The sequence below is a fragment of the Heptranchias perlo genome, chromosome 7 (genome assembly GCF_035084215.1).
Source record: "Heptranchias perlo isolate sHepPer1 chromosome 7, sHepPer1.hap1, whole genome shotgun sequence".
NCBI classification, from domain to species: Eukaryota; Metazoa; Chordata; class Chondrichthyes; order Hexanchiformes; family Hexanchidae; genus Heptranchias; species Heptranchias perlo.
Window position 1 is genome coordinate 77,416,046 of NC_090331.1, and position 72,089 is coordinate 77,488,134.

Genomic DNA, 72,089 nt, shown 5'->3' on the forward strand with positions numbered 1-72,089 from the left:
AATGATCCTTATTAAAAATGCCTATTTTGGTGATAAACCCCATTTCAGCTGTATTAATGAAACTGCCCTAGGTTACCACTCTTAAATACATCAAGGAATATTTTTTAATGGAAAGAAAATAAAAGAAATGATTACTTTCTATTACACTGCCCGATTGCACTGGTCTGTGGAGGGTTTTAAGTTTGTAATTATGCAAATTAATTTTAGCGGAAACTTGAACTGTAACCAGCTCAATTTCAAGCACATTTTGGGTGAAATTTCCTGATTGCGACCAAAGTGCAAACTCTACCCCCAAATCCTGACATGGCTACTGGCAACAGCACCTCCCTCCAGAGGGACATGTGACCTAAGTGCACTTCCTTATGCAAGCTCTAGTGAGGCGTGTTTTCGGAGCTTCTGTTGCTGAGGTGAATGCATGGGATTTGCGATCACTGAAGTCATCATGGCATTGATGATTGAATGTGGGTCAGTTGTATAATCCAACTGGTTTCTCATATTGATTTGAGACTGAGAAGTGTTGTTACTTGTCGCAGTTCTCAAAGAAGGAGGGCGAGAGGGAGAGAGTCAGACAGATAGTCATACCCCGTTTCCTCTAGTATATTATGTTACAAAGGACTGTCTGATGAATTAATAACATTTCTTTCCTTGTCCCTCAGGAGTTACATTTGCATATGTAAGGAACTGCCAGTCACCCCATGGAGAGCATTCAGAAGCACTCAGGAGTCAATGGTCCAACTCCGTGCCAAGCAGTTTGTTCAGGCTTGGAGGCACAATATCCCATTTTTAAAAAATGCATATATTCAAGACAGTTGTCCAAACATTCTAAACTGATACTGGCACTACGTGTACCTGACACGTCAAAATTTGATCGTTACTCTATTGGGATGAAAACATAGGCTGGGAATTTCCTCAGAGCGACTCCCACTCTGCCGCCGTAACTATGCCGGAAGTGCGACGGAAACCCATTTTATGCGCGTGAATGGAATTTCCGCTGTACCTCCGGAGAAGTAATGGCAATGGAGTGGGATTCCCTCTTTAGAAGGACCCAGCCATAAACTTTGGTTCTGCTGTAAATTAAAATTTTGGTCCATTTGTTTAAACGATTCCAAAATACAGAAGGTTTTTAGTGGCTCCCTGTGTAGAGCCACTTGTGAAACATGTCTATAATACACCTTCTTCCCCCTCCCCTTCTTCAGTGTCCCCAGTTTTCGTGGGACTTACCTGATCTGACCACCCCGCTACCCTCCTCACCCTTCACTTTTCCCATAATTTTCTCCCTTCCCTTTCTCTCATGCCAGGGTACAGTTCCAAGGGCAACGACAAGCTCCTGGTACTTCAACCAAATGGGCACCTTTCATTTGTGAATAAAGACAGAACGTTGGCAGGTTATTCAAAGGTGGGGGAGCACATACTACAGACGAGTACAATGCTGTGCACACACGTAATCTTTCCCACAGTTATAAGTGATCAGGAGGGAAAACCTTGTCTGAATCCCTCTGTCCTTGCTCCACCCTCAGTTCAAGAACACTGATGCCATTTGTAGCACTCTCACTGCTGCCTTAGCTTAGATCAACTAACTTGAGCCAGACTATGAATCAACCCTGGGTCCTTTCTGATCTGTATGGTCCAGTACTGCACCATGTGGCACATTTACCCAATGACCCTCCAGGAGAGTCCTTTCTTTCTTATTAAAGCCCCTGCTTTTGACGAACAGCAAGAGAAACAGTATAGAAGATGTAAACACAGTTAAACTGTGGTAAAGCCATAGCCATCATCAGCTGGTTTTTTTAACCTATCTCCCGGCACACCGTGTTTTCTCCCTATTGTTGGTGAAGTCATCCCACCAAATGGGGCAGATTCACCAAACAAGCGAGAAAAACTCTGAATGCTCATTCAGATCTCAAATACAGCTCTGAACATAATGCAGAATGTGACACCACTGTGCACTGTGCCAGCCAATGAATTGGAGGAGGGGCGGGACATATGGCAGGAATCAGTCAAAATCTATTCACTCAGCAAACAGCAAAGCAAACAAAGTCTATTTAAACAGCGCATTACGGCAAACAGTCTAGAGGGTCTATTTAAAAAGAGTCTCTACGAGCTAGAGGGAACAGAACTCATGACCCAAACTACAGCAACTTCTTCCAATAAAAGCAAGGTGATTTTTCCAGCAAATTGCAGTGTGTGGAGGATAATTACATATAAATGATGTGCGTAAAATCAATCCCAGTCACTTACAGCAGTGCGGTCTCCAGGCGTGATTGATGGGGTAATTATCCAATCATCTCCATTCTGGCCAGGAATAGTGGTGTCACTATATGCAGCCGTATAAATGAGGTAAGACAGCCAAGACAAAGCTGGCTGTGGTGTATTGTACATGGGGAAGGTTGTTAATAGCCAAGCGGACATCTTTTGGCTAGTCACAATTTCACTACCAGTTGAGTACCTTTTGTGAAAGTAGTGATTGAAAGGGATGTGCTGAAGACTGACTCCTGAACCATACAATGAAGGGATTCATTGATAAATTAGAAGTTTATTTCAGAAGCTGTACAATGGCTGAAACCTCTATGAAACGCCTTTATGATTGTGGATGGGATTCCCTCATACAGATTAATGGAGATCATTGCTGAACTAAAGGGAGGCAAAACTCCCTCTTTCTTCAGTTGAATTTTCTTCCATTTTTCTAGTCTCAAGTCGTTGTGCAGCACCTCAAACCCAATAGGCAGGCAGGCAACCAGTGTCAATGCTGCTCTGAACCAGTGCATGGCTGTGGTTTGCCGCTCTCTCACTCTTTGTGGGGGTGCACCACAGCAGCGTAATTGGGAAGAAGCTCAGCAAGTGTGTAATTGAAAGCGTAAACCTATGTACAATGTACAACATCAGTCCAATGTACAGTACAGTGTTGTTTAACTTATTGCATTAAAATGACATTTACAAAAGCATGTATGAAGGGATTGCTGATTTCTGCATGTCAAGAAGATCACCAATGTAAAACTGACACTATTTGTTTCCATTATAACTACAAAGAAATAGAGCACACCCTTACAATACTCCTTGCACTGGGCCCTTTGACTAATTTAGAGCACAAATAAATGTGCAGATGTGCAGGATGCCTGCTGCAAGTGCAATCTGGATAGGCTAAAATTGGTAATTGCAAGTTCCTGGCATTACTCACCCTGAAATCTATAAGGAACTAAAACAGGGGTATATAAACAGCGAAGTTTGCCTCAAAAGCTGAATATCCAACACCATTCACTCAGGGATCCCAAAGTCAATGTGCATTCATATATCTATAAATATTTTGTGGCATATTTTGATACTCATTCCTTTATTTAGCACAAAAATTCATGAATTGTGTCGAACAATATTCTTTCATAGTTGGACTGAGCATTGGATCACCTGGAAAGTCCTCCTGACTAAATGGCACTGTGATTTTGCTGCAAAATTGCATGGTCGTGGACATTACACAGACTCATAGCAACATAGGAATAAAGGAATTATTAGACAAAAAAAGACCATGGTCCATTTAGTTCACCATTCTACTATACTGATAGTCACATGATGCAATGATAATGGAGTTATTGACTAATCATAGTGATCAATCTCCATCAATTAATCTACAACAGACCCAGACATGACACGAGGAAAACCCCAATGGTGGAAAGCTTTGAGAACCAAAAGTCATCTGTTCCTCCGAAGCACGCTACACTTACCATCAAATTACTCATATACTGTATCTCAAAATATTATTATCTGAAAGAAATCTATCTAATTTGCATTTGAATGAATCAACACTAACTACTTTCACCGTCTCTCTGGGAGCCTGTTCCATAGATTGACCGCTCTCTCACTGAAATATTGTTTCCGCTGATTAGTTTTGAATTTACCCCCTTCAAGTGCAGGCCGTGTCCTCTGGTTCTACTGTTCTGGACAAGGTGAAATAGCCTGTCTTGGTCTACATTATCTAGTCCCTTTAGAATTCTAAAAACTAATTTGGAGTCTGTTTTTTTGGACTCTCAGCAGACTGGAACCCACCAGCATTTTGTTTCCTCCTGTCTTCACTCCAATGTCTTGCTGCACTATCTTCGTCCATTATCTCCAGGCAACAGGGCAGGAAGGCAAACTGCTATTGGGTCTTTGCTTGTGCAGTTCTATAATTTGGTTGCGAGAAGGTGTGTGGATCACTGTACTTACCCTTTGGGAAAGTGCCAGGCCTCTGATTGGGCCTCCCCATTACCGAAAGGCTGAGAGTTTATAATCAGCAAGGTCTTTAATTCCTTCTGTGCTTTATTTCTGGGTGTTTATTTTAAACAGGTTAATGACTGTGTTAAACTATCATAAACAGGAATTTGAGTGAAACGTGGTAGCACTGTAGTAAAAATATGGCCAGGAAGAAATTAGTCCAAATGTGTGAGGAATCATTGGCCTGAACTTCTGAGCCTGAAGTTAAGTTTGAAAATGCCTGAGGAGAAGAAAGCAGCTCCCAAGGAGGGCGCCAAGAAAACCGTGAATAAAGTGCCAACAAAGAGCGGCAAGAAGCGGAGATAGTCGAGGAAGGAGAGTTACTTCATCTACAACTACAAAGTGATGAAGCAGGTTCACCCTGACAACGGCATCATCCCCCAAGGCCATGAGCATCGTGAACTCCTTTGTGAACGATATTTTTGAGCACAGCGTGGGTAAGGCTTCCCACCTGGCCAATTACACCAAGCGCCACACCATCAGCTCCCTGAAGATCCAGACCAACGTGCTGCCCGGGGAACTGGTCAAGCAGGCCGTGTCGGAAAGGACAGAACTGTCAATCTGTGGCAATTTACTCATTCATCAGACCACGCCATGAGCACTGTGTCCAGTTCTGGTCGCCGAGAAACAAGGGAGGCACTCAAGCATTGAAGGCAGTGAAGAGAAGAGCCACGAGGCTGATCCCTAGCATTGGAAGTCCGAGTTATGAGGAAACATTGTAGAAACGTGGGATTTTCAGCATTGAAAGTAGGTGACGGAAAGGTGATGTTTGGCGAGGTACATAAGGTAGTAAATGGTATGAAAAGTGTAATACTACTTTTCAGTTAAATTGTGAGAGTAGGACAAGGAATTACAGGTTAAGTGAGTAAAAGGTAAATTTAAGACTGTTATCAGGAAGTTCTTCTTCACACAGAGTGATCAATACATAGAATGGACTCTCAGATAGAGTAATGGGGGTAAAAACCTTGGAATCATTTAAGAACCAATTGGGTACTGCAGTGGGAGGGGGTGACCATTAGGATCATTATGAATGGGTTAACCAAGCTGGGTCGAATGGCGTTCCTCATCCATACATATCTTGTGATCATTGGCTCACGTGGAGCATAAACACCAGCACAGACCAGTTGGGCCGAATGGCCTGTTTCTGTGCTGTAAATTTTATGTAATTCCATGTAACTTCATTGTGCACTTTTGTCTACAATAGCACTGGATGTAACACTGGTTAGATGAACACTTGTGCAAGGTTATAGAATATTAAATAGTTCATTAAACAAACAGCTCACAGTTTGGAATTCAATTTACTAATCATATCTACTCACCCTAAGCAAGCCATTAAATTATTGCTGAAATAAATGGAGATCTTTTGTACATTGATATGAAACACACAGAGCTTTTCATTGCTTGGCGCAATGGCAGCACTCTCACCTCATTAGTCAGAAGGTCATGGGTTCACAACCAATTCCAGGACTTCCGCATAATCTAGGTTGACACTTGAGTGCAGTACTGAAGGTTTGCTGCTTTGTCAGAAGTGTTGCCTTTTGGATAAGAGGTTAAATTGAGGCCCTGTCTGCCTGTTTAGGTGAACGTAAAAAATCCCATGGCACTATTTGAAGAAGTAAAGGGGAGTTGTCCTGGCTAATATTTATCCCTCAATCAAAAGCAGCGAAAAATGGTTAACTGATCATTTAACTCATTACTATTTGTGGGACCTTGCTGTACACAAATTAGCTGCCACGTTTGTCTACATGACAACAGTACATTTCAAAAGTAATTAATTGGCTGTGAAGCTCTTTGGGATGTTCTGAGGACATGGAAGGTGTTATATGAATTTAAGTCTTTCTTTGGGAAAAGAATGCTGCAAGAGGCTCAGAAAAAGGTGACAGAAGCATGGATGAGGGTTTCAGCATATTGGTTGAAATGGTGGAGGAGGTGGGTGATATTACAGAGGTAACAAAGAGGACATTATCCAAGTTTTTCAAATCTGAACCACAACAAACAACAACAACAACTTGCATTTATATAGCTCCTTTAACCTAGTAAAATATCCCAAGATACTTCACAGGAGTGTCATCAAACAAAATTTGACATCAAGCCACATAAGAGAGGTTTAGTGAGGGAATTCCAGAGCTTAGGGCTTAGGCAGCTGTATGCACGGCTGCCAATGGTGTAGCAATGAAAATCGGGGATGTGCAAGAGGCCAGAATTGGAGGAGCACAGAGGTATCGGAGGGTTGTAGGGCTGGAGGAGGTTTCAGAGATAGGGAGGGACGAGGCCATGGAGGGATTTGAAAACAAGGATGAGAATTTTTAAATTGAGGCATTGCCGGACCGAGGGCCAATGTAGGTTAACGAGCACAGGGGTGATGGATGAACGGGGCTTGATTTGAGTTAAGATATGGGCAGCAGAGTTTTGGATGAGCTTAAGTTTACGGAGGGAGCAAGTTGGGAGGCCGGCCAGTACAGCATTGGAATAGTCAAATCTCGAGTTAACAAAAGCGTGGATGAGGGTTTCAGCAGTAGATGAGCTGAGACAGGAGCAGAGACAGGGCGATGTTACGATGAAAGGAGTTAACAGTGAGGGTGTAGAAAAGTACTTTGTGCAAAACCAGTACTAGATAATCAGAGGGAAATAATTATAAAGAAGTCCTAAGCTAAACGTAATTTGAGGAATAATTACTTTCTGTTCAGCATCAGCGACAGAGATTAGAATGCTCCTCCTGCAGTAAAAATTGACCCAGTTCAAGCATTCAAAAAGGGAACATTATCAATTTCTAATTCAGCAGGAAGTAGAGGGCTGTTGCCATGGAAAAAAAATGTGAGATGACTAGATTGGATCCTGAAACAGAATGTAACTGAGCAAATAGCCATTATGTTCCTGAGTCTACTTCCGGTAATTCCTTTTATAACTACAAAGAAGTATGGTGCATCCTTGTGATACTCCTTGTACTGGGCCCCATGACTACACTAGAGCAGAAATAACTGCCCACCACTGGTGTGCAGGATGCAAACTGTAGCATCATCTGGATGGGCTGACTGGCCTTTTCTCATTCTTACATTGTTATGTGTGGAGATCTGAGCTCCCCTATTGATTACAATGAGTGATGTGACCAAAAAAAATTCAAAGTGCGGTTTAGAATAATAATAAAGGTTGTGATATATTTTGGATTTCAGCTGATTTTCGTTTAGATGCAATATCCAGAATTCAACATAAATTTTCCATTCATTACCAGTTATTTCTAACATGCAGCTGAGAATTAGTTGATGGTATATTAAGTTCCCTAAGTCATCCTGCTGGCTTTTTTGGATAGAAGGACAATGTCTGCACTATTGAATGATACGGAGGAAGGTCCCAGCTTTTGATCCCTGGAGCATGATGAGTTAGATGATCTCATCCAAGGTGATAGTGGGAATATTACATTGTCCTGAGTGTAACTTTGCTAGGAAAAGTAAAATTACCAGAATGGTTGACTCTCTAATGCAGAACTGTAGGAGTGCTGTACTGCCACCTTGCGGATGAGATGCTAAACTGAGGCCCATTTTTCCTGTTCAGGTGGACATAAAAGATCTCATGGAACTAATCAAAGAAGATAGGGATGTTTTGCCGTTGTCCTGTTCAACATTTATCCCTCAACCATCACCGCTAAAACAAATTGTCAGGTCATTTATCTCATTGATGTTGTCTGACCTTGCTGTATGCAAAAATTGCTTCTGCATTTGCGTTTTTTTACAATAGTGTCCACAATTCAAAACTCATTCATTGGCTGTGAAGTGATGTGGGACATCCTTAAAGCTTGATAGGTGCTATTTCACTGCACCGCCTACCCTTTCCTTTTGTGCTGCTGATGACTTCCCCGTGACCTCTGCATGCATGGATGTTGGTGAGGACAGGATTGGGTTTGTCTGTGATAGCCACTAACAGTCACTGATCTAGAAATTCAATAGCTCAGCTGCTGTTTTCAGGTGAAACACGGGTGCTGCAGGGACCAATACAGCGTACGTGCGCTAAGTTTGCACCAGAGATGCACTGCATGTCATATTAGGACGCCCTGAAATAGTCCTAGTAGCCTGCCTGCAACTAGTGTTTGGCCCGTTGGGGTAGACTTTCCACTAGATTGCGCTGGCTTTTTCAGTGCAATCCGTGCAAAATATCGTGGAATCTCGATTCACATTGGGCATAAATTACATCCAGTGTAATTCGAGTTTCCTTGATCCTTTGCATTGGCTCAAAAATCATCTCACTGAAGCCGGCCACGCCCCCCCCCAACCCCTGTCCCCCAAGCGAAATAACATGGATGGTGAATTTCAGTCGATTGCGCCCATCTGCAGCCATTCGAGGAGGGTCTTCAAATTAAGCTTGTTTTCTTAGGTGCACAGGCACTAGTAGGCATGTTTTAAATGTTTTTACATATTAAAAAATATTTAATTTACCAAGAAACTGACTAGTGTACATCAATGAGACTAGTAAAGGGTTCAGTGTAGCTTTCTTAAGTCATTTTCAGAATTTGGATTTTCAGAAGGCCTTTGATAAAATCCCACATAAGAGGTTAGTGTGCAAAATTAAAGCACATGGGATTGGGGGTAATATACTGGCATGGATTGAAAATTGGTTAACAGACAGGAAACAGAGAGTAGGAATAAATGGGTCTTTTTCAGGGTGGCAGGCAGTGACGAGTGGGGTACCACAGGGATCAGTGCTTGGGCCCCAACTATTCACAATATATATCAATGATTTGGATGAGGGAACCAAATGTAATATTTCCAAGTTTGCTGATGACACAAAACTAAGTGGGATTGTGAGTTGTGAGGAGGATGCAAAGAGGCTTCATGGCGATTTAGACAAGTTGAGTGAGTGGGCAAATACATGGCAGGTGCAGTATAACGTGGATAAATGTGAAGTTATCCACTTCGGAAGGAAAAACAGAAAGGCAAAGTATTATTTAAATGGTGATAGATTGGGAAATGTTGATGTACAAAGGGACCTGGGTGTCCTTGCACACCAATCACTGAAAGCAAACATGCAGGTACAGCAAGCAGTTAGGAAGGCAATGGTATGTTGGCCTTCATTGCAAGAGGATTTGAGTACAGGAGCAAGGATGTCTTACTGCAGTTATACAGGGCCTTGGTGAGACCACACCTGGAGTATTGTGTGCAGTTTTGTTCTCCTTACCTAAGAAAGGATATACTTGTCATAGAGGGAGTGCAGCGAAGGTTCATCAGACTGATTCCTGGGATGGCAGGACTGTTGTATGAGGAGAGATTGGGTCGACTTGGCCTGTATTGACTCGAGTTTAGATAAGAATGAGAGGTGATCTCATTGAAACATACAAAATTCTGACAGGGCTAGACAGACTGGATGCAGGGAGGATGTTTCCCCTGGCTGGGGGGGTTCTAGAACGAGGGGTCACAGTCTCAGGATATGAGGTAGGACATTTAGAACTGAGATGAGGAGAAATTTCTTCACTCAGAGGGTGGTGAACCTGTGGAATTCTCTACCACAGAAGCCTGTGGAGGCCAAGTAACTGAATATATTTAAGAAGGAGCTAGATAGATTACTAGACACAAAAGGCATCAAGGGGTATGGGGAGAGAGCAGGAATATGATATTGAGATAGAGGATTAGCCATTATCATATTGAATGGTGGAGCAGGCTCGAAGGGCCGAATGGCCTACTCCTGCTCCTATTTTCTATGTTTCTATGTTATTTTCAGTGATCTAAAATCAGGTTACTCACAGGTAGAGGACTAGACACTCTTGTTAAAAATGCTTATTTTTTTGTGATGTGGAGATGCCAGTGATGGACTGGGGTGGACAAATGTAAGGAGTCGTACAACACCAGGTTATAGTCCAACAGCTTTATTTGAAATCACAAGCTTTCGGAGCTTTGCTCCTTCGTCAGGTGAGTGAAGAGTTGCATAAAGGACTATATATGCTGTGCCTTTATGTAACCCTTCACTCACCTGACGAAGGAGCAAAGCTCCGAAAGCTTGTGATTTCAAATAAAGCTGTTGGACTATAACCTGGTGTTGTGTGACTCCTTATATTTTTTTGTGATAAACCCATTTTCAACTGTACTAATAAAACTGCACCAGGTTACCATTGGTAAATACATCTTAAATACATCAATGAAAATTTTTTATTGCAATGAAAAAGAAATGAACAATTACGCTCTATTACGCTGCTGGATTGCGTTGGCTCAAGGAAGATTTTAGGTTTGTGATTATAATTGTGATAATAATAGAGGAAAGTCCAACTGTAACCCAGCCAGTACCATTGGCGATTGTGCCCAAAGCCCCTTTGAGAAATTAGTTTACCACTGACCTCAGCACGTGCCTTGCACGCTGTGAACAGTTTTCCCAGGAGTATGGCAGCCAAGCTGCCATGACTGCCACCCAAAATGTAAATTAAAAGTTTTTTACTTACTGAATGTGAAGCCAGGAGGACTCGCCCCCTCACAATTGCTTCTGTCCCTTCACACATCCTATAAGCCTTTGGCTAGTGTCCCAGCCAGCCGATCTTGCTATACCCCACCCCTTACCTGGAGCATCATTCCATTCAGCTAATTGGTAAAAGAGTTGGTACATTTTTGTATGACTATGCACTAATGGAATTTCATAAGGACATCATGACTGTGTGGTGCACTGAAGCACTAACGCATGGTGCCAGGAAGTGGCAGGATATGGGTTTCCACCTGACTCTCCATAATGCAAAATTCCTTATCTCATCTGCATCTTTATAGGAGGCCGGATGTTTTTTCATAGAGAGGGAGACAAAATGAGAGCCAGGAGCCAGGAATTTCCTCGCAGCTGCTACTGCTCCACCGGAGGCTCCGAGGAAGTTCACGGCCAGGGCGTCTTCACACTCCTCAGACAGCTCTCTTGCGTCACCTAGCAACTGGCTTCAGAGCAGAGATATTGGGGGAGTGCATTGAGTGCCGAGCATTGGTGGGATCGAAATATGCACCAGGAGAAATGAGGAGAAAATTCCTTGAGGAAGTACTCCCCCAGCAGCTCAGATGACAAGTGTCACATGCACTGTGGAAGAGATCCATACAGACCTGGAGGGTCTAGGGCTATCTGGTCTGTGCTGAGTCCATTGCCATTGAGTCATTGATGGCGTGACAAATGGCCTTGGTGGTCCTGGGCTGAGGAAGGGAACCTGAGCAGGAGTTCCCACCCTTGGTCATTAATCAGGCTGGAAGACAGGATTGGGTTCAGCTGTGATGCCATTCACAGTTGAATAGCCTACATTCGCTGTCTAGGCTCACACATGGATACTTTGTCAAGATACCAGACGGCTGCTGGTACCTATACTACTAAGCCCAGGAGGAGTCACCACCTTGAGCAGGAGAGGGGGTGAGGTCAGAAAATTCAGAGGCAAAAGAAAAGATTTAATGCTAATGCCCTCCAGGTCTGTATGGATCTCTTCCACAGTGCATCGGTGCTGGCCAAGGTAACAGACACTAAATTATAGAGACCAAAATAATGACAGTAAGACAGGAGAAATGAGCAAAGCACCAAATCCGAGAGAAAATTATTTAAAGAGAGATAGATGAAAACGTTCCAAATAGGATATAAGAGCTTGCATTTATATAGCACCTTTCACGACCTCAGTGCATCCCAAAGTGTTTTGGAAGCGCAGTCACTGTTGTAGTTTAGGGAGACATGGCAGCCAAATTGTGCACAGCAAGCTCCCACAAACAGCAATGTGATAATGACCAGATAATATGTTTTAGAGATGCTGGTTGAGGGATAAACATTGTCCAGGACACCGGGGAGAACTCCCCTGCTCTTCTTCGAATAGTGTCATGGGATCTTTTACATCCACCTGAGAGGGCAGTCGGGGCCTTGGTTTAACGTCTCATCCGAAAGATGTAACTCTCTGCCTTCCTACATCAATGCCTCGATCCTTCCCCCAACTCCAGCTACTTATACCATAGGTTGCAGATGGATTAGAGGAAGCCATTTCAGTTTCAAAGACATTTTTATGGTGTTTAAGTCACACGTAATTGAATCATTTGTAAGGCCTGCCACTGTGATTCTCCTGTTTTTTTTTGGTTGGAGCTTTAGTGGCTGTGAGCAGTAGGAATGCCTCTTTAAACTGTACTTTGGAACTGGTTAAGCAGGAATAATTTGTTGCTGTACCCAAACAATGCAGTTCATGAAACATCGATCAGAGGGTAGGTGTTATTGAACCCTGGGCCTTGTATTGTCAGGATCAAGAGTGCATGAAGATCCTGAATAAGGTCAGGGTTATGCGAGGACTGCTGATTAGTAAAGGGTCTTTGTTGAACAGACCGTATCATTTCCTGCCAGGCCATTAATCATTAATGCCCCTGTAACTCAGTTTGTGGTGAAAGGCAGCCGGCAACAGATAATGAGTATTTGCTTATCTGTTTTGAAAGAAAAGACACTAAATTTACAATCCAGCTTTTTTATAGGGTGAGATGACCTTTTTAAAGTGTTTTCTTCACTGTTCGTTCTTGTTTCCCTGAGCTATGCACCATCTGGGGCTAGGCTTGCAGACTCTGGTTGGACATATTCCTGGAGGTTTCATCACATGACCTCCTTCCTCCAACTGCCCCGCCCAGTCAGACAGTCATTTTTTTCCATCTCTGATATTTTTATAACTAAAGTGTTCAAAGTAAATGAAACAAAAAACAATCACAATTCTTTTATTGTCACTATGATTTTTCTCATGGGCTGCTCGCAGCAGAGTCCAGGAGATGAACCTTTCATTCCTGGAGGCTCAGGACAATCCTGACGGGAAGGCAACCCTAATCTGTGGCTGACAGGCAGGTTAGGCCTCCTGGCCCTGAAATGGATTGCTGGGAGGCTGGTTGGGTGCCTCTCTCTGATTTTCTCTCGTTCCTTTGGGGTATATACATTCTAAGTCACCTAAGACGACAACTGATTGCCTGCCCCAGCCCGGTCCCCTGGTCTGCGTGATTAATGGTCACAACATGGAGGTGCTTTTACCCATCGAGCCATCAGGGAATCTCGAGGGAGCCCAGATTTCAGCAGGTTTTAGATCTGGTCCAACTCCTAATTCTAAGCAGAAACAAGGTATTAGAATATGCCAGGAATCTTACAACACCAGGTTATAGTCCAACAGTTTTATTTGAAAATCACAAGCTTTCGGAGGCTTTCTCCTTCGTCAGGTGAGCGAGTGTGACTTCACCTGACGAAGGAGAAAGCCTCCGGAAGCTTGTGATTTTCAAATAAAACTGTTGGACTATAACCTGGTGTTGTAAGATTCCTTACATTTGTCAACCCCAGTCCATCATCGGCATCTCCACATCTTAGAATATGCCACCATGGGACCCCCACTGATAACGCAGTCAGGGTTCCTCTTGCTCAGGGTCACTCTCCAGCAACCCCTTGGACTGTCATGCCCTGCGCAGTCAAATAGCCAGCCAGCACTGACTGTCAAAGCTCGCACATGAATAATGGCCATGTGGTTGAGGTACATAATTAATTACTTTGAAATACATTTGCTGTTGGCCAATGTGACAGCACTTGTCAAACAGCAAAGAGATGAATTGACCAGTTAATCTGTTCTTGTTGGCTGAGGCTCTTCATTGAATTGTGGTATGGAATATTTAATGCCCACTTTAAAAGGCATTGTTTTAATGCCTTACCTGAAGTACTGCACTAAAGTGTCAGCCTAGATTATGTTTTCCAGTCTCGGAGTGGGGCTCGAACCTGTAACCTTCTGATGCAGAGACATGAGTGTTACTCGTGAAACAATCTGTTGCCGTTGAGGGATGGAGGAAATCAGCAGAAAAGGAAGGGTTGATGATTTTTTGGGGGGGATTTTTCAATCTAATGAAACTGAGCTGAATTCAGATGTTAAAGGGGACATTGTTTTCACGGAATCGATTAACTGAATACACAAACAATGGCTTCAACTGTATCGAGAGGCATCAATGCAACACTTATCTGTATGATATATGATGCTTGGCTCTCTTCCTGACCCAAACCAAAAAAAAACGATTTGCTGAGCACTTTTAAGGAAAGACAGTGTCCCTTGAAATTGGAAAATATTATTTAAAAAGCTAAATTCATATCAATGTTGAAGGGGAGAGTACAAATGTATGAGCTAAAAAGATATTTACTGTGTTAGAATTGCTTGCCTTGTGTATTGTGCTGTTTACATAACGAAAACACAACTCCATCTCCCAAATGGCACCTGGGCTAACTATAAATCTGTCTGAAAAATATTTTTGATACATATTTTATGTCATTGATGTAACCTTTGCTTTCAGAGAACTTAAGGCTTGGGTAACCCTGTGGATTTGAAAACGCCTCTGGAACCTTGATTTGAATCTAGTCCAGAATGAGGGGATGGAGATCTTCTCTGTATTATGGCTATAAGAGGCTTATAGGAAATCAATGTGGGTTGTTTCATTCCACTTCTAATGAGTGTTGCGGAACTTTCAATCTCCATTTGGAAAGAAAAATCAGGCGGGGTGTATAATGGGCGTCTGATCCGATCTAATATCACCCCCGCCATAGTTGAAAGTTCCACATTGTGAATCCAAAAGAAAGGTTGGCCATCGTTTGGCACAAATTGGGATTAAATGTTATAACAATGTTCGTCTGAGGTTGGGGCAGACTTTTGTTCTCCACTTAACTTGAACTGTACCTAACCTCTTGATAGTGTGTAGAGGAAGCTTTTCTCTGCATTAAACCTGTGCTATGCTTGAAGTGCTTGGTGGGGCAGTGTAGAGGGAGTTTTTCACTGCATTTAACCTTGCGGTACCTGCCCTTGCTGTTCCTGACCTATTAGTACTGAAACTGCAAGCAAAAATGATTCCAAATTACGGATAGGCCTCGTTTTGATGAACAGAAAAAGGTCGAAAAGAATAAATGCACTCTCCCCCAAAAAGCTGTTGAGGCCTAGGTCAATTGAAAATTCCAAAACTGAGATTGATAGATTTTTGTTAGGCAAGGGTATTAAAGAATATGGAACCAATGGAGTTAAGATACAGATTAGCGATGATCTAATTGAATGGCGGAACAGGCTCGAGGGGCTGAATGGCCTACTCCTGTTCCTATGGGTTTTACAAAGGTGGAGTTTGTCTGTTGACTGCATTCTGCTCCCTATGAAATGAATAATATATTTATACTGACCCATTTTTAATTCTCCATGTAATTAATAAAACAGCACACTGAAACCACATGCGCCGTTAAGACTTCAGATATGAAAAAGACGCGATTTGAAGTGCCAGCCCCCGTAAGAAGGTCACTTCTGCTGCGCACACCCCTCGGCGCTGTTGTCAGTGATCTTCCTGTTTGAAAGCTGGTGAGACTCCTCAGAGGTCGGACTGCAGAGAGAGAGAGAGAGAGAGAGTCAGCTGATAGACCACACATCACTGGATCTTATGACTGAGATTAAAGCAACAAGGATGAAAATCCCTTTCAGAAGGCTGTCAGTCACTGGTTAGGAGCAAGACTTTGAGAAAGAGTTCTTTTCCTGAGCCCCAAGTAAATAATTACTGAGTGTGGCGAGATGGGCTTTTTATCTTCCGACAACATCAGGTGCACAGTGTGTTGAGAAAAGCCTTTTCACCTCCCCCCCCTCCCCGAAGAGTTCACCCCAACAGATTAGTTTGGCAGCTTTTTTTTATTACTGCAACTCATTTCAATCCTGCACAGTGCACTTGAAAAGAGATGATTTATAAATATAGTAAGGCACGTATAACGAGCCCTGTAATTAGCATGGAGACTGGATGCTTATTGAGGATGTTGCACATGGCCAATAGACATGAGAGCACCACAGCACAGAGACTGAACTCCAGGGCAGAGGCTAGTTGGCACAAAGAGAAAAGGAAAATAATTAGACTAAAGCATAAATGAGTGCGAGATGCTTTAACTATTGCTTCACGTTGAATAAACCCTTTTATCATATGACCTTACAAAAAGCCCCTTTCATATCCACAGTGCTTAATGTCCAACTTATTTTTTCCAGATGGATCGGTTCTGAATAATGAAAGGAGACAATACCTCCAGGGGTCAGTGTGCGAGTGTTAAAGGAGACAATAGGCTAGAAATTGGGCCGTGTAACACCCGTTTTTCAGATGCTACGTGGCCTCCTAAGGTCCCAAAATGGCGTCCGGAATGCGTGCGCACGCTTCTAGCGTGACTTGCACCGGACGCCATTTTGGAAAGGCGTTTGCACACGCGCAGATAACGAACACCGGCATCACATAAAGTAGGGACAATACGTGTTAGATCAGTGTGCAACACTGATTTAAAGGGATAGACACCATTTTAGCATTCAACGCTCCAGCCAATGAACTTTCTTAACCAAGAATAGCTGAACATGTCTTAGATGGCCTGGATGACCCCCCCACCCAGGGCTATTTAAAGGGATCATGCAGGTGTTGCAGGTTAGTGGCTGGATTACTGCTTTTGGCTGCTGGTACAATTGTACATGTTTGTTAAAGTTTCCTACACTTGGAGACAGTTGCTATAGTATATAAAGAGTGGTTAGGCAGGTCCTGCATTACTGTTGGTGTCATTTACAACAATGTGCTGAACAAGACTCCCGGCAACCATGGGTGGTCTGCTAGGGCTCCCGCTGGGCATAGAACATGACTGGGAGCTTGCTGAGAGGCCGTGCAGAGCAGGTAAAGCTGCGAGGAGAGGGAGGAGGAGGAGGAGGAGGAGCAGGTCGCTGAGCAGGAGGCCATATCCCACAAGGGCCTTCAGGAAACAATATTCATATCTTAACATGAGCGAAGATCAGTGTATTTGATGGCTGCAGTTCATGAAGGAGATCTGTCAGCTGCTGCAACCACAACTGCAATCTCAGAGCAGGGCAAGGACAGCATTGTCAGTGGCTGTCAAGGTAACCATGGTGCTGAACTTTTGTGGCTCTGGATCCGTTCAGGCCGCTGCTGGCGATATGTGCAGCATCTCACGGTGTGCAGTGCACTGCTGCATAAAGAAGGGTAGGGAGGCACTGTACGAGCTGCGCAACAAGTTCATCATGCTCCCTTTTGACAGCGAGAAGCAGAACGAGCGAGCGCGAGAGTTTGGTCCCATTGCAGGCTTCCCCATGGTGCAGGATGCCATTGACTGCACACATATGGCCATGTGTGCTCCACATCTCAGCCATCTTTATGAACAGAAAGGGGTTCCACTCCCTCAATGTGCAGCTGGTGTGCGACCACACGCAGCGCATCATAGAGGTCAACGCCTACTACCCTGGCAGCAGTCAGGATGCCTTCATTATGCAGCAGTCCTACGTCCCAACTAAATTTGCACCGGCTTGGCAAGTCGAAGGCTGGCTTCTGAGCCTTCCCCTTATGAGGTGGCTCATGACCCCGGTCAGGCACGCACGCACATGTGTAGAGCAGGCATACAACGAGAGCCATGCGGCCACATGGAATGTCGTCGAGCACACCTAAGGCCTCCTAACGCAGGGCTCCCGCTGCCTGGACCGTTCTGGTGGATCCCTGCAGTACTCAGCTGAGACGGTGTCAAGATTCATCGTGTTATGCTGCATGCTGCGCAACCTTGCCCTTAAGAGGGAACAGCCCTTGCCACCGCCTATCCGCCAAGACCCTGAGCCAGAGGCAGAGGAGGAGGAAGTGGAGGAAGACGCAGGGAGGCAGCAAGGTTCTCAGGCCCTGTCTGCCGGGGCTCTACGTGCTCACCTTATTCAGGAGTGATTTCAACGATAGCTCCCAAGTCAACAACAGTCCTACACTTCCCACCTGTTCTCCCACGTGACCACCAAATCGCCCTCCATGTGAACACACATTGCCTCCTCCCGCAGCTCATTGCATAAATGAAAACCACCACCAACTGTGACTTCAAATACAAATTTATAAATTAACACATGAAATCATGTATACAACACTACACTATTCACCCTTGTGCATTCCTTTAGTGCCTGTTGATCGTGTGCCTTTTCCTTTCCTAGTGCTCCTACGAGGTGCATCCCCAGTGGCTGGAGCATGGGAGGTGGAAGGCTGCTGATTGAGGAGGGAAGACGACCTCGAGCAGCTCTGGGCTGGGAGGGCCCGGCTTCAGACTGCACTATCTCGGCCTGGGCTGCAGCAGTCTGGCCTGGCTGACTGACAGGCAACAACAAGGGCACTGGCGGAGTGGCAGGGGTGGGAGCAGGAATGCTGTAGTCTGGAGAAAGGTTAGTGGGTTCGACTGCCGTGGCGCCACTGCCGCTCTCCCGGGGCGCGCCTCAGCACTCCTGGCGATCTGCTGGAGAACGGATTGCTGGAGTCCTGTGACGCCCTGGAAGCCCCGTTCCACAGTGGTACCCAAAGCCACGATAGCAGCAATCTGAGCTTCCATAGCAGCAGTCTGAGCTTCCATAGCAGCAGTCTGAGCTTCCATAGCAGCAGTCTGAGCTGCTATAGAATCAGTCTGAGCTGCTATAGAATCAGTCTGAGCTGCTATAGAATCAGTCTGAGCTGCTATAGAATCAGCCTGAGCTGCTATAGAATCAGCCTGAGCTGCTATAGAATCAGCCTGAGCTGCTATAGAATCAGTCTGAGCTGCTGTAGAATCAGTCTGAGCTGCTATAGAATCAGCCTGAGCTGCTGTAGAATCAGTCTGAGCTGCCGTAGAATCAGTCTGAGCTGCTATAGAATCAGTCTGAGCTGCTATAGAATCAGCCTGAGCTGCTATAGAATCAGCCTGAGCTGCTATAGAATCAGTCTGAGCTGCTGTAGAATCAGTCTGAGCTGCTGTAGAATCAGTCTGAGCTGCTGTAGAATCAGCCTGAGCTGCTGTAGAATCAGTCTGAGCTGCCGTAGAATCAGTCTGAGCTGCTATAGAATCAGTCTGAGCTGCTATAGAATCAGCCTGAGCTGCTATAGAATCAGTCTGAGCTGCTGTAGAATCAGCCTGAGCTGCCATAGAATCAGTCTGAGCTGCCATAGAATCAGTCTGAGCTGCCATAGAATCAGTCTGAGCTGCTATAGAATCAGTCTGAGCTGCTATAGAATCAGTCTGAGCTGCCATAGAATCAGTCTGAGCTGCTATAGAATCAGTCTGAGCTGCTATAGAATCAGTCTGAGCTGCCATAGAATCAGTCTGAGCTGCCATAGAATCAGTCTGAGCTGCTATAGAATCAGTCTGAGCTGCCATAGAATCAGTCTGAGCTGCTATAGAATCAGTCTGAGCTGCTATAGAATCAGTCTGAGCTGCCATAGAATCAGTCTGAGCTGCCATAGAATCAGTCTGAGCTGCTATAGAATCAGTCTGAGCTGCTATAGAATCAGTCTGAGCTGCCATAGAATCAGTCTGAGCTGCCATAGAATCAGTCTGAGCTGCTATAGAATCAGTCTGAGCTGCCATAGAATCAGTCTGAGCTGCCATAGAATCAGTCTGAGCTGCTATAGAATCAGTCTGAGCTGCTATAGAATCAGCCTGAGCTGCTATAGAATCAGTCTGAGCTGCTATAGAATCAGCCTGAGCTGCTATAGAATCAGTCTGAGCTGCCATAGAATCAGTCTGAGCTGCTATAGAATCAGTCTGAGCTGCTATAGAATCAGTCTGAGCTGCCATAGAATCAGTCTGAGCTGCCATAGAATCAGTCTGAGCTGCTATAGAATCAGCCTGAGCTGCTATAGAATCAGTCTGAGCTGCTATAGAATCAGCCTGAGCTGCTATAGAATCAGTCTGAGCTGCTATAGCTGCTGTCTGAACTTCAACTGAAGCATGCAGACATTTGATCACATTGGTTTGTGTTGCAATGGAAGCCGTGACATCGGCCATCAGGCGCTGCCTCATGGTGGGTTCCACAGGTGTGCTGATGGAGATGACCACCCTTTCCATGTGGGAAAGGATGGGCTCCAAGCTCTGTGTAAAGCCGTGTGCCAAGTTGGAGCCCGACTCCTCCATGCTCCTTAACATTGAGCGCAGGCTTTCGGGCAGGCTTTCTAGTGCACCGAGCATTTGGTTGTGTACACCTATCGAACTCATCATCTGACACCTTGGCAGCAGAACCATTGTGCGACCTCACCCTCCGGCGAGCAGGCACCTGTGGTATCCGTTCCCCCCACCCCGGCTCCTGCACACTTGTGCTCGGTGTCTCACTGCATGCAGATCCCTCCTCTAAACTAGCCTCCACACGACACAAAGTGTCAGTCTCTGAGCTGGTGGATGCGAGCGTCAGATCGAGTGACAGTGCGGCTTCATTATCACTGTCTCTCTCTCCTCCACCTCCACCTCGGACGGTGCCGGCTCCAGTTCTTGGGTATCTGCGATAACAAAGGGAGACGGGTTGAGTTGTAGAGCGGGGAGAGGAGCAAGTAAGATGTGCGTGCTGATACCGTCTGCAGCACGTGAGTCAGAAAAGATTGTGGGATGAGGGAGATATGGGAAACGAGGAGGAGGATTAGGTATACAGAGACCCTCATCATCGATACTTCCAGTACCGCCAGTGGCCACGGCCGCTGTGACGGCCCACCCAATGATCCACAGCACTGTCTCCTCCATGGGGGTGAGGATGTGTAGGCGTGCCTGTCCTACCTCGGGTCTTTTGGCCTGCTGGCTGTTATGCACCACCGTCTCCTGCAAGACAAAGGGAAGAGTATCAGTGAGTGTCCTGCAATGTGTTTGAGTGCCTGTCATGGTCGAATAGCTGCCAGTGTGTGTGTGACCTGTGAGTTGTTGGTGTGTGGATTGCTGGTGTGGTAGTATGTGAGGGTGAGATGCAGCATCCAAAGTGCAGCGTTGCGTACGGATAGGCTGCGTTGGTTGGTGAGTGGGGGGGGGTCGTGCGTGGAGCAGTGCTACGGTTGGTGGGATGTGCCACTCGACACTTGCATTCACTCACCTTGACCACTCGTGTCAAATCATTGAACTTTTTCCGGCACAGCACCCACGTGCATGGTGCTATGCTCCTGCCATTCACCTCCAGGGCCACACACTCGCCAGCTGGTGCCTGGAGGGTCTCCTGCACCTTGCAGTTACAGGATGGCTGCCTGTTCCTGCACTCCCACCGTTAAGGCCTCCAGTGTGTCGTCGGAGAACCTCAGGGCATGCTCTCTTGCCATTACAGCAATTCAGCCTGTCATCTTGCACTGCTTCCATTGACAGTGCACATCCCCTTTAAGAGGTTGTTGGGGAACGGAGGGTGCTTCAACTCCAGGCTGCTTTTACCCAGTGCAGGCCACATCCCATATCGGGCCTCCTGCAGGTGCGTTCAGCCACTCAACATAGCATTGGCTGCACGTGGGAATCGTGGCAATGAGGATGCAGCATGAATCGTGCAGGCGGCACGAACGTGTGCCGCCTGCATCGCGAACATCGGGGGGGCGGGTTAACCGCGACCACCGTGCCCGGTATCGGGCCTTATCCAATTTAACCCGCAGCACATCCAGGGGTCAGTGTGTGAGTGTTAAAGGAGACGGGGACTCTAGGGGTCAGTGTGAGAGTGTTAAAGGAGACGGTGACTCGAGCAGTCAGTGTGTGATGTTAAAGGAGACGGTGACTCGAGGGGTCAGTGTGTGAGTGTTAAAGGAGACGGTGACTCTCGCGGTCAGTGTGTGAGTGTTAAAGGAGACGGTGACTCGAGGGGTCAGTGTGTGATGTTAAAGGAGACGGTGACTCTCGCGGTCAGTGTGTGAGTGTTAAAGGAGACGGTGACTCTTGGGGTCAGTGTGTGATGTTAAAGGAGACGGTGACTCTAGGGGTCAGTGTGTGATGTTAAAGGAGACGGTGACTCTTGGGGTCAGTGTGTGATGTTAAAGGAGACGGTGACTCTAGGGGTCAGTGTGTGATGTTAAAGGAGACGGTGACTCTAGGGGTCAGTGTGTGATGTTAAAGGAGACGGTGACTCTAGGGGTCAGTGTGTGATGTTAAAGGAGACGGTGACTCTAGGGGTCAGTGTGTGATGTTAAAGGAGACGGTGACTCTAGGGGTCAGTGTGTGATGTTAAAGGAGACGGTGACTCTAGGGGTCAGTGTGTGATGTTAAAGGAGACGGTGACTCGAGGGGTCAGTGTGTGAGTGTTAAAGGAGACGGTGACTCTAGGGGTCAGTGTGTGATGTGAATGGAGACGGTGACTCTTGGGTCAGTGTGTGAGTGTTAAAGGAGACGGTGACTCTCGGGGTCAGTGTGTGATGTTAAAGGAGACGGTGACTCTAGGGGTCAGTGTTTGAGTGTTAAAGGAGACGGTGACTCTAGGGGTCAGTGTGTGATGTTAAAGGAGACGGTGACTCTAGGGGTCAGTGTGTGATGTTAAAGGAGACGGTGACTCTGGGGATCAGTGTGTGATGTTAAAGGAGACAGTGACTCTCGGGGTCAGTGTGTGATGTTAAAGGAGACGGTGATTCTAGGGGTCAGTGTGTGATGTTAAAGGAGACAGTGACTCTCGGGATCAGTGTGTGATGTTAAAGGAGACAGTGACTCTCGGGATCAGTGTGTGAGTGTTAAAGGAGACAGTGACTCTCGGGGTCAGTGTGTGATGTTAAAGGAGACGGTGACTCTAGGGGTCATTGTGTGATGTTAAAGGAGACGGTGACTCTGGGGATCAGTGTGTGATGTTAAAGGAGACGGTGACTCTGGGGATCAGTGTGTGATGTTAAAGGAGACAGTGACTCGTGGTCAGTGTGTGATGTTAAAGGAGACGATGACTCTAGGGGTCAGTGTGTGATGTTAAAGGAGATGGTGACTCTAGGGGTCAGTGTGTGATGTTAAAGGAGACGGTGACTCTTGGGGTCAGTGTGTGATGTTAAAGGAGACGGTGACTCGAGGGGTCAGTGTGTGGTGTTAAAGGAGATGGTGACTCTCGGGGTCAGTGTGTGATGTTAAAGGAGACGGTGACACTTGGGGTCAGTGTGTGATGTTAAAGGAGACGGTGACTCTAGGGGTCAGTGTGTGATGTTAAAGGAGACGGTGACTCTAGGGGTCAGTGTGTGATGTTAAAGGAGACGGTGACTCTAGGGGTCAGTGTGTGAGTGTTAAAGGAGACGGTGACTCTAGGGGTCAGTGTGTGATGTTAAAGGAGACGGTGACTCTAGGGGTCAGTGTGTGATGTTAAAGGAGACGGTGACTCTAGGGGTCAGTGTGTGATGTTAATGGAGACGGTGACTCCAGGGGTCAGTGTGTGATGTTAAAGGAGACGGTGACTCTAGGGGTCAGTGTGTGATGTTAAAGGAGACGGTGACTCTAGGGGTCAGTGTGTGATGTTAAAGGAGACGGTGACTCTAGGGGTCAGTGTGTGAGTGTTAAAGGAGACGGTGACTCTAGGGGTCAGTGTGTGATGTTAATGGAGACGGTGACTCTAGGGGTCAGTGTGTGATGTTAAAGGAGACGGTGACTCTAGGGGTCAGTGTGTGATGTTAAAGGAGACGGTGACTCTAGGGGTCAGTGTGTGAGTGTTAAAGGAGACGGTGACTCTCGGGGTCAGTGTGTGATGTTAAAGGAGACGGTGACTCTAGGGGTCAGTGTGTGAGTGTTAAAGGAGACGGTGACTCTAGGGGTCAGTGTGTGATGTTAATGGAGACGGTGACTCGAGGGGTCAGTGTGTGATGTTAAAGGAGACGGTGACTCTAGGGGTCAGTGTGTGAGTGTTAAAGGAGACGGTGACTCTAGGGGTCAGTGTGTGAGTGTTAAAGGAGACGGTGACTCTAGGGGTCAGTGTGTGATGTTAATGGAGACGGTGACTCTAGGGGTCAGTGTGTGATGTTAAAGGAGACGGTGACTCTAGGGGTCAGTGTGTGATGTTAATGGAGACGGTGACTCTAGGGGTCAGTGTGTGATGTTAAAGGAGACGGTGACTCTAGGGGTCAGTGTGTGATGTTAAAGGAGACGGTGACTCTTGGGGTCAGTGTGTGATGTTAAAGGAGACGGTGACTCTCGGGGTCAGTGTGTGAGTGTTAAAGGAGACGGTGACTCGAGGGGTCAGTGTGTGATGTTAATGGAGACGGTGACTCTTGGGGTCAGTGTGTGATGTTAAAGGAGACGGTGACTCTAGGGGTCAGTGTGTGAGTGTTAAAGGAGACGGTGACTCTAGGGGTCAGTGTGTGATGTTAAAGGAGACGGTGACTCTAGGGGTCAGTGTGTGATGTTAAAGGAGACGGTGACTCTAGGGGTCAGTGTGTGATGTTAAAGGAGACGGTGACTCTAGGGGTCAGTGTGTGATGTTAATGGAGACGGTGACTCCAGGGGTCAGTGTGTGATGTTAAAGGAGACGGTGACTCTAGGGGTCAGTGTGTGATGTTAAAGGAGACGGTGACTCTAGGGGTCAGTGTGTGATGTTAAAGGAGACGGTGACTCTTGGGGTCAGTGTGTGAGTGTTAAAGGAGACGGTGACTCTAGGGGTCAGTGTGTGATGTTAATGGAGACGGTGACTCTAGGGGTCAGTGTGTGATGTTAAAGGAGACGGTGACTCTAGGGGTCAGTGTGTGAGTGTTAAAGGAGACGGTGACTCTAGGGGTCAGTGTGTGAGTGTTAAAGGAGACGGTGACTCTAGGGGTCAGTGTGTGATGTTAAAGGAGACGGTGACTCTAGGGGTCAGTGTGTGATGTTAAAGGAGACGGTGACTCTGGGGGTCAGTGTGTGATGTTAAAGGAGACGGTGACTCTAGGGGTCAGTGTGTGATGTTAAAGGAGACGGTGACTCTAGGGGTCAGTGTGTGATGTTAAAGGAGACGGTGACTCTAGGGGTCAGTGTGTGATGTTAAAGGAGACGGTGACTCTAGGGGTCAGTGTGTGATGTTAATGGAGACGGTGACTCTTGGGTCAGTGTGTGAGTGTTAAAGGAGACGGTGACTCTCGGGGTCAGTGTGTGAGTGTTAAAGGAGACGGTGACTCTAGGGGTCAGTGTGTGATGTTAAAGGAGACGGTGACTCTGGGGGTCAGTGTGTGATGTTAAAGGAGACGGTGACGCTCAGGGTCAGTGTGTGATGTTAAAGGAGACGGTGACTCTCAGGGTCAGTGTGTGATGTTAAAGGAGACGGTGACTCTAGGGGTCAGTGTGTGATGTTAAAGGAGACGGTGACTCTAGGGGTCAGTGTGTGATGTTAAAGGAGACGGTGACTCTAGGGGTCAGTGTGTGATGTTAATGGAGACGGTGACTCTTGGGTCAGTGTGTGAGTGTTAAAGGAGACGGTGACTCTCGGGGTCAGTGTGTGAGTGTTAAAGGAGACTTTGACTCTCGGGGTCAGTGTGTGATGTTAAAGGAGACGGTGACTCTGGGGGTCAGTGTGTGATGTTAATGGAGACGGTGACTCTGGGGGTCAGTGTGTGATGTTAAAGGAGACGGTGACTCTGGGGGTCAGTGTGTGATGTTAAAGGAGACGGTGACTCTGGGGGTCAGTGTGTGATGTTAATGGAGACGGTGACTCTAGGGGTCAGTGTGTGATGTTAAAGGAGACGGTGACTCTAGGGGTCAGTGTGTGAGTGTTAAAGGAGACGGTGACTCTTGGGGTCAGTGTGTGATGTTAAAGGAGACGGTGACTCTAGGGGTCATTGTGTGAGTGTTAAAGGAGACGGTGACTCTAGGGGTCAGTGTGTGAGTGTTAAAGGAGACGGTGACTCTAGGGGTCAGTGTGTGAGTGTTAAAGGAGACGGTGACTCTGGGGGTCAGTGTGTGATGTTAATGGAGACGGTGACTCCAGGGGTCAGTGTGTGATGTTAAAGGAGACGGTGACTCTAGGGGTCATTGTGTGAGTGTTAAAGGAGACGGTGACTCTTGGGGTCATTGTGTGAGTGTTAAAGGAGACGGTGACTCTAGGGGTCAGTGTGTGAGTGTTAAAGGAGACGGTGACTCTAGGGGTCATTGTGTGAGTGTTAAAGGAGACGGTGACTCTCGGGGTCAGTGTGTGATGTTAAAGGAAACGATGACTCTAGGGGTCAGTGTGTGATGTTAAAGGAGACGGTGACTCTGGGGGTCAGTGTGTGATGTTAAAGGAAACGATGACTCTAGGGGTCAGTGTGTGATGTTAAAGGAGACGGTGACTCTAGGGGTCAGTGTGTGATGTTAAAGGAGACGGTGACTCTAGGGGTCATTGTGTGATGTTAAAGGAGACGGTGACTCTCGGGGTCAGTGTGTGATGTTAAAGGAGACGGTGACTCTAGGGGTCATTGTGTGAGTGTTAAAGGAGACGGTGACTCTGGGGGTCATTGTGTGATGTTAAAGGAGACGGTGACTCTAGGGGTCAGTGTGTGATGTTAAAGGAGACGGTGACTCTAGGGGTCATTGTGTGAGTGTTAAAGGAGACAGTGACTCTCGGGGTCAGTGTGTGATGTTAAAGGAGACGGTGACTCGAGGGGTCAGTGTGTGATGTTCAAGGAGACGGTGACTCTAGGGGTCAGTGTGTGATGTTAAAGGAGACGGTGACTCTCGGGGTCAGTGTGTGAGTGTTAAAGGAGACGGTGACTCTAGGGGTCAGTGTGTGATGTTAAAGGAGACGGTGACTCTCGGGGTCAGTGTGTGATGTTAAAGGAGACGGTGACTCTCGTGGTCAGTGTGTGATGTTAAAGGAGACGGTGACTCTAGGGGTCAGTGTGTGATGTTAAAGGAGACGGTGACTCTCGGGGTCAGTGTGTGATGTTAAAGGAGACGGTGACTCTCGTGGTCAGTGTGTGATGTTAAAGGAGACGGTGACACTCGTGGTCAGTGTGTGATGTTAAAGGAGACGGTGACTCTGGGGGTCAGTGCGTGATGTTAAAGGAGACGGTGATTCTAGGGGTCAGTGTGTGATGTTAAACGAGACGGTGACTCTAGGGGTCAGTGTGTGATGTTAAAGGAGACGGTGACTCTAGGGGTCAGTGTGTGATGTTAAAGGAGACGGTGACTCTGGGGGTCAGTGTGTGATGTTAAAGGAGACGGTGACTCTAGGGGTCAGTGTGTGATGTTAAAGGAGACGGTGACTCTAGGGGTCAGTGTGTGATGTTAAAGGAGACGGTGACTCTCGGGGTCAGTGTGTGATGTTAAAGGAGACGGTGACTCTAGGGGTCAGTGTGTGATGTTAAAGGAGACGATGACTCCAGGGGTCAGTGTGTGAGTGTTAAAGGAGACGGTGACTCTAGGGGTCAGTGTGTGATGTTAAAGGAGACGATGACTCCAGGGGTCATTGTGTGAGTGTTAAAGGAGACGGTGACTCTAGGGGTCAGTGTGTGATGTTAAAGGAGACGGTGACTCTTGGGGTCAGTGTGTGATGTTAAAGGAGACGATGACTCCAGGGGTCAGTGTGTGAGTGTTAAAGGAGACGGTGACTCTAGGGGTCAGTGTGTGATGTTAATGGAGACGATGACTCTAGGGGTCAGTGTGTGATGTTAAAGGAGACGGTGACTCTGGGTGTCAGTGTGTGATGTTAAAGGAGACGGTGACTCTGGGGGTCAGTGTGTGATGTTAAAGGAGACGGTGACTCTCGGGGTCAGTGTGTGATGTTAAAGGAGACGGTGACTCTGGGGGTCAGTGTTTGAGTGTTAAAGGAGACGGTGACTCCAGGGGTCAGTGTGTGATGTTAAAGGAGACGGTGACTCTAGGGGTCAGTGTTTGAGTGTTAAAGGAGACGGTGACTCTAGGGGTCAGTGTGTGATGTTAAAGGAGACGGTGACTCTAGGGGTCAGTGTGTGATGTTAAAGGAGACGGTGACTCTGGGGGTCAGTGTGTGATGTTAAAGGAGACGGTGACTCTGGGGGTCAGTGTGTGATGTTAAAGGAGACGGTGATTCTAGGGGTCAGTGTGTGATGTTAATGGAGACGGTGACTCTAGGGGTCAGTGTGTGATGTTAAAGGAGACGGTGACTCTAGGGGTCAGTGTGTGATGTTAAAGGAGACAGTGACTCTAGGGGTCAGTGTGTGATGTTAAAGGAGACGGTGACTCTGGGGGTCAGTGTGTGATGTTAAAGGAGACGGTGATTCTAGGGGTCAGTGTGTGATGTTAATGGAGACGGTGACTCTAGGGGTCAGTGTGTGATGTTAAAGGAGACGGTGACTCTCGGGGTCAGTGTGTGATGTTAACGGAGACGGTGACTCTAGGGGTCAGTGTGTGATGTTAAAGGAGACGGTGACTCTCGGGGTCAGTGTGTGATGTTAAAGGAGACGGTGACTCTAAGGGTCAGTGTGTGATGTTAAAGGAGACGGTGACTCTAGGGGTCAGTGTGTGATGTTAAAGGAGACGGTGACTCTAGGGGTCAGTGTGTGATGTTAATGGAGACGGTGACTCTAGGGGTCAGTGTGTGATGTTAAAGGAGACGGTGACTCTAGGGGTCAGTGTGTGATGTTAAAGGAGACGGTGACTCTAGGGGTCAGTGTGTGATGTTAATGGAGACGGTGACTCTGGGGGTCAGTGTGTGATGTTAAAGGAGACGGTGACTCTAGGGGTCAGTGTGTGATGTTAAAGGAGACGGTGACTCTAGGGGTCAGTGTGTGATGTTAAAGGAGACGGTGACTCTAGGGGTCAGTGTGTGATGTTAAAGGAGACGGTGACTCTAGGGGTCAGTGTGTGATGTTAATGGAGACGGTGACTCTAGGGGTCAGTGTGTGATGTTAAAGGAGACGGTGACTCTCGGGGTCAGTGTGTGATGTTAAAGGAGACGGTGACTCTAGGGGTCAGTGTGTTATGTTAAAGGAGACGGTGACTCTCGGGGTCAGTGTGTGATGTTAAAGGAGACGGTGACTCTAGGGGTCAGTGTGTTATGTTAAAGGAGACGGTGACTCTAGGGGTCAGTGTGTGATGTTAAAGGAGACGGTGACTCTGGGTGTCAGTGTGTGATATTGGAGGAGACGGTGACTCGAGAGGTCAGTGTGTGATGTTCAAGGAGACGGTGGGAGGAAAATAATTGGATCGGGACCGTTTTTGGGCGTGGGTAGCGTGATGCGCTATTACCCCGCGTCCAATGACACCTGCGCAGGTCGGACGCGAGCTTCGGCTGGCCCGCAGACTCACCTGCAATCAGCGTTCCATTCCAGTCCCTGCACCTGGAATCAATGCAATTCGCACTTTCCACCAGCAGTGGGAGCACAATCTCTTAAAGGGATGTTGTTTCTGAGAAATCCATTTAAGGTAACTGGTAATTATTATTTGCTGAAAATAACAGTCTACTGTCTGCGCAGAGCCTGAACGGGCATCAGACATCGCACATGTAAAACTCAGATGCAGGTCCAATCCCTATGTTTACACACTGGTGAGTTGTGTTAAAACACCGAATAAACGTTGCGCACTGCTAAGTCCCACATCCTCCATTCTGTGCACCAGACCTCACCAATCTGCCGATCTGAGCTGGTACCAGGCCTGCGAGAGTGCATGCACCAAGGTTCTCTGCTGATGCACTGGAGACCTTGGTGCAAGAGGTGGACAGGAGGAGGGGCATGTGATATCCACGGTTGGGTGTGGGGGGGAGGGGAATGCAAGAGGCCCTCCAGACATATATCCAAAAGACAGTGGGAGGCAGCGGGGCACGAAGTCAATGCTGTGTGCACGGCAACATGAACATGGATGCAGTGCAGGAGAAGTTCAATGCTTTGACATGTGTGGTCAAAGTGAGTGAGGTCAACTGTCAAGTGGTGTCTCCTACCAACTGCACCACGCACTACACCCCCCATCTCCCACACACCAACAAACTCTTTTCATCAGTACTCAACTCTGCCAATCAGATGCTTCCTCTCATTCCTTATACATTACCACTGTTTCAAGCCACCCACCCACAACTCACAGGCCACACACACTGGCAGCTATTCAACCATGACAGGCACATCACCCAGACACACGTCCCGCTATCTTGCAGGAGAAGGTGGCACATATCAGGAGGCAGCGAGTGGCAGTGGCATTTAGCCTGTCGTGCTTGTTCCACCAGTCAGTGAGATCATGGTGGACCTGTGACCTAACTCCATATACCCGCCTTAGCCCCATATCCCTTAATACCCTTGGTTCACAGAAATCTATCAATCTCAGATTTAACAATCACAAGTGAGCAAGCATCAACTGCCATCTGCAGAAGAGCGTTCCAAACTTCCCCCACCCTTTGCGTGTAGATGCATTTCCTAACTTCAATCCTGCGCGTTCTGGTTCTAAATGTTCCCGTGTCCTAGTATTGAAGCCTAGGAGACCTCCAAAAACAGTTACATATGTCTCGGTAGCCAGAAGCAATGATACAGCCACTAATCTGTAAATCCTGCATGGTCCCTTTAAATAGCGCTGGTGGGGGGGTCCTCCAGGCACTCGAAGACACGTTCAGCTGGTCAAGGTTAAAACTGTGCGTTGAGTTGAGCGTTATGTTCCCAAATGGTGTCTATCACTTTAAATCAACGTTGCACACTGATTGTATCCATTTACTCCTTACTTTACATGCTGATGGCGTTCGGTATTTGTGCCTACGTTAACTCCTATACCATGATGGCGCCCGGCGCACGTCACCCTGGAAACATGCACGTGCATCCAAGACGCCATCTTGGATGTCAGGGAGGGTATGTAGCGCTGAAACTACAGGCGTTACACGGCCCAATATAGCGCCCTGTGTTTCTAGGGATCAGTGTGTGAGGTTAAAGGAGACGGTGACTCTAGGGGTCAGTGTGTGATGTTAAAGGAGACGGTGACTCTAGGGGTCAGTGTGTGAGTGTTAAAGGAGACGGTGACTCTAGGGATCAGTGTGTGATGTTAAAGGAGACGGTGACTCTAGGGGTCAGTGTGTGAGGTTAAAGGAGACGGTGACTCTAGGGGTCAGTGTGTGATGTTAAAGGAGACGGTGACTCTAGGGGTCAGTGTGTGATGTTAAAGGAGACGGTGACTCCAGGGGTCAGTGTGTGAGTGTTAAAGGAGACGGTGACTCTAGGGGTCAGTGTGTGATGTTAAAGGAGACGGTGACTCTAGGGGTCAGTGTGTGATGTTAAAGGAGACGGTGACTCGAGGGGTCAGTGTGTGATGTTAAAGGAGACGGTGACTCTAGGGGTCAGTGTGTGATGTTAATGGAGACGGTGACTCTCGGGGTCAGTGTGTGATGTTAAAGGAGACGGTGACTCTAGGGGTCAGTGTGTGATGTTAAAGGAGACGGTGACTCCAGGGGTCAGTGTGTGATGTTAAAGGAGACGGTGACTCTAGGGGTCAGTGTGTGATGTTAAAGGAGACGGTGACTCTCGGGGTCAGTGTGTGATGTTAAAGGAGACGGTGATTCTAGGGGTCAGTGTGTGATGTTAAAGGAGACGGTGACTCTAGGGGTCAGTGTGTGAGTGTTAAAGGAGACGGTGACTCTCGGGGTCAGTGTGTGATGTTAAAGGAGACGGTGACTCTGGGGGTCAGTGTGTGATGTTAAAGGAGACGGTGACTCTAGGGGTCAGTGTGTGAGTGTTAAAGGAGACGGTGACTCTCGGGGTCAGTGTGTGATGTTAAAGGAGACGGTGACTCTAGGGGTCAGTGTGTGATGTTAAAGGAGACGGTGACTCTGGGGGTCAGTGTGTGATGTTAAAGGAGACGGTGACTCTTGGGTCAGTGTGTGATGTTAAAGGAGACGGTGACTCTAGGGGTCAGTGTGTGATGTTAAAGGAGACGGTGACTCCAGGGGTCAGTGTGTGATGTTAAAGGAGACGGTGACTCTAGGGGGTCAGTGCGTGAGGTTAAAGGAGACGGTGAGTCTAGGGGTCAGTGTGTGATGTTAAAGGAGACGGTGACTCTAGGGGTCAGTGTGTGATGTTAAAGGAGACGGTGACTCTAGGGGTCAGTGTGTGAGTGTTAAAGGAGACGGTGACTCTAGGGGTCAGTGTGTGATGTTAAAGGAGACGGTGACTCTAGGGGTCAGTGTGTGATGTTAAAGGAGACGGTGACTCTAGGGGTCAGTGTGTGATGTTAATGGAGACGGTGACTCTAGGGGTCAGTGTGTGATGTTAAAGGAGACGGTGACTCTCGGGGTCAGTGTGTGAGTGTTAAAGGAGACGGTGACTCTAGGGGTCAGTGTGTGATGTTAAAGGAGACGGTGATTCTAGGGGTCAGTGTGTGATGTTAAAGGAGACGGTGACTCTAGGGGTCAGTGTGTGAGGTTAAAGGAGACGGTGACTCTAGGGGTCAGTGTGTGAGTGTTAAAGGAGACGGTGACTCTAGGGGTCAGTGTGTGATGTTAAAGGAGACGGTGACTCTAGGGGTCAGTGTGTGAGTGTTAAAGGAGACGGTGACTCTCGGGGTCAGTGTGTGAGTGTTAAAGGAGACGGTGACTCTAGGGGTCAGTGTGTGATGTTAAAGGAGACGGTGACTCTCGGGGTCAGTGTGTGAGTGTTAAAGGAGACGGTGACTCTAGGGGTCAGTGTGTGAGTGTTAAAGGAGACGGTGACTCTAGGGGTCAGTGTGTGATGTTAAAGGAGATGGTGATTCTAGGGGTCAGTGTGTGATGTTAAAGGAGACGGTGACTCTAGGGGTCAGTGTGTGAGGTTAAAGGAGACGGTGACTCTAGGGGTCAGTGTGTGAGTGTTAAAGGAGACGGTGACTCTAGGGGTCAGTGTGTGATGTTAAAGGAGACGGTGACTCTAGGGGTCAGTGTGTGAGTGTTAAAGGAGACGGTGACTCTCGGGGTCAGTGTGTGAGTGTTAAAGGAGACGGTGACTCTAGGGGTCAGTGTGTGATGTTAAAGGAGACGGTGACTCTCGGGGTCAGTGTGTGAGTGTTAAAGGAGACGGTGACTCTAGGGGTCAGTGTGTGATGTTAAAGGAGACGGTGACTCTAGGGGTCAGTGTGTGATGTTAATGGAGACGGTGACTCTAGGGGTCAGTGTGTGAGTGTTAAAGGAGACGGTGACTCTCGGGGTCAGTGTGTGAGTGTTAAAGGAGACGGTGACTCTAGGGGTCAGTGTGTGATGTTAAAGGAGACGGTGACTCTCGGGGTCAGTGTGTGATGTTAAAGGAGACGGTGACTCTAGGGGTCAGTGTGTGATGTTAAAGGAGACGGTGACTCTCGGGGTCAGTGTGTGATGTTAAAGGAGACGGTGACTCTCGGGGTCAGTGTGTGATGTTAAAGGAGACGGTGACTCTAGGGGTCAGTGTGTGATGTTAAAGGAGACGGTGACTCTTGGGGTCAGTGTGTGATGTTAAAGGAGACGGTGACTCTAGGGGTCAGTGTGTGATGTTAAAGGAGACGGTGACTCTAGGGGTCAGTGTTTGTGTTAAAGGAGACGGTGACTCTAGGGGTCAGTGTGTGATGTTAAAGGAGACGGTGATTCTAGGGGTCAGTGTGTGATGTTAAAGGAGACGGTGACTCTAGGGGTCAGTGTGTGATGTTAAAGGAGACGGTGACTCTAGGGGTCAGTGTGTGATGTTAAAGGAGACGGTGATTCTAGGGGTCAGTGTGTGATGTTAAAGGAGACGGTGACTCTAGGGGTCAGTGTGTGAGTGTTACAGGTGACGTCAACACAACTATTGTGTCGCCTCGATCTGGCATTATTTTCTGTTTTAGACTTTTGAAGCCATATCTGTATTCCTTCATTGGATCCTACAGGGGAGGAATTGAACTGATCAGATACACAGCTTAAGACTTGACACAATTGAGATGAGGGCTTAAATTTTCCTCTTTTAAAGGAGAAGAAAGAAAGACTTGCATTTATATCGCAGCTTTCACGACCTCAGGATGTCCCAAAACGTTTACAGCCAATTAAGTACTTTTGATGTGTTGTCATTGTTTTAATGTAGGAAAGGCAGCAGCCAATGTGCTCACAGTGAGGTCCTTCAAACAGTCCATTTTCTCAGGTTTTCGCATAATGGAGAAATCAATTGGCCTTCAATAACCAATCGCAAGTCAACGGAAAAGAAAAGTGTGTGGTGTAAAACTGGCTGCCGATTCGTTATGAGCCCATTTTGCGCTGCTGGGGAAGGCTAATTTCACCCTGCATTATGTGAGCACCTGAGAGAAGGACTACTGCAGCCCCTGCTCACTGTACCGCAGTGTTAGGATCACAACAGATGACAGTGAATGGCGACCTATGTACAGGTGACATCAAACATTCACATTTCTGATTATCTCGTAAAAATCTGTTATTCTGTAGAAAAGCTGCTTTTTGTTATTGAATGCAGAAAAAAGAAACACTTGAAGAATAGCAGGCACCAAAAGGTATCCCATTAAATCCCGACACACGTGAAATGGTTTAGTAACCATTCGAGCCATAGAGGGTCACAATACAGAGTGAGCCCGTTCACTCCAACATGTCCGACCCGTTTCTTTGTTGGAGAAATTTAAAACTATTCTCACTGCCTTCACCATATCTCCCTTCATCCTTGAATGGTCCTACCCCCTCACCTTTCACTATTTTGTTTCTTTTAAAATGTGGGAGTACCTTCACCACATGGACTGCAGCGGTTCAAGAAGGCGGCTCACCACCACCTTCTCAAGGGCAATTAGGGATGGTCAATAAATGCCGGCCTCGCCAGCGACGCCCACATCCCATGAACGAATAAAAAAAATGCTTAAAAGCCCTTATTTTTTCCCTTCATATTACCTCCTAGCCTTTTGTTTCATACTCCCTTTTAGCTCCTGCTAATCATCCTTTCCACCAACTATCTATTTCCCTCATGGTGCTCTTTAGTATTGTCATTAGTTCTCGTTTGATCATTTGCCTCCCTTCTGAATATCAGTTTAGTTTTCCTCTCTGTTTAGAGCTCTCCATTTAGTACATTATCCATCCCGTAGTTGAAGATTCTGCACTGATCTGTCTTCTCAGCTAACTTCATACACAGTCCATTCCTCAGGCACCGATGGGTTGTGTATTTCTGACATTTTCTGTTTTAATGTCAGATTTTTAGCATCTGCGTTTTTTTTTCCTTTTTATGCACATGGACTTGGCTTGACCAGGAGCTAGCACAGTACAGAGAATGCACCGACACTTGCATGACCCCTTCCTTTTTAGCAAACACCTGTCACGCTGCTGTTTTGAAGTAGTTTGAAGAAACCTCCTCAGCCCGAAAGGTGGGTGACAAAGACGTACATGGGAATTCTCTCACCGATTGTCCGTGCTGCCAATCCTCAAGATTTAACATGCTCCAACAAGGCAGCATAATGTGATGGCTGCTTCAATCAGTAACAGTAATCATCTGCACTGCCCTCCACATGACTTCAGCAACTACTCCCCAGTGAACAGCGAATCATCTATTACAAATGCAGCAAATTAATGGACTTGTTGCTCCAGAGTATCTACGCCCGAGGGAAATGCATTGGAGTGAACAATTGGCTCCAGGGGTTTCTGGTGTATTAGAAACATGATCACCAAATGGATCTGACCTTTATGCAACAAGCCATGTCCAAAGGCCATGACCCTGAAACCTTCTGATAGTCAAATATCTGCAAGAGAGTAATTCAAGTCTTATATATTATCCTTATTGATCTCCCAAGGTATTGCAGATGGGGTGGGGACCCAGACCAAGTGTAGTCTTCAGGTGAAGCTGGGTTAGAGGGCAGGGTATAATTGCACCAGGGAGTACAGACATAATTCAGTCCCCATTTTAAGCCATACCTTCTGTCCATATTTTTATATCTCCATTTTAAACTCCTATGTCCACATTTATAACAGAAACGGCCTATGTACACTTATCATGCTGTAAGTACACTCTCCTGTTAGTGGTGGCATGGTAGTGTACATTATCTGACGGGAGAGTGTTATCACTAGTGTGACAAGTTTACATAGGCAGTATGCATTATAAATGTGGACATTGCAGGCCCCTCGTAAAAAAGTTCAAAAAAACCTTTAAAATTTTCTTTTGGAACGGCCCTGCCGTGGTCCCTTTAAGGGCCGCTCATTAGGCCGCGCAATGTCAAATACCAACGGGCAGAGTGTGCGCAGCACCGATCCACCCATTGGTACCTCAAAATTGCATCGAGGTCCTATTAACGTCAGAGGACCCTGATGGGATTCGGCTAATGAGGCTCCACCTGTTTCTTTCAGGCAACTGGGCCGCCTATATCAAGGCCCCAACCAAAACGGCGGAGACCTGGATGTCGGCAGGTAAGTGCTTCACTGTTATTTGAAACGGACCACTGCCCCATTCCCACCCAGCGGAGAGGATGAAAAGCGGCCCCTTTGTAAAGTCTCTCACTGGACTGGTTACATTGTGACAATATCCCTTTAATATAATCTGCTAATAAATGGATTATTTTCACTTCATTAGCTTACCTTGCCCTGGCTACCTACCTGCATTATATTCCTGAACAGATAATTGGACTACCATCAGCCACACTGATCGTTAAACTCCATTCACATGGAGTAAGGTTACCAATAGTCTGAGGTAACTCCTTAGCATATCCCCGAATTGCTGACAACACAATTTAATGCAAGATCACCAGAAAGGTCAGGAGGAAGTCAGTAAATTTTACTATGATAAAAAAGAGCACCTGTAAATGTTGCTTAAAGTTCACCGTAGCAATCATTTCCCTGTCTGAAAGTGCTGGTAATAGGAATGTTTATTTACTTTTTTCTCTGTGGTTAAAAATGGCAAAGGGTTTTCTCTGCAGGAAATTGTAATGTGAACTAAAAGGATTCCCCCCCTCACCCCACCCCCACCCAACTCCACTGGGTCCCTGTTCTGATGTGCAGAGCTTTGGGGAGATGGTGTCCGGAGGCCAGCCCAGCTCTCCAAGGTGTAGGGGATGGGGTGAGGGGGCAAAGTTAGCTTTCATCTGTCATGCAGCATTTTGGTGGTGAGTTGAACACTGGCAGTGCTGGCGACAAGGAAACCAGGTGCCTGCTCACCTTCACAGCCACAGGAACAAGTGGGCTACTAACTGCGACTAACTTGTGGGGTGTAGTGGGGGTGAAATGGTAAGATTTCATGACCCAAAGTCAGAGAAATACACAATAAAGGAAAAATACTTCAAACAAATTATAGGTTTCCCTGTGATCCGCTGCTAATTACATACCTGAGAAGCCTGTTAAATTTGAGAGCAAGGACTTCAATTGCTAATACAAAAAGAGACTTTAAAAAAATCTATTCCTTTCATTTCTTATTGAAGGGAGCAGTTAATGGAGTTCAGTTAATATAATTTGTTCGTGAAGCTCCTTTAATTTCTCCGTGGGCTAATGAACTTAGAAAAAAGGCCCCGGGTTTAATTGCAGGCTAGTACTGATTTCAGTTAGGTTGGCAGTAGGGATACTGCTGTAGGCCTCAATGCTTTTCTGTCAGGAAGGGGCAAATTAGCCTGGGTTGATGCTGCTGATTCCTGCTGGAAAAGGGCAGGAAAAGGACAAGATCACCCAAGGCAGTGATGCCCCCATGGTCTGATAACCTGCAAACATTCACTATCTAGGTTCACATGCACAGAATATGGCAGGTGGTTTGGTAACCAGAGGACATATATTTAAGATAATTGCCACTAGAACCAAAGGGGAGATGAGGAGAAATTTTTTTAGGCGGCGAGTTGTTATGATCTGGAATACACTGCCTGAAAGGGTGGAGAAAGCAATTTCAATAGAAAAATTCAAAAGGGAATTGGATATATATTTGAAAAGGAAAAATATTGCAGTGTTATGGGGAAAGAGCAGGGGGGTGGGAATAATTGGATAGCTGTTTCAAAGAGCCTGCACGGGCACGATGGGCCGAATGACCTCCTTCTGTGCTGTCTATGACTCTATGTCCATTCAGGTGAGGTACCAGAGGGCAGTCGGTGGAATTATAATCCAGCACTGGTCAGTGCCTTCAAGAAAGAAGGAGAAAAAAAAAGTTGATGAAGGAATTATGGTGGTAATTTTAACCTAACCCCCCACAACGGGAAATCGGTGTGAACGGTTGTTTTACACCCCCCGATTTTCGGAGAGGGGTGTAAAATGGGCAGCCCATCCAATCCCCTCAGTTTCCCACCGGGCGGGTTATGTTAAAATTACCCCCTATATTCCAAAGCGGAAGGAAGAAAGAAAAAAAAACTTGCATTGATATAATGCCCTTCACATCCTCAAGACGTTCCCAAAGTACTTCCCAGCCAATGAATTGCTATTGAGGTTCAATTATGTAGACAAATGTGGTAGTCAATTTGCTCACAGCATGGTCTACAAATGACAAATGAATGAATGGTAACATTGAATTGAAGGATAAATATTGGCCAGGACAGTGAGTGAAGTCCCTGCTCTTCTTTGAATAGTTCTTTTACACCCACCTGAACAGATGGGCGGAGGAATGTCTCAGTTTAATGTCTCATCTGAAAGACGGCACCTCCGACAATCCAGCACTCCATCGGAAGTGCACTGAATGCCAATATAGAAGAAAACAAGAGTTAAGGCAGGCAGGCATGAATATGGGCTGACTGATGGAAACCTGACCTGTGCTAAAAGGAAAGAAATTGGGACCCCTGTTACCTATAGAATGAGCTGTACCATTATCACGTCTTATTTAAAATTGCTTTATCATCATTTGCACATGATGCACATTCTCTCCAAGTTGCCCTTTAGCTAGCCGGGGTTTTACTTCAAATGAGGTATTGCCATTGTTTCTCAGTTAAGGATGCTTCTTCTGACCCCATTTGGTCTTTCATTATAAATATGTAACTCGCTAATAGAGAGCAGTCACGCATCACAAAATGTCAATCCGCTTCCAATTACACTGTCTGTCCTCTGAATCTTACGGTAAAGGTCTGAACAATTTTTTTTATGCTTGTCAGTTATTGTGCCAGAAAATTAGCAACACGGCATTCTCAGGCTTCCCAGCTACAAGCTTTACATGATTTATTTACCGCCCGAGAGATTAATTTTTTTCTCTTTGCCTTGACAGGTTCGTTGATTTTGATATTATTGATGATGTGTCACTCGTTCCTGTTTAACAGAAGACTTCATGTAATATTGAAACATCCTTCTGTTTTGCATATAGAAAGCTGGCATTATTACCTAGAAGCAGGAGCCTGGGACTGTGTTATGCAAAAATATTACCTTTGTGCATTTCATTATCTCTTCTGTCAGTTGCGTGTTCCACAGTTCCTTTCCTTTTGCATCTTCTTAGTTTCCAAATTGTTTGTCTGCAAGATTTCAGAAGTAAATTTTTGTTAGCCAAGGGTATTAACAGTGATGGAACCAAGGCGAGTAGATAGAGTTAAGATACAGATCAGCCATGATCTAATTAAAAGGCGGAACAGACTCGAGGGGCTGAATGGCCTAATCCTGTTCTTATGTTCCTAAAGGTTTCAAATAACTTTAATCAGAGCAGATTAATATGATTTGTTCATTTAAACAACAACAACAACAGCTTGCATTTATATAGCACCTTTAATGTGGTAAAATGTCCCAAGGCGCTTCACAGGAGCATTATCGAAGAAAATTTGTCTCCGAGCAATATAAGGAGATATTAGGGCAGGTGACCAAAAGCTTGGTCAAAGAGGTAGGTTTTAAGGAGCATCTTAAAGGAGGAGAGAGAAGCGGAGAGGTTTAGGGAGGGAATTCCAGAGCTTAGAGCCTACACAGCTGAAGGCACGGCCACCAATGGTGGAACAATTAAAATCAGGGATGTGCAAGAGGCAAGAATTGGAGGAAGCAGAGCTCTCAAAGGGTTATAGGGCTGGTGGAGGGCGCAGAGATAGGAAGGGGTGAAGCCATGGAGGGATTTGAAAACAAGGATGAGAATTTTAAAATTGAAGCATTGCCGGACTGGGAGCCAATGTAGGTCAGCAAGCACAAGGGTGATGGGTGAATGGGACTTGGTGCGAGTTAGGATACAGACAGCAAAGTTTTGAATGAGCTCAAGTTTAGGGAGGGTGGAAGATGGGAGGCCGTCCAGGAGGGCATTGAAATAGTCAAGTTTAGACGTAGCAAAGGCATGGATGAGGGTTTCAGCAGCAGATGAGCTGAGGCAGGGGTGGAGAGGGGCGATGTTACGGAGGTGGAAGTATGCAGTCTTGGTGATGAAGCAGATATGTGGTCAGAAGCTCATCCCAGGGTCGAATAGGATGCCCAGGTTGTGAACAGTCTGGTTCAGCCCCAGGCAGTGACCAGGGAGAGGGATGGAGTCGGTGGCTAAGGAACGGAGTTTGTGGCAGGGATCGAAAACAATGTCCTCGGTCTTCCCAATATTTAGTTTGAAGAAATTTTTGTTTATCCAGTAGTCAGACAAGCAGCGTTACAAATTAGAGACAATGGAGTGGTCGAGGGAGGTGGTTGTGAGGTATAGCTGGGTGTCATTAGCGTACATGTGGAACCTGATGTTGTGTTTTCGGGTGATGTGACCGAGGGGCAGCATGTAGATGAGAAATAGGAGGGAGCCAAGGATAGATTCTTGGGGAACTCCAGGGGTAATGGTGCAGGAGTGGGAAGAGAAGTCATTGCATGTCATTCTCTGGCTACGACTGGGTGGATAAGAATGGAACCAGGCAAGCGCGGTCTCATTCAGGGAGGCTTTGGAGGAGGATGGTGTGGTCAACCATGTCAAAAGCTGCAGACAGGTCGAGAAGGAGGAGGAGGGATAGTTTACCACGGTCACAGACCCAGAGGATGTCATTTGTGACTTTGATAAGGGCCGTTTCATGCTGTGGCAGGAGCGGAAACCTGAATGGAGGGATTCAAACATGGAGTTGTGGGAAAGACGGGCATGGATTTGGGAGGCGACAACACGTTCAAGGACTTTGGAGAGGAAAGGGAGGTTGGAGATGGGGTGGTAGTTTGCAAGAACAGAGGGGTCAAGGGTGGGTTTTTTGAAGAGGGGGTGATGACAGCAAATTTGAAGGGGAGGGGGACAGTACCTTAGGAGAGGGAACCATTAACAATATCAGTTAACAGGTGGACCAGGAAGGGAAGTTGGGTGGTCAACAGTTAGGTGGGAATAGGGTTCATGGGAGCAGGAGGCGGGTCTCATGGTCAAGATGAGCTCGGAGAGGGCATTAGATCATAAGATTACGGGTAGCAAATCTGGAAACCAGGTGGCTTGCAGTTACGCTGTGCCTTGACCCCCGTAGCATAAGGTCGCAAGTTGGATCTGGATAAGGAAGATCCATCATAGCTCCTCCACCTACAAAGAATCTGCAGTCCCCCATCACAGATGTTTCTTAAATTATCCAGGATTTATGTCTCTACCATCTTACCTGAAGTCCATTCCACACATTCTTTGCAAGAAGAGTTTCCTACTCTCAGTTCTGAACTCACCTTTGAACTTCTGCCTCCTTTTCCTAGTGTCTTGGCTTAATTTGTTGACGTGATGTTTCCAGATTTACCTTTTCTATAGCATATGATATCTTACATAAACCTCTGCAAAATCCCCTCCCAGACATTTCCTTTCAAGGCTAAAGAGCCTGAGCTTCTTCAAAAAAGTATTTAACAAGATTTTTTTTACTTTATTTTCCAACCATTCCACCCATTGATATAATCTGTGGCAAAATGCACCATTGCGTCATAGCGACGTCACTACTTTACTTGAACGTAACATCACATGGTGAACACGATGTGCAGTGGTATTGCCTCTTCCCTCTCCAGTAATGAAGACAGTGGCCCCTTTAATATCACGAGAAGTTTATATTTGCATGACTACCAAATAAAAGGATCACACTATGGTCACAAGTCCTTCTTGGAAAAATGCTCCCGTCACATGCACAGATTTATAGAATTGCACAGACCTTTTATGATGCACTCAGTCCTACACGATACCATATATTTATATTTAAGGAAAAAAAGTACAGACTCCCATTCATGAGACAAACCTGCCATTGAATCCAATCTTGGCCACTTATGGGCACTCACTTGAAGCACATTTTGAAAAATAGAAGGAAGAACTTGCATTTCTATAGAGCCTTTCATGACCTCAGGACGGCCCAAAGTGCTTTACAACCAATGAGGTACTTTGAAGTGTAGTCACTGTTGTAATGTAGAAAATCACAGGATACGTGCCCATGATTTCCCTTAGTGAGCTGCCTGTGAGTGTGACTCCTTGTTGGGAGTGCAATGTTGCAGAATCAGCCTTCCTTTCATTTGTTTACCCTGAAATGATTTTCCAATATGGCTCCCTCTGGTCCAGAGACACTCAGTGAGTTTCCAATATGGCTCCCTCTGGTCTAGAGACACTCAGAGTGAGTTTCTAGCTCATTTCTGCTGACATTGTCTATATAAATAATCCTGAAATGTGTTACCTTAAGAACAAGTATGATGAATGGTCAAATGTGTCACATAACAACAAGGAAAATGACAAGATAAAATCTATAAACTTATCAGAAGCTATGATTTATGCCTGCTTTATAAATGACATGGTTATATTTTTAGCTTTTTGAGTAGCCGCTAATCTTTATTTATTCATTATCTCTTCCCACTTCTTAATGAACACAGCTGTCGATTAATCCCAATGTTTTACTGGTGCTGGAGATTTTTAAAACATTAAAGGGATGTATCCGATATGAAAGGATGGCCCAAGATCCAATTTGAGTTAAGTGATGACGTACCTGACATTGCTGAGATGCAGCTTAAGGTGATTAATCAACATTGCATGACACATTGGATTCCAGTGAGATCGTTCAAGTTTAGATCCAAATTCTGACTGATACCTAATGTATTCCGAGAGCTCTCTAGCTCAGATTAGACTCTCAACCCTTACCGGCACTTGGAGCTTGCTCCTAGAGGCTGAATTTTGACCGATGGCGAGTTGGGAAGGGTGGACTTTCTTTTTGAATTGTTTAAAAGCAGCTCTTTGCAGGTCAAAGAGAGGCATTGATAATATCTGTAGAGATGTGTGGGGGGCCATACTGTCCACAGGGCTGGAAGGAAGAAAAGCAACTCCTATCTCTTTTGCTTGCTGGCAAAATAAAAATTCAAAACACGTGGTTAGAATCTAATGCCAGATTGTTAAACGTGGACATTGTGGTCAAACTTTTTGTTGTATTGTCTCTAAAAGGACCCAGACGCAATTGTATTCAAGGACACTGTAGAAAGCACTGAATAAGATCAGCCTTTGGACTCAGTTGGGCGATCTAATCGTAACCTGATACCCCAGGATCCTTTATAAATGTCCTATAGCTACGGAGGTTAACTTGCAGTTCACCTCAACTTTCATCATTAGTTCTTCAAAAAAAAAGGCTCATGGGAAACTTATGTTGTTTTATTTCCTCTGTGCTGCTCCATTCTCAACACTGCAGCCCACCATTGCTCCCAGTCACCATCCACACTGAGAGGCCGCCATCCTACCCAGGCAGTGCTCCGCCATTTGATGCAAGACTGATTTCTGACTAGGAGTATGGGATTGGCCCTAGAATTTGATCTAAAGCCACGCAAGTGGCCAAGATCAGCTAGTTTCCCATTAATCTGTGACTCCCTGTCCCCGATATTAGCGGGGAGGTGGGATTGCAGCTGGGGGGCGATTGGACACGTGGGTGACCCGCCCAATAAAAAAATGTCCATTTCCCACGCGATCAGGAGTCAATTGGAGCCACTTAACGAGGTTTCCGGGTTTGCCGTCTGAAAGCTGCACAGCGGTCGGACTGCGCACCCGCATCACAGGCTGTCAGTTGGAGGAGCTCTATTTAAAGGGGCAGTCCTCCAATGGCTGCTCCTGGAGCAAACATCCACACACCACACTGGAGCAGCACATGGGAAAGGTTGCTCCAAGATTTAGCGATGCCTCACTCCAGGTGCTACTGGATGGGGTGAGGAGGAGGAGGGATGTCTTCGGGGATGGGAGGAAGTGGCCTGCTTCTGCCACCAAGAAGGCCTGGTTCGAGGTGGCAGAGGAGGTCACCAGCAGCAGCAACATCTTCCACACCTGGATCCAGTGCAGGAAGCACTTCAATGACCTAACTAGGTCAGCTAAAGTGAGTACACTTACTCATTCTCCTACACTCCGTCTTCCACATCACCGCCCCCACCCCCCAACTCATTCTACACTGCCAACACTACTCCATCACATTACTCCTCACACCCACTTAAGGCTCATCCTCAACTTACCTGCACTTCCTCAGCACTTCCTCACCTCCCCATTACTGACCCCACCACTACCACTCAACCCAATCCGCATACAATCTCATGGCTCTGTCTCATACTCACTCTCTGATGCACCTCTTTCACGGTCAGTCGTACACAAGCCAATGCATTCATCGGTTGGCCACGTCACCATCACTCACTCAAGCCTCTGTACTTTCTCCCTTTATAGGAGAAGAGAGCCCAGAATGCACGGGAGAGGGCGAGGACCGAAGGGGGGCCGCAACAAACCATCATGTTCACAGACACCAAGCAGGAGGCGCTGGAGCTGAGCCGCACCCTCGAGTGCCTGTCCATCGGGGACACCGAGACTGGCACCCGACAAACGTCTGATGAGAGAACTTTAACATTCAGCGCACACAATATGAATTGATGTTAATATGCCTTGCCATCTTCAGCACCTCAGTATGCTCATCGCAACATGACACATCTGTGATCATGCTTAATATTGCCTTCTGTTCTTTTACAGGCCTTTCAGCGACCGTTGTGATGGCAGAGGGCGATTCCTCAGAGGACCTGCCGGCCTCTGAGCGTGCACCGTCATATCTGAGCAAGCCATCCACCAGCGCAAATAACTCACACCTCGGTGAGTCCTAGTCCTCAGTTAGTTGGGTTGGCAACTGATGAGTTATCACACACATGTGAGCACGAGCAGACACTGGTGGCAGGGGCAGCTGTGGAGAGTCTGCGTCGGTGGGAGCACTCCTCCCCAGGCTCTGCTCAGCTGGACACAGATGCTGAACCCTGGGGCCCATCCTTTAAAAGGAGAATGATCGAGGGGCAGCAGCACATTTGAGTAGTGCTGGAACAGGTGCCATGCACACTCTCCACCATAGCCCAGAGGATGGAGGAGTCCAACTCCTGCATGAGTGGAATGGTGGCACAGGTACAGGAAGGAATCTCTGAGATAATGTCACAGGGACATGAACAGCTCCCTGAGATACTGTCACAGGGAGGCGAGGGCATCTCTGAGATACTGTCACGGGTAAGCGCGGGAATGTCTGCGATGGAGAGAGGCTAGCCTCCATTGAGCTTCAAGCACGGCTCACAAATCAGTCCAGTGAGGCCCTGACAATGGCCATTCGGACTCACAGTGAACAACATCCTGCCGCCTTAAATAGGCAGGCAGATACACGAGCACTGGCCTCTCAAGGCTTCACACATATCTTCCAAACTGTTGTCCAGCAGAGTGGTAGGAGTGGTGTGGGCCTGGCCCAGGAGAGGGATGATGGCGAAAGGGGACATGGAAGTGGGGACACCACTCTAAGTGCTCCCATGACTCACCCCTTGCCCCCCACTCAACCAGTACCCGCAATGTTGCCTCCACTCCAGGTGGCCGAGTCTGCCCCTGCACAGGTATAGGTGGAGCAGTCTTTGAGGGGCCCTCACGAGCACCAAAACCCAGAGGGCGTAGGCCCAAAGCATCTAATCGGTCAGGGCATGAACAAGAGCAACCTGCCACACCTCTGCTGCAGCCACAGGGGATGGACCACGTAGGAATAGTCGGAAGCGAAAGGCAAAGGTTTTGTGAGCACGAAGGGGATGCACAAGGGTGTTTGACGGTTGGTCATGTTTTTTATTTATATTTGCTTTTTGTTAAATTCACATTAAATATTATTATTGTCACCACTACAGCCACGTCTTGGCCATTCATGACTAGCTTCTGTACTAAGGCCCTTTCATGAGGTTCACCATGAACGCCAAAACTTGATGCCCCCATTGGGTCACTCTACAGTGGGTGTATGTGTAGTTGCAGGACTGTTTTGTGCAGGGGGTGAGGAGGGTGGTGCTGATGTGGGCGCTGCCTTATCCAGGTGGTGTGAGAACTGGACTCTTCACACTTTCTGATGTTAGGAGAACCGTTCACATATCAGTGACTCCCTGGCCTCCTGAGCAGCCAGGTGAGCCGCTGCTCTGTCCATAGGTTGCTCCTCCTCCTCCTCCTCAATGTGGGTGGTAGATGTGGATGGGGCCTCCTCAAGCAGCACCCCTCTCTGATGTGCCATACTGTGCAGGGCAGAACACACTACTATAATGCTTCCCACTCTCTCTGAAGCGCTCCCCCAGAACGACCAAGGTACCTGAAGCGCATCTTGAGCAGCCCTATAGCATGCTCAATTATAGACCTGGTGGCGATGTAGCTGTCCTTATATCGACACTATTGCTCGGTGATGGGGTGCCTCTGAGGTGTCATGAGCCACGTGTGCAGGGGGTATCCCTTCTCCCCGAGGAGCCAGCCCTTAAGGGTGTTCGGTGTGTGGAAGAGGGGAGCGATGTTGGAATCCTGGAGGATGAAGGAATCGTGGCAGCTGCCAGGGTATCTGGCACACACATGAAGGAATCTTTTACAGTGGTCACAAATGAGCTGAGTGTTGATGGAGTGACAGCCCGTCCTGTTGATGAACAGTCCTGGCTCATGTGGACGTGCTCGTTTTGCTATATGGGTGAAATCAATTACACCCTGCACCCGTGGGAAGCCAGCCACAGCGTGGAATCCCACAGCCCTCTCCGTCTGGCTGAGGTCATCCATGGGGAAGTTGACATACTGCAAGGCCCTGTGAAACAAGCCGTCGATGACCTGCCTCATGCAATTGTGTGCAGACGACTGAGAGACCCCGGCGATGTCCCCGGTGGCACCCTGGAATGATCTGGAGGCTAAGAAGTTGAGGGCAGTGGTGGCTTTGACAGCGACAGGTAAGGAGATGCTGCTCGGCCCGGCCGGGAGCAGCTTGGCGAAGGGGGCTGCAGATGTCTGCAACTGCCTGGTGACTGACTCTGAGTCTTCATATGCATTGCTCCTCAGAGAGGTCCAGGAAGCTGAACCTTGGTCTGTAGACCATGTGGTAAGGGTAGTGCCTCCTGCGACGTCACTCTCTCTATTGTTGCCCTCTCTGCTCTTGTGCAGGTGCCTGTGGCGCAGCACTGTGTAGTGGAGCTCCATGTGGCGGAGGTGGACACCGTGCCTGGCGAGGCTGGAGATGTTGCTCGTCCTCGGATGTAGTGGTGAATGCAGCCATGGCGCCCCCCATCCTGACGGTGTGAGTTTGAGGGGGTCCGCAAAGTAGTTAAATATGTTTGAACAGCAGAGTTTTGGGTGGAAAGTAAAAATTTTGAGTGAAAACACAAAGATCTTGCAGCCAAAACTTTGCCTGAAGTGACAGCGTGCCCTGCTGCAATAAATGAGGTTTTCTCCCCATCTGTCAAACAATCATTTGAATCTCCCACTGGCTGCTGGCTGAAACACATCTGTTGCAACAGGGAGTGTTTCCCACAGCACGGGAAACATGCTGAGGATGCCTCAAAATCGCACCCCTGCCAAAATGTCGAGACAATTAAGTACTTTAAGTACTTCAACTAGCTGAGAAGGTACGTAAAATATCATCCCGCCGGCTTTAATTGCTAGTGGGACTTCCGCATTAGGGAGGCGGGCGCGCAGCCGGACGCGTCATTGGGGAACCTGGAAGTCAGCGGGTTGGAGCCGGGCTCCGAACCCGCTCAGGATTTCAGCGATTCTCAGAGCCCCCCCTCCCCCAACGCACCCGCTACTTCACACAAAAATCGAGCCCCCTGTATTTTTCCCACTTCAAACAATTTCAGTATTGTGTCTGATTTCCTGATGTTTTAAAACCAGACTTCTCCCTTCCTCTGAATTCAGTGACTTCTCACTTGCTGGATTCCTGATCTTGGCCCTGCCTCGGCAGGAAGAGATGTGAAGAGGTTAGGAAAGAAGTGACCAGTTTCACAAGCATTGTCACATCATGTCTTTGTTACCTCACTCACGCGGTCATTCTTCAAGTGTGCACTGTTAGTGAGCGAGCTTTTAAAGTGAAATCTTGATAACAGCACAAGTCTGCTTTGTATTATATACAGGCCTGCCAGCATAAAGGCTATTCGATTCTGAATGAAAATATCATGTAAACCATTGAATTTTTTAATTGAAGCTGACCCTTAGCACCAGCAGTTTAATTACCCATTTTGATATTAGCAATCGTCTGATAAACATACAAGGGCTTTGGAAACATCTAGACCCTCAGTTCTGTGAGACAGTGTGGCTGCTCCCAGCCTATCAATTCTCCCAGCTTCACAGGGATATAGGGGATGTGTGACATCTTTATGGTAGTGAGATGCCATCACGTCAAGGTGCAGTGACAGACTGGCATTCCCTTCACAGGAAGAAATGTTTTGTGTAAACCTTATGGTTTTGCGATTAGTTTTAGGAGTTTTTATAGTTTCAATTAGTTCCTGAAGCCCAGCATTTAATCGTGGGAAGAGGATATACTGCAGAATTGTTAGCTGCACAAACAAAGCTGCAAGGCCACATCTGTAAAAGGAATGCATTAGGTGATAAGGAGACAGCACTCCTTCAGTTAGATAGAAGGTCTTTGTCAGCCTGTTAGTTTTACCCTGTGAGATTGTTTACTCTGGTGTAATGATTTAATTGGCAAGATGTGGCAAGACTTGGGTAGGCTGTTGTTTCAGACCTAAAAATAGAGGGGTAGTTAGCAGCCTAGGTGAGAGTGCTCCCCCAGGACAAGAAAGCTGACAGCTACAGTCAAGGTGGAACATCTTCTGGTGCCTCCCAGATTTGGTAACTATTTATGTTCAGTTGCGACATGGCTTGTTAGATGAAGGACTTTACTATACGTACTGTATATGAATTTTAAATTAAGTGAGTAATAATTTTTGTAGAATCTCTTATGTAGTAAATGTTTTGTATATGAATCATATTACTGTGGAATCTATACATTAAAAATAAGCCTGACCTCAGGGGGGACGAATGAGTGTGGAGTGTTTCATTGACGGTATCGAACCCAAGACAGAAATATAAGTGGATCTTTGGATCGATAATCTAACTGTGCCAAGGCTCTCTAATTGCGGTGTGGTGTCACTTTACTGACATTCCCTGATTTCCTCTCAAGAAGAGCCTTTCCTCTGCTCACCCCTTCCTATCAAGGCACGGCCAAGGTCAAGAAGTCACCATGTGGAAACTCAATGATACTGATCTTCACACCAATTTGTGCTACAATGTGTTGATACATCAACAAATTGCGCTACTTTGGGTTCTATAAAATTAAAATGTTGAATTATTTTTCTGAGGAACTTAAAATAATACTAGCCTAGGTTTTCCAATCGGACTTTTAGTGCACTGACCCCGTTTGTCTTTCCAGGTCCAGACGTATTATTACGATATGGGCGAGGTCCCAGCATGGAAAATGCCTGTGATTGGAAGTTCACACTACCACAATCCTTGAAACCTTACCCATGCTACAATGTATGATGCTCCCACGTCTATCCAGACAGCTGAAGCACTGTTTCAATCTGCTAATGGTGTGCTCAATAATTACTCTGGTGGATGTCAGCACCCTATTACACCTGCATTCAGCTGACATCCTTGGATACCATAGAGATTACATTAACCACGGCTACAGAGGATAACCTTGAGCCACTCTGAGACTTGCCTTAATGGGTTAAATATTGGTGGGACCTTAAAATGAAAGCACTGTAACAGCTGTCTGGGAAGCGAGCATTAACTTGTATAATATGCTGATGGTTGCAAACAAGCCAAATATTCAGACAGTGAAATCCTTTCTTATTCATTTAGGTAATGGCATTGTGCAAGGTAGCCCGTAGAGCCACATGAGCGTAATCTAGGATCCCCTGGACTTTTGGGAATTCTGCCACTCATTTCTTTAGCCTCACTTGCCTCTCCCAGCCCTGCAACGTCTATGCCCCAGAACAATTTGAAATTTAAATCTCCTCCCTTCACCACCAATATCAACACTGGACACCACAGACTCAGAGATATCCCTTGCAACTACCATTACTAAGACGCAAATGATGGGAAATCCATCTAATTGTACACCTGCCCATATTTGGGTGGACGTTTTATATGCCCGACCACAGTAGAAAATATTGAAAGTGGCAGGGGAACCAGCAGAGTGGCTCCCAAAGGATTTCCCACCTAACTCTGCTCGAGTTACACCTGGGAGCCAGTATAACTCACATGGAAAAACCAAAGCCGCCAGGTATAAATTCAAGATTTTTAAATTCAGAACTTCCCTCCTTGCTCGAATGATTAACCCTTTCTCTGCTGTTCTCATTTTTTATGTTCCATCTCAGTTACACGCAGATACACATAAATAAAGGATTCAACCATCCCCAACCATTCAGACCATATATTACAAAATTAACAAGTAATACAATATTCAAATGCAAAGTTTCACTTATCGCACTTGCAAGCCGCGTTATTAATTATTTAGGGGGAAGTTTTACTTAATGAGCATTATTCAAATGATTCAAAGAATCTGTACCAGTCATCAACTAGAATTTCCTCAGAGAACTTACAAAATGTAAATTTGACAAATATTGTATTTAATATTTATTATGTTTTAGAGCGCTTGGTTGGAATGTTTCTAAATATATGAAGTAGAAATTCTAATCGGTGAAGTTCACTTACAAATGCTTAATGTACTTGGCCTACATTCCTGGATGTTATCCTGTTTAAAATAAATGGGGCCAATTGGAGTTTCTACCTAGATCTGTTTTTAGCTGCCCCAGTGGTTTATTAGGTAAATGCGGCTGATGTGATACTGAGTCATTCAAAACATACAATCCCAGGTTTAGTCCCCCAGTCAGTGCTTGTCTCAACTGGGGCATCAGTTGAAACATTCAAATTCGGTTCAGTGCCCTTGGGCTTGAGGAGGAGGGGGAAGAAAATCAGGCAGGGTTCCTGCTGCTGATTACTGTCCAATGACTGCAGCTGGATAGGGCGTGTGTGGATGTCGGGTGAAAGCAGCATCTGGACAGGTGGGGGCTTGGCTGTTGGGACCCTCACAGTTGAACTGTCTGATGACATTCACTCCAAGCTCATACATGATCATAAGAACATAAGAAATAGGAGCAGGAGTAGGCCATACGGCCTCTTGAGCCTGCTCTGCCATTCAATAAGATCATGGCTGATCTTTGACCTAAACTCCACTTTCCCGCCCGATCCCCATATCCCTTGATTCCCCTAGAGTCCAAAAATCTATCCATCTCAGCCTTGAATATATTCAACGACTGAGCATCCACAGCCCAATGGGGTAGAGAATGCCAAAGATTCACAACCATCTGCATGAAGAAATGCCCCCTCATCTGAATGGGCGACCCCTGTGCATTACATGGATGAGGAACTGGAGGGCTGTTGACTCAATTGGCACTGTACACTAGCACAAGACAATATCTCGAAAGGGGATGGGAGAAAACTCAGGGAGTGAGGAGGAGGGACATATTGAGATTGTTAGACATCAGAAGACTTAATAACATCTTAAATATTGCAGCAATCTAATTAGTCCAGAATTTATTCATGGTATATAAGCACAAAGAGACACAGACACAGCTTTGTATAGCCTTTAATAGTCAAATGAAAGCCTGGACTGAGACAAGGCCATTCAGCCCCTCAAGCTTATTCCTTCCAGAAGCCATGTGTAATCTGCCCAATTGTGGAGTCTACTACACCATTTAAGGGCTAATTCAATAATCTCACGCTCTCGAGGAGGAGGTGGGGGGGGGCAGATGCTGATCAGGAGAACCAAGGCTACTGTGTTGCAGCCCTCCCTCCAACTTGCATTCCCTTCAAGCATAGCTTCCTCACTGGAAAATTCTCCTGAGGAAAATTTCTGCATCAGACAGCTCTCCTCCTGACCAACATTCCTCCCTCGACCAACACCACTAAAAAAATAAATGGATTAGCTGGTCATTCATTTCTTTGCTGTTTTTGGGATCTTGCTGTGTGCAAAGATGGTTTGCTTGCATAGCTAGTCACTGTGCTTGAAAGTAATTTATTGTATGTATAATGCTTTCCGATATTTCAGAGAGACATAATAGGCTGTTTTATAAATTCAAGCCTCTCTTTCTTTCTACTCGACATCCCTCGGTCCCATCAGCACAGGAGGAATCATGTCTCGTTGAGTACTTGATATAAGAATTCAAAGCATCAAAGGAGAAATGTCTTCCCCATTCGCTTCGAACAAGTCTCACACCAGCTATCAGGAGTGTGACAAACAGCAGATTGCAAGCACTCTGACATAATCAGCACTCTGCTCATTAGTACTGAGGGGGACACTCACAGATGAATTACTGAACAGTAACAGTACACGTCGCATGGAAGCTGCGACTGTGTGTGTTTTAAGTGTGGCCCAGGAGGATTGGAGTTATTGTGGAACCAAGAATTAAAAATGTTACGTTAAAAAAAAGTATTTTTTGTTCTTCCTGGTTTATTATGGCTGCTTGTGAATTATTTGTGAGAACCCGTTTTCCTCCCAGTTACACACACTGCAGTAAAGTTAACTAATGCATGATAGGCAAAGTATAATTCAAATGATTTATGAGGATCATTGAGCATTGGGATTTCCTCTTGTATCACCAAATCACATCTTGGTCTGTCCACAAGCAACGTGGATAAAGGGGATCCTGTGGATGTGGTGTACTTGGATTTCCAGAAGGCTTTTGACAAGGTGCCACATCAAAGGCTACTACACAAAATGAGAGCTCATGATGTAGGGGGTAACATATTAGCATGGATAATGGATTGGTTAGCTAACAGGAAACAGAGAGTAGGCATAAATGGGTCATTTTCAGGTTGGCAAGATGTAACGAGTGGAGTGCCACAGGGATTAGTGCTTGGGCCTCAACTGTTTACAATCTATATCAATGACTTGGATGAAGGGACCGAATGTATGGTTGCTAAATTTGCTGATGACACAAAGGTAGGTAGGAAAGTAAGTTGTGAAGAGGATATAAGGAGTATGCAAAGGGATATAGATAGGTTAAGTGAGTGGGCAAAAATTTGGCAGATGGAGTATAATGTGGGAAAATGTGAACTTGTTCACTTTGGCAGGAGGAATAGAAAAGCAGTATATTATTTAAATGGAGAGAGTTCGCAGAACTCTGAGGCACAGAGGGAACTGGGTGTCCTAGTACATGAATCATAAAAAGTTAGTATGCAGGTACAGCAAGTGATTAGGAAGGCAAATGGAATGTTGTCATTTATTGCAAGAGGAATGGAATATAAAAGTAGAGGTGTTTTGCTACAGTTGTACAGGGCATTGGTGAGACCACATCTAGAATACTGCGTGCAGTTTTGGTTTCCTTATTTAAGAAAGGACATCATTGCTTTGGAGGCAATTCAGAGAAGGTTCACTCGACCGATTCCTGGGATGAGGGGGTTATCTTACGAGGAAAGGTTGGACAAGTTGAGCCTGTATACACTGGAGTTTAGAAGAATGAGAGGTGATCTTATTGAAACATATAAAATCCTGAGGGGGCTAGAAGGTGGAGATATGAGAGGATGTTTCCCCTTGTGGGAGAGACTGGAACAAGGGGACACAGTGTAAAAATAAGGGGTCTCCCATTTAAGACGGAGATGAGGAGAAATCTTGTCTTTCAGAGGGTCATGAGTCTATGGAACTCCCTTCCCCAGAGAGCGGTGGAGGCAGGGTCATTGAATATTTTTAAGGCTGAGTTAGATAGATTCCTGATTAACAAGGGAGTCAAAGGTTATAGTAGGTAGACGTGAAAGTAGGATTGAGGTCACAATCAGATCAGCCATGATCTTATCAAATGGCAGAGCAGGCTCGAGGGGCTGAATGGCCTACTCCTGCTCTTAATTTGTATGTTCGTATGTCCCCCTACTCCTCTGGCACCTTCTCCTCCTTTGAGCATCTCGTCTTGTTCCACCCCCTCACCTCTCCTTTAAAATCCTCATTCTCTGCCGCCCACCCAAGTACCATGCCAAGTCTCTCACCAAGATATCTTCACAGCTTTCCTCCCTCAACCTCTGCACTGAGTGACTTCTTATGGTGACTTCAACCTCCATCTCAACTCACCATGTTCTCTCTCCTCTGAGTTGACGGCCCTCCTATCCTCCCTTAATCTCTTCCTCCATATAAACTCCCCTACCCACATTCATGGCCACCCCCTAGACCTTGCCATCTCATGTGGCCTCTCTACTCCCATCGTGTCAATCACGGATAAGACCATCTCTGATCACTGCCTTGAACCCCTCTCCACCCACATCCCCCTTCCCCCTCCCAACCCCTCTTCCTTCTGTGTCCGCCCCTGGAAAAAACTCTCCCCCATGTCACTTACAACGGCACTTTCAAATTCACAACTGTCTAGCCTTTGGCCTTCCATTCATCACGACATTTCTGCAGCGACCGGTCTGGTCAATCACACCCTCACTTCCACCTTTGATGCCATTGTTCCATTAAAATCATTACTCTCTCTCACCCTGGTTGTTCCCCTTGGTACAGCCCTCATCTCTGCTCCCTTAAGTCCAAGGGATGCAAACTTGAATGTTTATGGCGGACAACCGATTTGATAATCGGTCCTGTGAAGCTCCTTGGGACATTTTACTATGTTAAAGGTGCGATGTAAATTTGTTGTTGTTGTTGTGTGCTTCTTTATTACAGAGTCAAACAAATTTCACAAGAACAGGCCATTCGGCCCACCATGTCTATGCCAGTGCTAACTCCACATGCCCACTATCTGCTCTAATCCTATGTCCCTGCTCTTTGCCCATATCCTTTATGTTTGAAAAAAAATAAAAGTAAATTAAAATGAAAAGAGAGAACAGGCAAAGAATTCATCTGTGTGGAAAAGTATAAAATTGGGTAAAATCAGTCTTTGGGATGAAAATGACCTTGTGCAAATATAACTAATGCATTTGAAGGAAGTCCCTTGTCCAATGTTTTAACAGTGGTGTTAACCTATTTAATATAAATGGGTTAAAACAATAGACCAAAGAATTTCATAACAAGGTATCAACAGCTTCACTTTAGTATCTCGCACAATTTCAACCTTCCAGGTCAAACCTCTGACTTTTCATTCTCTGAAATGGTGAAAGCAGATTTCAAAGGATTTTTTTTCTAGCTTCCTTAAGGTAGCAGCACAGGGAAGATTTTGGACTTCCGCCCGAAACGATCACAGAGTTAGTGGATCAGCCGTGCTGCCCGTCCGCCCGAGGCCTACATCGGGAACGGCGAATTGTTTTCGGGTTCAGGCCTCGTTTGAATGCTGCCGGTGAGCTGCGGGCGCTGAACGGGTGTCCCACTGCAGCTCACCATTTGTGGGAGGGCAGAAAACCGGCCAGCTCCCACACTGAGCCGGTTGGGCTTGGAACATGGTGGGGTGGGGGAGGGGTAGCGGAGAGCAGGTCCCGGAGGGGGTCAAGCAGGGGCCGGCAGCAGACGCAGTGTTTTGGTGGAGCCAGGAGGAGCAACCCACACTTCCAATTTTGTCTTGCCGACTTTCTTCCCCTCTCTCCTGAATGTGTTGACTCCATGATGGGATTTTAGTTCCTCAGACACCAGTCAGCCTTCAGGATTTCATCCAAACGGCCATTATCCATGTCTGAGCCTTGATGGTTGGTGTTGACAGGTTATCTGATCACTGAGGGCATCGCAGAGATTGTATCCTCGCTTAATGCCTGTCCACACGTGCACTTCCATCAAGAATCAATAAATAACAATCAGGATTGGAGACTCTAGCCGATGTTCGACCTCCCCCCTCCCCCAGTAGAGCTCTGGCTGAGGTCCAGTAACTCAGCGCAGGCCAGGAATTGAGCCCAGGACTTTTTCTGGTCTATACGGCGCAATCGCTCACCAGGTAAACTCACTGATGCACCAGTTAAGCAGCCAGCCATTTATAACTGCACTTATGTGGCGTGAGGCGGTGCCTCAGGTAGGCAGCTGATTTACTTCTGAGCATCTGACGCCTAGGGTTCACTCAACATTGACCATTCTCACTCACATGCACAAGGCATACAGAATTACAAGAGAGTGGAATGATCCTTTTTACCCGACATGTACTGTACGCACACAGGAGCCCATCACTGAGACACATTTGAGCCGTACAGTACCATATAGGAATGAGTAGTTCCTTTTTAGCCAGTGCAAAGTGTACACACACAGGAGCTGACTCTGAGTTTCACATGCGGCCTTCAGTACCAAATAGGACTGAATTATTCCCTTTTAACTGCTAAGCTCTGTAAACATGCTGACAACTCAGCCCTGACCTCTGACCCCCTCCCCCCCACCAACCACCATCACCCCAGGTCAAAGAGACACTGTACAAAAGGCCTTAACACAGATACATACACAAGCTGTACCGTGGCGTGTGTGTCTGTGCCCTTTTTACCCAGCGGGCACTATAAAGTGACTTCCCCTTGCATTTGGCTGCTTTTATAATTGCAAGTCCAAAATATAATTGAGTGCGACTCAACAGCCTGTGTGCAAGATGTGATTGCAAACAGAATTCTGGCAGGCGGACAACAAAAGCCGAAAATCTCTTCCCACTGCAGTCTCAATTTATAAAGACGGATATAATATTTAGACTGAATCAAAATCCACAGGGGAATCAACATGCAAAAGCATCACGTGGAGTCTCTCAATTAAAATAAAAAGGAAAAAATACTCCGATGCCATTCAGAGTTGGGCCTGACCAACCTTTACCTCAGAATCTGCCTGCAGCCGTCTCCCCTTCTCGTTGTTCAGTCTCTGTTCCATTTACCCGTGCGCTATGATTCATCTGATTTCCCCACAGTGCAGCAATATCTTGGAACGCAGCAATTAATGTGGGTCATTCAGAGAACTGAGCACTGAATCAGCCACCAAGCACCCCCAGGGATTTAAATGTCAACGTCTGTATTTGAATCAGAGTTTAATTCGAGAGAATTATAAGTACTGCCCATAAAGTGATAAGGATCTCAGCATTTCAAGAATCCAGATCCTATCGTTGGACTTGGCAATTCAATAATAAGATTGTTCCCCAACCATCTCCTATGTTACTTTAATGTTGCACCTCCCTTTGTTGACTCGAACCCCGCTCGACACCCCCACCCCTATCAACCCAACTGCTTCAATCACCTTTTTCTGGCAGAAACAAACCTGCTGAATTCATTTCTACTGTTTGTTTAAATAGGCTTCCAGGTATGTGCCGGAAGTTAGCAAAAACTCATCAACAGCTTTCAAGAAGCTGACACAGTCGTCAAAAATCTGACAACTCCAGTCCTGATATGTGACCCCACCCCAACCACCCCAGGTCACAGAGACTCTGCACCCCATCCAACTACCTCTACTTTCACACAGACTCAGTACCCCATTTAACTTCCCACCCTTTCACAGAGATACTGTACCCCATTTAACTCCCCCCATTCACAGAGATACTGTACCCCATCCAATTCCCCCATTCACAGAGATAATGTACCCCATCCAATTCCCCCATTCACAGAGATAATGTACCCCATCCAATTCCCCCATTCACAGAGACACTGTACCCCATCCAATTCCCCCCATTCACAGAGATACTGTACCCCATCCAATTCCCCCATTCACAGAGATACTAACCGCCATCTAACTCCTCCCATTCACAGAGATACTGTACCCCATCCAACTCCCCCCATTCACAGAGATACTGTACCCCATCCAATTACCCCATTCAGAGATGCTGTACGCCATCCAATTCCCCCATTCAGTGATACTGTACACCATCTAACTCCCTCCATTCACAAAGACACTGTACCCCATCCAATTCCCCCATTCACAGAGATACTAACCGCAATCAAACTCCCTCCCTTCACAGAGATATTGTACGCCATCCAATTCCCCCATTCACAGAGATACTGTACCCCATCCAATTCCCCCATTCACAGAGACACTGTACCCCATCCAACTCCCCACCCTTTCACACGGACACAGTACCCCATCCCACTCCCCTCCCTTTCACACAGACGCTGTACCGCATCCAACTCCCCACCCTTTCACAGAGACACTGAACCCCATCCCACTCCCCATCCTTTCACACGGACACTGTACCACATCCCACTCCCCACCCTTTCACACAGACACTGTACCCCATCCCACTCCCCACCTTTTCACACAGACACTGTACCCCATCCCAATCCCCACCCTCTCACACAGACACTGTACCCCATCCCACTCCCCATCCTTTCACACGGACACTGTACCACATCCCACTCCCCACCCTTTCACACAGACACTGTACCCCATCCCACTCCCCATCCTTTCACACGGACACTGTACCACATCCCACTCCCCACCCTTTCACACAGACACTGTACCCCATCCCACTCCCCACCCTCTCACACAGACACTGTACCCCATCCCACTCCCCATCCTTTCACACGGACACTGTACCACATCCCACTCCCCACCCTTTCACACAGACACTGTACCCCATCCCACTCCCCATCCTTTCACACAGACACTGTACCCCATCCCACTCCCCATCCTTTCACACAGACACTGTACCCCATCCCACTCCCCATCCTTTCACACAGACACTGTACCCCATCCAACTCCCCATCCTTTCACACAGACACTGTACCCCATCCAACTCCCCTCTCATTCACACAGACACTGTACCCCATCCCACTCCCCACCCTTTCACACGGACACTGTACCCCATCCAACTCACCTCTCATTCACACAGACACTGCACCCCATCCCACTCCCCATCCTTTCACACAGACACTGTACCCCATCCCACTCCCCACCCTTTCACACAGACACTGTACCCCATCCCACTCCCCATCCTTTCACACAGACACTGTACCCCATCCCACTCCCCATCCTTTCACACAGACACTGTACCCCATCCCACTCCCCACCCTTTCACACAGACACTGTACCCCATCCCACTCCCCTCTCATTCACACAGACACTGTACCCCATCCCACTCCCCACCCTTTCACACGGACACTGTACCCCATCCAACTCACCACCCTTTCACACGGACACTGTACCCGATCCCACTCCCCACCCTTTCACACAGACACTGTACCCCATCCCACTCCCCTCTCATTCACACAGACACTGTACCCCATCCCACTCCCCACCCTTTCACACGGACACTGTACCCCATCCAACTCACCACCCTTTCACACGGACACTGTACCCGATCCCACTCCCCTCCCTTTCACACGGACACTGTACCCCATCCCAATCCCCATCCTTTCACACAGACACTTTCCCATCCATCTCTCCCTCCATTCATACAGATACTGCATTGCATTCAACTCCCTGCCCTTTCAGAGAGGCACTGAAACCCATCCAACTCCGCACCCTTTCATAGGGACACTTTACCCCATCCCACTCCCCACCCTTTCACACAGACACTTTGCCCCATCCAACTCCGCACCTTTCACACAGACACTGTCCTTCATTAATCTTCCCCTCCATTGCATCTCAGCCAACTCCCCACCCTTTCACACGGACACTGCACCCCATCCCACTCCGCATCATTTCACACGGACACTGCACCCCATCCCACTCCCCACCCTTTCACACAGACACTGTACCCCATCCCACTCCCCACCCTTTCACACGGACACTGTACCCCACCCAACTCCCCATCATTTTACACGGACATTGTACCCCATCCCACTCCCCACCCTTTCACACGGACACTGTACCCGATCCCACTCCCCATCCTTTCACACGGACACTGTACCACATCCCACTCCCCATCCTTTCACACGGACACTGTACCCGATCCCACTCCCCATCCTTTCACACGGACACTGTACCCCATCCAACTCCCCATCCTTTCACACGGACACTGTACCCGATCCCACTCCCCATCCTTTCACACGGACACTGTACCCCATCCCACTCCCCATCCTTTCACACAGACACTTTCCCATCCATCTCCCCCTCCATTCATACAGATACTGCATTGCATTCAACTCCCTGCCTTTTCAGAGAGGCACTGAAGCCCATCCAACTCCCCACCCTTTCATAGGGACACTTTACCCCATCCCACTCCCCATCCTTTCACACAGACACTTTCCCATCCATCTCCCCCTCCATTCATACAGATACTGCATTGCATTCAACTCCCTGCCTTTTCAGAGAGGCACTGAAGCCCATCCAACTCCCCACCCTTTCATAGGGACACTTTACCCCATCCCACTCCCCACCCTTTCACACAGACACTTTGCCCCATCCAACTCCGCACCTTTCACACAGACACTGTCCTTCATTAATCTTCCCCTCCATTGCATCTCAGCCAACTCCCCATCCTTTCACACGGACACTGCACCCCATCCCACTCCCCATCATTTCACACGGACACTGCACCCCATCCCACTCCCCACCCTTTCACACAGACACTGTACCCCATCCCACTCCCCACCCTTTCACACGGACACTGTACCCCACCCAACTCCCCATCATTTTACACGGACATTGTACCCCATCCCACTCCCCACCCTTTCACACGGACACTGTACCCGATCCCACTCCCCATCCTTTCACACGGACACTGTACCACATCCCACTCCCCATCCTTTCACACGGACACTGTACCCGATCCCACTCCCCATCCTTTCACACGGACACTGTACCCCATCCCACTCCCCATCCTTTCACACGGACACTGTACCCCATCCCACTCCCCATCCTTTCACACGGACACTGTACCCCATCCCACTCCCCATCCTTTCACACAGACACTTTCCCATCCATCTCTCCCTCCATTCATACAGATACTGCATTGCATTCAACTCCCTGCCTTTTCAGAGAGGCACTGAAGCCCATCCAACTCCCCACCTTTCACAGAGACACTGTCCTTCATTAATCTTCCCCTCCATTGCATCTCAGCCAACTCCGTATTCTTTCACAGAGACACTGCACCCCATCCCACTCCCCATACTTTAACACGGACACTGTACCCCATCCCACTCCCCACCCTTTCACACAGACACTGTACCCCATCCCACTCCCCACCCTTTCACACAGACACTGTACCCCATCACACTCCCCACCCTTTCACACAGAGACTGTCCCCCATCCCACTCCCCATCCTTTCACACAGACACTGTACCCCATCCCACTCCCCACCCTTTCACACAGACACTGTACCCCATCCCACTCTCCAACTTTTCACACAGAGACTGTACCCCATCCCACTCCCCATCCTTTCACACGGACACTGTACCCCATCCCACTCCCCACACTTTCACACAGACACTGTACCCCATCCCATCCCCACCCTTTCACACAGACACTTTACCCCATCCCACTCCCCATCCTTTCGCACGGACACTGGACCCCATCCCACTACCCATCCTTTCGCACGGACACTGGACCCCATCCCACTCCCCACCCTTTCACACGCACACTGTACCCCATCCAACTCCCCTCCCTTTCACACGGACACTGTACCACATCCCACTCCCCTCTCTTTCACACAGACACTGTACCCCATCCAACTCCCCACCCTTTCACACAGACACTGTTCCCCATCCCACTCCCCACCCTTTCACACAGACACTGTACCCCATCCCACTCCCCACCCTTTCACACACACACTGTTCCCCATCCTACTCCCCTCCCTTTCACACAGACACTGTGCCCCATCCCACTCCCCATCCTTTCATACAGACACTGTACCCCATCCCACTCCCCACCCTTTCACACAGACACTGTACCCCATCCCACTCCCCACCCTTTCATACAGACACTGTACCCCATCCCACTCCCCAACCTTTCACACGGACACTGTACCCCATCCCACTCCCCATCCTTTCACACGGACACTGTACCCCATCCCACTCCCCATCCTTTCACACAGACACTTTCCCATCCATCTCTCCCTCCATTCATGCAGATACTGCATTGCATTCAACTCCCTGCCCTTTAGAGAGGCACTGAATCCCATCCAACTCCGCACCCTTTCATAGGGACACTTTACCCCATCCCACTCCCCACCTTTCACACAGACACTGTCCTTCATTAATCTTCCCCTCCATTGAATCTCAGCGAACTCCGTATTCTTTCACAGAGACACTGTACCCCATCCCACTCCCCTCTCCTTCACACGGACACTGTACCCCATCCCACTCCCCATTCTTTCACACAGACACTGTACCCCATCCCACTCCCCACCCTTTCACACAGACACTTTACCCCATCCCACTCCCCACCCTTTCACACGGACACTGTACCCCATCCCACTCCCCTCTCCTTCACACGGACACTGTACCCCATCCCACTCCCCATTCTTTCACACAGACACTGTACCCCATCCCACTCCCCACCCTTTCACACAGACACTTTACCCCATCCCACTCCCCACCCTTTCACACAGACACTGTACCCCATCCCACTCCCCACCTTTTCACACAGACACTGTACCCCATCCCACTCCCCACCTTTTCACACAGACACTGTACACCATCCCACTCCCCACCCTTTCACACAGACACTGTACCCCAACCCACACCCCAACCTTTCACACAGACACTGTGCACCATCCAACTCCCCACCTTTTCACACAGACACTGTACCCCATCCCACTCCCCACCTTTTCACACAGACACTGTACACCATCCCACTCCCCACCCTTTCACACAGACACTGTACCCCAACCCACACCCCAACCTTTCACACAGACACTGTGCACCATCCCACTCCCCACCCTTTCACACGGACACTGTACCCCATCCCACTGCCCACCCTTTCACACGGACACTGTACCCCATCCCACTGCCCACCCTTTCACACGGACACTGTACCCCATCCCACTCCCCACATTTTCACACAGACACTGTACCCCATCCAACTCCCCTCCCTTTCACACGGACACTGTACCCCATCCCACTCCCCTCTCTTTCACACAGACACTGTACCCCAACCCATTCCCCATCCTTTCACACGGACACTGTACCCCATCCCACTCCCCATCCTTTCACACGGACACTGTACCCGATCCCACTCCCCATCCTTTCACACAGACACATTCCCATCCATCTCTCCCTCCATTCATACAGATACTGCATTGCATTCAACTCCCTGCCCTTTCAGAGTGGCACTGAAGCCCATCCAACTCCCCACCCTTTCATAGGGACACTTTACCCCATCCAACTCCCCACCTTTCACACAGACACTGTCCTTCATTAATCTTCCCCTCCATTGAATCTCAGCCAACTCCGTATTCTTTCACAGAGACACTGCACCCCATCCCACTCCCCACCCTTTCACAGAGACACTGTACCCCATCCCACTCCCCATCCTTTCAAAGAGACACTGTTCCCCATCCCATTCCCCATCCTTTCACACGGACACTGTACCCCATCCCACTCCCCACCCTTTCACACAGACACTTTACCCCATCCCACTCCCCACCCTTTCACACAGACATTGTACCCCATCGAACTCCTCATGCTTTCACACGGACACTGTACCCCATCCCACTCCCCTCTCTTTCACACGGACAGTGTACCCCATCCCACTCCCCATCCTTTCACACAGACACTGTACCCCATCCCACTCCCCACCCTTTCACACGGACACTGTACCCCATCCCACTCCCCATCCTTCACACGGACACTGTACCCCATCCCACTCCCCACCCTTTCACACGGACACTGTACCCCATCCCACACCCCTCTCCTTCACACGGACACTGTACCCCATCCCACTCCCCACCCTTTCACACAGACACTTTACCCCATCCCACTCCCCACCCTTTCACACGGACACTTTACCCCATCGAACTCAGCTCTCTTTCACACAGACACTGTACCCCATCCCACTCCCCACCTTTTCACACTGACACTGTACACCATCCCACTCCCCACCCTTTCACACAGACACTGTACCCCAACCCACACCCCAACCTTTCACACAGACACTGTGCACCATCCCACTCCCCACATTTTCACACAGACACTGTACCCCATCCCACTCCCCACCCTTTCACACAGACACTGTACCCCATCCCACTCCCCACCCTTTCACACAGACACTGTACACCATCCCACTCCCCACATTTTCACACAGACACTGTACCCCATCCCACTCCCCACCCTTTCACACAGACACTGTACCCCATCCCACTCCCCACCCTTTCACACAGACACTGTACCCCATCCCACTCCCCACCCTTTCACACAGACACTGTACCCCATCCCACTCCCCTCCCTTTCACATGGACACTGTACCCCATCCCACTCCCCACCCTTTCACACAGACACTGTACCCCATCCCATTCCGCACCCTTTCACACAGACACTGTACCCCATCCCACTCCCCACCCTTTCACACAGACACTGTACACCATCCCACTTCCCACATTTTCACACAGACACTGTACCCCATCCCACTCCCCACCCTTTCACACAGACACTGTACACCATCCCACTCCCCACCTTTTCACACAGACACTGTACCCCATCCCACTCCCCACCCTTTCACACAGACACTGTACCCCATCCCACTCCCCACCTTTTCACACAGACACTGTACCCCATCCCACTCCCCATCCTTTCACACGGACACTGTACCCCATCCCACTCCCCACCCTTTCACACAGACACTGTACCCCATCCAACTCCCCTCCCTTTCACACGGACACTGTACCCCATCCCACTCCCCATCCTTTTACACGGACACTGAAACCCATCCAACTCCGCACCCTTTCATAGGGACACTGTACCCCATCCAACAACCCACCTTTTCACACAGACACTGTACCCCATCCCACTCCCCACCCTTTCACACACACACTGTACCCCATCCCATTCCCCAACCTTTCACACAGACACTGTACCCCATCCCACTCCCCACCCTTTCACACAGACACTGTACCCCATCACACTCCTCACCCTTTCACACGGACACTGTACCCCATCCCTCTCCCCATCCTTTCACACGGACACTGTACCCGATCCCACTCCCCATCCTTTCACACGGACACTGTACCCGATCCCACTCCCCATTCTTTCACACAGACACTTTCCCATCCATCTCTCCCTCCATTCATGCAGATACTGCATTGCATTCAACTCCCTGCCCTTTAGAGAGGCACTGAAGCCCATCCAACTCCCCACCCTTTCATAGGGACACTTTACCCCATCCAACTCCCCACCTTTCACACAGACACTGTCCTTCATTAATCTTCCCCTCCATTGAATCTCAGCCAACTCCGTATTCTTTCACAGAGACACTGTACCCCATCCCACTCCCCATACTTTAACACAGACACTGTACCCCATCCCATTCCGCACCCTTTCACAGAGACACTGTACCCCATCCCACTCCACACCCTTTCACACAGACACTGTACCCCATCCCACTCCCCACCATTTCACACAGACACTGTACCCGATCCCACTCCCCATCCTTTCACACGGACACTGTACCCCATCCCACTCCCCATCCTTTCACACAGACACTTTCCCATCCATCTCCCCCTCCATTCATACAGATACTGCATTGCATTCAACTCCCTGCCTTTTCAGAGAGGCACTGAAGCCCATCCAACTCCCCACCCTTTCATAGGTTCACTTTACCCCATCCCACTCCCCACCCTTTCACACAGACACTTTGCCCCATCCAACTCCGCACCTTTCACACAGACACTGTCCTTCATTAATCTTCCCCTCCATTGCATCTCAGCCAACTCCCCATCCTTTCACACGGACACTGCACCCCATCCCACTCCCCATCATTTCACACGGACACTGCACCCCATCCCACTCCCCACCCTTTCACACAGACACTGTACCCCATCCCACTCCCCACCCTTTCACACGGACACTGTACCCCACCCAACTCCCCATCATTTTACACGGACATTGTACCCCATCCCACTCCCCACCCTTTCACACGGACACTGTACCCGATCCCACTCCCCATCCTTTCACACGGACACTGTACCACATCCCACTCCCCATCCTTTCACACGGACACTGTACCCGATCCCACTCCCCATCCTTTCACACGGACACTGTACCCCATCCCACTCCCCATCCTTTCACACGGACACTGTACCCCATCCCACTCCCCATCCTTTCACACGGACACTGTACCCCATCCCACTCCCCATCCTTTCACACAGACACTTTCCCATCCATCTCTCCCTCCATTCATACAGATACTGCATTGCATTCAACTCCCTGCCTTTTCAGAGAGGCACTGAAGCCCATCCAACTCCCCACCTTTCACAGAGACACTGTCCTTCATTAATCTTCCCCTCCATTGCATCTCAGCCAACTCCGTATTCTTTCACAGAGACACTGCACCCCATCCCACTCCCCATACTTTAACACGGACACTGTACCCCATCCCACTCCCCACCCTTTCACACAGACACTGTACCCCATCCCACTCCACACCCTTTCACACAGACACTGTACCCCATCCCACTCCACACCCTTTCACACAGACACTGTACCCCATCCCACTCCCCACCCTTTCACACAGACACTGTACCCCATCACACTCCCCACCCTTTCACACATAGACTGTACCCCATCCCACTCCCCATCCTTTCACACAGACACTGTACCCCATCCCACTCCCCACCCTTTCACACAGACACTGTACCCCATCCCACTCTCCAACTTTTCACACAGAGACTGTACCCCATCCCACTCCCCATCCTTTCACACGGACACTGTACCCCATCCCACTCCCCACACTTTCACACAGACACTGTACCCCATCCCATCCCCACCCTTTCACACAGACACTTTACCCCATCCCACTCCCCATCCTTTCGCACGGACACTGGACCCCATCCCACTCCCCATCCTTTCGCACGGACACTGGACCCCATCCCACTCCCCACCCTTTCACACGCACACTGTACCCCATCCAACTCCCCTCCCTTTCACACGGACACTGTACCCCATCCCACTCCCCTCTCTTTCACACAGACACTGTACCCCATCCAACTCCCCACCCTTTCACACAGACACTATTCCCCATCCCACTCCCCACCCTTTCACACAGACATTGTACCCCATCCCACTCCCCACCCTTTCACACACACACTGTTCCCCATCCTACTCCCCTCCCTTTCACACAGACACTGTGCCCCATCCCACTCCCCATCCTTTCATACAGACACTGTACCCCATCCCACTCCCCACCCTTTCACACAGACACTGTACCCCATCCCACTCCCCACCCTTTCATACAGACACTGTACCCCATCCCACTCCCCACCCTTTCACACGGACACTGTACCCCATCCCACTCCCCATCCTTTCACACGGACACTGTACCCCATCCCACTCCCCATCCTTTCACACAGACACTTTCCCATCCATCTCTCCCTCCATTCATGCAGATACTGCATTGCATTCAACTCCCTGCCCTTTAGAGAGGCACTGAAGCCCATCCAACTCCCCACCCTTTCATAGGGACACTTTACCCCATCCAACTCCCCACCTTTCACACAGACACTGTCCTTCATTAATCTTCCCCTCCATTGAATCTCAGCCAACTCCGTATTCTTTCACAGAGACACTGTACCCCATCCCACTCCCCATACTTTAACACAGACACTGTACCCCATCCCATTCCGCACCCTTTCACAGAGACACTGTACCCCATCCCACTCCACACCCTTTCACACAGACACTGTACCCCATCCCACTCCCCACCATTTCACACAGACACTGTACCCGATCCCACTCCCCATCCTTTCACACGGACACTGTACCCCATCCCACTCCCCATTCTTTCACACAGACACTTTACCCCATCCCACTCCCCATCCTTTCACACGGACACTGTACCCCATCCCACTCCCCATTCTTTCACACAGACACTTTACCCCATCCCACTCCCCACCCTTTCACACGGACACTGTACCCCATCCCACTCCCCTCTCCTTCACACGGACACTGTACCCCATCCCACTCCCCATTCTTTCACACAGACACTTTACCCCATCCCACTCCCCACCCTTTCACACGGACACTTTACCCCATCGAACTCAGCTCTCTTTCACACAGACACTGCACCCCATCCCACTCCCCACCTTTTCACACTGACACTGTACCCCATCCAACTCCCCACCCTTTCACACTGACACTGTACCCCATCCAACTCCCCACCCTTTCACACAGACACTGTACCCCAACCCACTCCCCACCCTTTCACACGGACACTGTACCCCATCCCACTCCCCTCTCCTTCACACGGACACTGTACCCCATCCCACTCCCCATTCTTTCACACAGACACTGTACCCCATCCCACTCCCCACCCTTTCACACAGACACTTTACCCCATCCCACTCCCCACATTTTCACACAGACACTGTACCCCATCCCACTCCCCACCCTTTCACACAGACACTGTACCCCAACCCACTCCCCAACCTTTCACACAGACACTGTGCACCATCCCACTCCCCACATTTTCACACAGACACTGTACCCCATCCCACTCCCCATCCTTTCACACAGACACTGTACACCATCCCACTCCCCACATTTTCACACAGACACTGTACCCCATCACACTCCCCACCCTTTCACACAGACACTGTACCCCATCCAACTCCCCATCCTTTCACACAGACACTGTACCCCATCCCACTCCCCACCCTTTCACACAGACACTGTACCCCATCCCACTCCCCACATTTTCACACAGACACTGTACCCCATCCCACTCCCCATCCTTTCACACAGACACTGTACCCCATCCAACTCCCCATCCTTTCACACAGACACTGTACCCCATCCCACTCCCCATCCTTTCACACAGACACTGTACCCCATCCCACTCCCCACCCTTTCACACACACACTTTCCCATCCATCTCTCCCTCCATTCATACAGATACTGCATTGCATTCAACTCCCTGCCTTTTCAGAGAGGCACTGAAACTCATCCAATTCCGCACCCTTTCATAGGGACACTTTACCCCATCCCACTCCCCACCTTTCACACAGACACTGTCCTTCATTAATCTTCCCCTCCATTGCATCTCAGCCAACTCCATATTCTTTCACAGAGACACTGTAACCCATCCAACTCCCCTCACTTTCACAGAGACACTGTACCCCATCCAACTCCCCACCCTTTCACACAGACACTGTACCCCATCCCACTCCCCATCCTTTCACATGGACACTGTACCCCATCCCACTCCCCACCCTTTCACACGGACACTGTACCCCATCCCACTCCCCACCCTTTCACACGGACACTGTACCCCATCCCACTCCCCACCCTTTCACACAGACACTGTACCCCATCCCACTCCCCATCCTTTCACACAGACATTTTACCCCATCCAACTCCCCACCCTTTCACACAGACATTGTACCCCATCGAACTCCTCACCCTTTCACACAGACACTTTACCCCATCCAACTCCCCACCCTTTCACACAGACATTGTACCCCATCGAACTCCTCACCCTTTCACACAGACATTGTACCCCATCGAACTCCTCACCCTTTCACACAGACACTGTACCCGATCCCACTCCCCATCCTTTCACACAGACACTTTCCCATCCATCTCTCCCTCCATTCATACAGATACTGCATTGCATTCAACTCCCTGCCCTTTCAGAGAGGCACTGAAACCCATCCAACTCCGCACCCTTTCATAGGGACACTTTACCCCATCCCACTCCCCACCCTTTCACACAGACACTTTGCCCCATCACACTCCCCACCCTTTCACACAGACACTGTACCCCATCCCACTCCCCACCCTTTCACACGGACACTGTACCCGATCCTACTCCCCATCCTTTCACACGGACACTGTACCCCATCCCACTCCCCTCCCTTTCACACAGACACTGTACCGCATCCCAATCCCCACCCTTTCACACGGACACTGTACCCCATCCCACTCCCCACCCTTTCACACGCACACTGAACCCCATCCAACTCCCCTCCCTTTCACACGGACACTGTACCCCATCCCACTCCCCTCTCTTTCACACAGACACTGTACCCCAACCCATTCCCCATCCTTTCACACGGACACTGTACCCCATCCCACTCCCCATCCTTTCACACGGACACTGTACCCGATCCCACTCCCCATCCTTTCACACAGACACATTCCCATCCATCTCTCCCTCCATTCATACAGATACTGCATTGCATTCAACTCCCTGCCTTTTCAGAGAGGCACTGAAACCCATCCAACTCTGCACCCTTTCACAGAGACACTGTCCTTCATTAATCTTCCCCTCCATTGCATCTCAGCCAACTCCGTATTCTTTCACACAGACACTGTACCCCATCCAATAACCCGCCCTTCCATGCAGGTACTATACCCCATCCCACTCCACACTCTTTCAGACACTGCACCCCATCTCACTCGCCATTCTTTCACAGAGTCACTTCACCCCATCCAACTCCCCACCTTTCACACAGACACTGTACCCCATTCAATTCCCCTCCCTCTCACAGACACTGTACCTCATCCCACACCCCTTCCTTTCACAGAGACACTGTTCCCCATCCCACTCCCCACCCTTTCACAGACACTGTTCCCCATCCCACTCCCCACCCTTTCACAGACACCGTACAATATCCAACTTCCTGTGCTTTGAAACAGACACGGAACACCATTCAACTCCCCACCCTTTTCAGAGACATTGTACCTCATCCAATTCCCCACCCTTTCAGATACACTCTACCCCATCCAACTCTCCACCCTTTCGTAGATACACTGAACCCCATCCAACTCCGCACCTGATCACAGCGACACTGTGCCCCTTCCAACTTCCCACTCATTGAGAAAGAGACACTGAACCCCATCCAACTCCGCACCCTTTCACACAGAGACACTGTACCCCATCAAACTCCCCTCTCTTTCACGGAGACACTGCACCCCATCCCACTCCCCACCCTTTTACAAAGACACTGTACCCCACCCAATTCTCCTCTCCCTTTTACAGAGACTGTACCTCATCCAATTCCCCACTCTTTCACACAAACGCTATACCTCAACCAAATCCTGGCATTTTCACACAGAGACACTATACTCCATCCAATTCCAACACATTCACAGCGAGAATGTACCCCCATCCCACTCCCCACCCTTTCACACAGACACTGTACCCCATCCAACTCCCCTCCCTTTTGTAAAGACACTATACCCCATCCAAATCCCGGCCGTTTCACACAGACGTACTGTACCCCATCCAACTCCCCACCCTTTCACAGAGACACAGTACCCCATCCAATTCCCCTCCCGTTCACAGGGACACTGAACATCATCCAACTCCCCACCCGTTCACAGGGACAGTGTACCCCATCCCACTCCCCTCCCTTTCACAGTGACACTGTACCCCATCCCACTCCCCTCCCTTTTGTAAAGACACTGTACCCCATCCAAATCCCAGCCCTTTCACACAGAGACACTGTACCCCATCCAACGCCCCTCCCTTTCACAGTGACACTGTACCCCATCCCACTCCCCTCCCTTTTGTAAAGACACTGTACCCCATCCAAATCCCAGCCCTTTCACACAGAGACACTGTACCCCATCCAACGCCCCTCCCTTTCACAGTGACACTGTACCCCATCCCACTCCCCTCCCTTTTGTAAAGACACTGTACCCCATCCAAATCCCAGCCCTTTCACACAGTGACACTGTACCCCATCCAACGCCCCACCCTTTCACAGAGAGATTGTGCCCCATCCAACTCCCTTCCGTTACACAGAGACACTGTACCACACCCAACTCCACACTCTTTCAGACACTGAGCCCCATCCAACTCCCCACCCTTTCACACAGACACTGCACCCATCCAACTCCCTTCCGTTTCACAGAGACACTGTACCACATCCAACTCCACACCCTTTCACAGAGACACTGTACTCCTTCCAACTCCCCACCCATCCATATGGAAACTGCACCCTATCCAACTCCCCACTCTTTCATACAGTAACTGTACCCCATCCCACTCCCCAACCTTTCACAGAGACACTGTACCCCATCCAACTCCCCTCACTTTCACAGAGACACTGTACCCCATCCCACTCCCCTCACTTTCACAGACACTGTACCCCATCCAACTCCCCACCCGTTCACAGAGACACTGTGCCCCATCCCACTCCCCACCCTTTTACAAAGACACTGTACCCCATCCAATTCTCCTCTCCCTTTCACACAGACACTGTACCCCATCCCACTCCCCTCCCTTTCACAGACACTGTACCCCATCCAACTCCCCACCCGTTCACAGAGACACTGTAC

The 72,089-nt window shown here is 48.1% G+C and overlaps 1 long non-coding RNA gene across 1 annotated transcript; it reads right to left on the reverse strand.

The window, feature by feature from the left end:
• Positions 1 to 15,377: 15,377 nt before the first annotated feature.
• LOC137323374 (uncharacterized) lies at positions 15,378 to 56,678 on the reverse strand. The gene is made up of 3 exons (XR_010963362.1): positions 56,545 to 56,678; positions 39,044 to 39,129; positions 15,378 to 15,566 (listed from the first exon to the last, which is right to left on the reverse strand). It is a non-coding gene; the product is annotated as an uncharacterized lncRNA (long non-coding RNA).
• Positions 56,679 to 72,089: the final 15,411 nt, after the last annotated feature.